General features: G+C 38.5%; 3 protein-coding genes across 3 annotated transcripts; 1 reads left to right on the top strand and 2 right to left on the bottom strand.

Moving 5' to 3' along the window:
- Nucleotides 1–1,682: 1,682 nt before the first annotated feature.
- On the bottom strand, nucleotides 1,683–24,879 carry ppp1caa (protein phosphatase 1, catalytic subunit, alpha isozyme a). The gene is made up of 7 exons (XM_052139257.1): nucleotides 24,407–24,879; nucleotides 9,986–10,117; nucleotides 8,303–8,533; nucleotides 7,673–7,777; nucleotides 4,307–4,530; nucleotides 2,849–2,983; nucleotides 1,683–2,559 (listed from the first exon to the last, which is right to left on the bottom strand). Exons 1-7 carry the CDS (start codon nucleotides 24,459–24,461, stop codon nucleotides 2,446–2,448), a joined length of 996 nt encoding a protein of 331 aa, XP_051995217.1. The 5' UTR covers nucleotides 24,462–24,879; the 3' UTR covers nucleotides 1,683–2,445.
- Nucleotides 24,880–44,992: 20,113 nt separating this feature from the next.
- cldni (claudin i) lies at nucleotides 44,993–47,942 on the top strand. The gene is made up of 3 exons (XM_052139916.1): nucleotides 44,993–45,152; nucleotides 46,500–46,632; nucleotides 46,759–47,942. The coding sequence occupies exons 2-3, from the start codon at nucleotides 46,501–46,503 to the stop codon at nucleotides 47,260–47,262; spliced, it is 636 nt and encodes a 211-aa protein (XP_051995876.1). The 5' UTR covers nucleotides 44,993–45,152; nucleotide 46,500; the 3' UTR covers nucleotides 47,263–47,942.
- Nucleotides 47,943–47,956: 14 nt separating this feature from the next.
- coro1a (coronin, actin binding protein, 1A) lies at nucleotides 47,957–59,739 on the bottom strand. The gene is made up of 11 exons (XM_052139915.1): nucleotides 59,595–59,739; nucleotides 57,844–58,047; nucleotides 55,757–55,879; nucleotides 53,689–53,818; nucleotides 52,871–53,052; nucleotides 51,794–51,913; nucleotides 51,592–51,696; nucleotides 49,933–50,078; nucleotides 49,073–49,130; nucleotides 48,713–48,928; nucleotides 47,957–48,296 (listed from the first exon to the last, which is right to left on the bottom strand). The coding sequence occupies exons 2-11, from the start codon at nucleotides 58,039–58,041 to the stop codon at nucleotides 48,207–48,209; spliced, it is 1,368 nt and encodes a 455-aa protein (XP_051995875.1). The 5' UTR covers nucleotides 58,042–58,047; nucleotides 59,595–59,739; the 3' UTR covers nucleotides 47,957–48,206.
- Nucleotides 59,740–60,210: the final 471 nt, after the last annotated feature.

The raw sequence follows: 60,210 nt of genomic DNA, 5'->3' as shown, positions 1-60,210 counted from the left end.
TACAGTTTAAATATTTTAAATCTGCAACAGTGCATTGGGAAAAACATCCCTGATTGCTTTATTAAAGAAAATGGACCAAAAAAAATATCACATCTAAAAATCCTGCTCTGTCAAGTAAAACAATAGGTACAAATAAGTACAATTATATATTAATAAACAACAATAACTCTACTACTAATAATGTCTTAATCTCAGTGTTGCTGTAAAGCAAATATTATGTGCACAAATGTACCAACCTTTGCTGTGATCAGAAAAAACAGAAAGGCCATTAACCAAAAGTAAATAGACAAACTTATATCTTTTTTTTGATAGCACACTCTAAAACCCCAAATATATACAAGACATATCTTGGTTTAAGGGAGATATTATTCCTCCCAAAGGTGTCATTTTTGAGAGCAACCACTTTGGATCACTTGTGTCCATCAGATACCTTGAAATGGAAGAATGGCAAGATTTTGTGGCCATTGTTGTATTTTGGATATGACAAGCGCTGCTGTGATGCAAGTAATTAAAGTGTGTAGGAGTATGGCCACTGTACTAGCCTAATGACCAGTCTCTCATGCTGACTAAATATTGCATCAGCAATGAAAGACACACCTTGACCTAAACACATAAATTATAAGATCTGTTTCTGAGCAACTTAAGCACAGAATACCTACACCCCACCACCAAAAAAACCGGAAAAAAAAAAACACTATGCCACCACGTATAATGTTTTTATATAGCCATATATATATATATACACACAAGTCTGTATAGCAAGAGAACTTGGAGCTTAAATGCACACAAATACATAATGTATTTGTGTGCATTTAAGCTCCAAGTTCTCTTGCTATACGGACCTGATGTAAACTGTTGCTAGTATTGTAAAACAACTCTACGAACTACACTGCTTTAAATTACAGACACACACCCTCACAGCAGGGAACAGGAATAGCTTTAATGTCAGTGTTTCTTTGAGACAGCAGAGGGCACTAGTGTATTGCTTTGCAATGCTCTTATCCCCTGCTAGAGGACACATAGAACTAGTCATAGTGTTTTGTGATATGTGTCATGATCAGTGACACGCATTTGTGAGGCCAGAAATATCCTTAAATCCTAATTACAGAAGCAACTCCTCGAGATTTGGATCAAAACTCCGGTCTGCTTACTTAAAATTTGAAATGGAGGGAGACAGATAAAAAGGACAATTGGTCTCCAGAGGGAAGAGACAAGATGAGCAGGCAAAGCAAGATCCAGGAGTTTAAGTTTAATGACTAGTGCTTAAAAACCAGATAATGTTCACTCGGAACAGGGCGAAAAAAAAAAAAAAAAAAATAGCGGGACCAATAGGAAATATAAGTGTAATAACGTTAAAATTTAGTAGTTAAAAGGGGCAACAAGAATCATGAAAAAATGCATAATTGAAACTGCGTTTACTGTTGGCTCTGGAGAGTATTAGACAGAAAGAAAGACCAAAAGCGACAGAGATAGTTAGAAAACAAACATAAAATGATCATATGTATAATCTCAGTCTTTCTACATAAGTCGCAAAATGCTCTGGTCAACCCTGAAAAACTACATTCAGTCCTCGTCATACATGCAAAACAAATAAAACAGAATACATTCTTAACTGAAAAATTACACCAGAGGAAATTAGATGTAACATAGGATAACGGGACACAGTAAGATAGTACAGGATGTTTAAATAAAGTTCTCTTTATTGACAATTGTCTTTCAAAAAAAGACACTAAAAAAACACACATAGTAAGCAAAGAATTTCAAAGCTTTTGTGTTCCATCTACAAAAAAAGTAAAAAGTTCCAACATGATTTTTTTTTTTTAAATCACTGGATCTCTAAATGGAAAATATGCACCTGTGACAGTCTCTCTCTACCTCACACTTTCTCTGCACATCCATGCTCCCTGCATGTGTGTACACGTGTAAATAAATGCATTACATTTCACTCAGACTGGCTCTCTAACTAATGGAGGATGTGCAGTTCTGCGTTTAGCCTTAAATGATTCAGGGGCCAGGACATAAACAGTGAGGGCCTCACCCATGCCTCTCAAAAACTAAATGCTCTCAACCCCCTCTGTCTATCTCACGCTTTCCCAGAGCCTGACTGGGCATTCATATGGAGGCTTCTTTGGAGGCTCCCTCACAGAGAGACAGGTGGGGAGACGGTGCAATGAGCGGTGGAGGGGAGAGATGGGTGGAAAGACAAATACAAAGTGTAACAAACATAACAGACACTCACACAAGCAGTCTCATATATAAACACACACCTTTGAAAAGTTACATGAGGAAAAGTAAAAGAAAGACCATAAAAGGACTTCAACCCTGGGTACTGTTTTGCTTTATAGCCGTTTGGAGACGGAAAGAAAGAAGGGAGGTAGAGAAAGATTGTGGTGTAAGAACAGAGATTTTCGGAATTGGGGAAGTTGAGGGGTTATATAGCAGGTGTTATTTCTTGGCTTTTCCGCCCTTGGCTGAATTTCGCGGTGGGGTTACTGGACGACCCGAACCCATTCCACCTCCTCCTCCATAGTACAGCTTCTTATCGGCTGGTTTAAGGATCTGAGAGAGAGGAGAAACGTTCGTCTTTAGGACTTCCAAATATAGACACATCCACCTACAGAGTGAGTTCTTCAGTACATATAGTGAGCAAGACATAGTCACTGCATATGCAGAGTACACACCATCAGGAGATGATCTAATGCAAATCTACTGATGAAATGGACCGGATTCATTGCATCCAAGCATACTTTCTGCATGTGAAGAGGAACTAGAAAGCCTAATAATAAGGTAAAGGGTAAAAAAATAAATTAAAAAAAAGATGGGAGGAAAATAGCTTTTGTTCTCTTACCTGGAAAGAACACATGAGTGTTTCATCTACACTCATCATGGCTCCAGCATTATCAAACTCGCCACAGTAGTTAGGAGCAGAGAACAGAGTGACTAACTGTCTCTTAGCAAAAAACTCATAACCGTCCTCCACCACCTGCAAAAGAAAATATGCTTAGAAAAGGGGTTTCAATAACTATTGCTTGATTAGAAATTCATATCATTTTAAAATGTGTTAAAAATACAAAAAAGAAACCAAAGTTGAGCAAAATGTTTTCTTCAGACCCCTGGCTTAGTACAGTGTTTCTTTTGCAGTCTATTATTAACTCTTTCCCCGCCAAACACGGAATTTTCCGTGTTTTATGAAAAAACGCTTCCCCGCCAAACACGGAATTTTCCGGGTTTCCGTGTTTTAGGTGTTATACGGTAAGGAAGACCCCTGCGCATGTTTTGAAAGAGTACGCAACTCTTTGATCAAAGAAACAGACTGCGATTGTCTCAAACATGAAGAAGTGGAGTATTGAGAAGCTCAAAATATCAGACATATACATGCCTTTTTCTCAGCTTTTTGTCTGAAATGTTGTTTTTTGACAAAACCTACCTCTGTTCAAGTCGCAATAAAAAAAGAACAAATGAAGATAAAATAAAATCGTTTTTTTTGCCTAAAAGCAGAGGCTCAGATCTTTATTGTGATATATAGCATCTTCATATATTCATGGAAGAAAATATTCTGCGGGCCATTAAAATTTAGCGAAAATCGTCAAAAACCCTGGCGGTGGCTGGCAACTTTTTTTTAAAAACGCTGGCGGGGAAAGAGTTAATGAGGCAATGCTATTTGGAATATCAAAAGTGCATTAAAGGATAGTTTACCCAAAAATGAAAATGTATCTCATTGTTTACTCGCTCATGCCATCTCAGATGTGTTTGACGTTTTTCTTCTGCTGCAAATATTTTTAGAAGACTATCTCAGCTTTGTAGGTCCATACAATACAAGTGAATGGTGACCAGACCTTTGAAGTTCTAAAAATGACATAAAGGCAGCATAAAAGTAATCCATATTACTCCATTGGTTTAATATGTCTCAAGTAGCAATATGATAGGTGTGAGAAACAGATCAATATTTAAGTAATGTTTTACTATAAATCTCCACTTTCACTTTCATATATTGTCCACATTCTGAAAGTGAAGATTTATGGTACGATATTCAGTAAAAAAGGACTTAAATATTGATTTATTTCTCCTCCACACTTGTCATGTTGCTTCTGAAGATATAGATTAAACCACGGGAGTCTTAAGGATTACTTTTGTGTGGACTTTTTGATTTTTGAGTATGATATTATTCCAAAAATATTTGTGTTCTGCAGAAGAAAGTCATGGGATGGCATGAGAGGAAGTAAATGACAGAATTTAAATTTTTGAGTAAATTATCTCCTTAAAGAATGCACCGGACATCCTCCACTGCCACAGAGCATATACTAACCTGATGTGCCCTGCATATTAGGTCCATGTCATGTTTGTGAAGGAATTTGGCCACCACATCTGCACCGAAGGTGAAGGATACACCACGGTCATTCTCTCCCCAGCCCAGCACGTCTTTGTCTGGATCAGCCCAAAGCAGGTCACACAGCAGCCCCTGGTCAGGCACATCCGTGGGCCGCATAACACGCCGCACCTGCTCCATTGATTGCAGATCTGGAGAGAGGCCTAAAGCAGAAAACACATACATCATGTTTTACATAGCAGTTTTGGGGCACAAAGGACTCCCCAAATGTTAAATAGCTAAACAGCATCCAATCACTGTGGGCTACCAAATAGCACACTGACAACACATTTAGAAACAGACAGGGATGAACCCCCAATTTTAGTAACTTCTAGGTTTTTTGAGTAATAATCAATTTAAAAGAGCTTCATTTTGCATGGCTTCAGTTGTAACCCTGATATGGCTAGATCCTATTAGCTGCTTTGAGCAAATCGGTAAGGACTTCTGGCCAATGTTACATCATCAGATTAATTTATGAGCCAATAATGTGTCCCCACCCACTTTTCAGATCATTCCGTTCACAAAGTGTGTGTGAGTGAGCTCATGTCGCTTTATGAGAATTATTTCAACATCTCTACACCTTGTGACATTGTTTTGGTGCTGATTTTAATTCAGGATCATCTGCTGTAAGTAACAATATGCCATTTCCCATTTTCTATGTTCAATGAGGAAATAATAGAAAACGCGACAAAAAACATCCATTTATGATACTTGGGGCACTCATTTTCGCGTATTACTTTATGAAACAAAAGAATGAGGAAAATAGCACATTGTTACTTACAGCACAGTTTTGCGATTAAACAAGCCCCAACACATGTCTAACACGGTGCATAGATCTTGAAATAATTATCACAGAGTGACTCGAGATGGCTAAAAAGACTGCGAGTGAAACAAATGTGCTTGCTGTATTTTACGAGATGAGATTTCTAAAGTTATGACAAGGATGCACGATATAATCGCTGGCCAATATTATTATTGACCAATAACGGGCAAAATCTAAATATCATCACAGTGATAATGGAAAAATCGGCAATATTTTTGCAGATAATTTGTTAGTTTATTTGCATGCGGCTGAGAATCTCTGATTGCCTGTAGCATCTTTCCTTCTGGTGAAGGCTCTGGCAGCATCGAGCAGAAGTGTGCGTGCACTCACACAGCATGTGTCAGTTAGAGCCAGACTGGTGTTGCAAAGCAGCCTTGTGTCTCTCTGTGAGAATATTTCAACCTTTTTATGTTATTTTGGAGCTGGTTTTAATCGAGATCATCTGCTGTAAGTAACGACATACCATTTCCCCTATTCTATTTGCGTTTCATGAAGAAAATGCGACAAAAACATGTTCGTACGTTATTGGGGGCAAACATAATTGCTTATTTTTTCATGAAACATAAACAGAATATGAAAAGTAGCATACCGTTACTTACAGCAAAGGATCACAATTACAACAAGCCCGAACACAATGTAACATGGTGCATAAAATAAAGCGATTTGATGGCAAAAAATGCTAGTTTGTGACAAACTAATTTGCTTGATATATTTTACAAATTGAGACTTTTCTAAAGGTATAACTCTATCTATATTCAATGTGTATGATGCTTTTACCCATTTACATTATGATTGAGATCACATTTCATAAATTCTACAATGAAACTGCCACAGATGAGTGCTTTAATAAGCGTCTTTGAATGAGACATGCGGGTCCACATTACGCACATAACACACAAACTAGCACTAGCATAAATATTGCACCATGTATACAGAGACTAGAGGCTTGTACTGTGTGTTTTGTGGTTTACTTTTCATTACATGCTGTTAATCACCTCATTTTGGTTTAATGGATTACTACATCTCTTAGAAGTTCATTATTCGGCCTTAAAGCGATTTATCAGGTTTACCGTAAAGTCTCAAAATAATACAAAATGTGCACAACAATTTAATCATGTTTATTGTCATTGATTTCTCATTCAAATCAGAATCTCCAATATAGGCACATTTCTGGTTCATGACGAACCTTAAATAGCAGTAGCTTGTAATTAATTAGCTAGCAGTTCCAGGTTAACAGATTAAAAATCAAAGCTTAAAATATATATTTTTTAAATTACCAGTTATCGGTCACAATGACCTGTGAATTATCGGTAACCGTATCTGCCCAGAAATTCCATATAGGTGCATCCCCCAGTTATGTCTCATGACTGTTTGATCTGTATAATGTTAACAATTCCCATTATGATCCCATAACGATCGGTTATCCGTATCTGTACAGAAATTCATGTAAAAATCTCTTTTAAAAAAAAAAAAAAAAGATACTGAAATTAAATCTAAATGTGCTGTCTGTGCCTAATCTCCCATGTACACTGGTGGCCAACAGTTTGGAAACATTTTCAGATTTTGCAGTTTCAGAAGGAAATTGGTACTTTAATTCACCAAAGTGGCATTCAACTGATCACAAAGTATATTCAGGACATTACTGATGTAAAAATCAGCACCATCACTATTTGAAATAAGTCATTTTTGATCAAATCTAGACTGGCCCCATTTCAAGCAGCCATCAATCCAACACCTTATCCTTGAATAATCATGCTAAATTGCTAGTTTGGTACTAGAAAAACACCTTCTTAACCCCAATGAGCATTTGTGGGATCAGCAAGACTGTAAGGTGCATGAGAAGTGCCCAATAGGACGGCCACATCTATGGCAAGTGTTACAGGAAGCGTGGGGGGAAATGTCACCCGAGTATCTGGACAAACTGACCGCTAGAATGCCAAGGATCTGCAAAGCTGTCATTGCTGCATGTGGAGGATTTTTTGATGAGAACTCTGTAGTAGTTTAAGAAGTTCTGAAATTTATTTTCAAATTGTAAAACTGATTTTTCATGTTATTAATGTCCTGACTATAAATTGTTATCAGTTGAATGCCACTTTGGTGAATAAAAGTACCAATTTCTGTCCATAAGAGCAAAATCTGTACATTATTCCAAACTTTTGAAATAAATTGCATCTTTATATGGGCACTCCATCTGTGCCTTTATGTTTACATTGTACCATAGTTCTATAAACACTGCATTTCCTTCTCCAAGCACACTATAATTCTAGACCAGATTACTTCCACCTCATCCGCAAACCATATTTCAGTACAAATTAAGTGAACCCTAAACCCCTGCTTGGAAAACAGCTTCAAATGAAACAATTTATGGTCTCCCAGTGACATGGTTATAAAACAGATATATTTTACTCCAAGTCAGCACTGGAGTTATGACAGAACATAAAATTACCATGGGGACAAAGGACCTCTGTCTGCTCTGCACTCACCTCCATGGCAACAGAAGATCTTCTCGTCTACAATGGCAGCCACAGGTAAACAGTTGAAACAGTCTGTGAAGGTCTTCCACAGCTTAATATTATACCGTCGCTTACCTGAAAAGATTGATAAAATCTTTAGGTGTCAAAAAAAAAAAGAAAAACTGCAGAATGTTCAGACATTTTTGACCAAAAAGGCTTAAATAAGCAGAGATTTCCTGATAAACAATACATTTCCCATCAATGGCGAAATCCAGGTTTAAAACAACTTAAAACATATAAAAGATGCTTAAGATCCATTTTTGATAAAAAAAAAAGAAAGAAATAAAACTGACTTTAACCTTAAGGGTTTATGCACAGTAGAAACTGTGTATGTCTATGAGAGGGTGGATGCAAACTCCTGAGCCGTGAAAAAGGTGAGAAAGTCATAGATGTCCCAGATGTATACTTTGTTGAATTGTTTGATGTTTAAGCTTAAAGTAACCCTTTCAAGTGATTTTAATAAGAAGTTTAGAAAATTTTACTGGACAATTTGGGCAAATTATCTTCGGAAAAGGTGACTGACTGAAAGTTGAATTGTTCGCATCGCTGTGCAAGTGTTAAATGTAGGTCTGAAAGAGCAGTAATTATCTTGATGCTTACACTCATCATAGAAGCCATATATACGGTTGATAGAGGCGCACTCATGGTTGCCACGCAGCAGGAAAAAGTTCTCAGGATATTTGACTTTGTAGGCCAACAGGAGGCAGATGGTCTCTAGAGACTGCTTCCCTCTGTCCACATAGTCCCCCAGGAACAAGTAGTTGCTCTCAGGAGGAAAGCCCCCATATTCAAAGAGACGAAGGAGGTCGTAGTACTGACCATGAACATCACCTGCATTAGAAAATTAGTCAGTCAGTAACTAAGATTTGAGGAGAAGCATTTTTAAAAAAAAAATTTCAGTACAGTAATTAAGAAAAGAGCTGATAACAATTTTTAAGAGCAGATAGGAAGTTTACACAAATCTGTCGACCTGACAATCAGGAAACTCTGAAGATATTCTGCAAGACAAGTTCTGATTTTGTATCATTTTATGCAAGTACGCACCCAGTTTTACCATAGGACATTTACTGAATGCTAATTATATTGTGGTGTTATAGCTGAAGTATGAACACAGGAGAAAGTATTTGTAACTTTTTCTATATCAGCTTAATAATTAGAGACAACTGTAAGTAAACTATTCAGGAGTAAATTTTCTTGAAATCTGTAAACACTGTTTCTCTGTGGTGCTATAAAAAAATTCTCTGTTTTGAGCCTCCAGTCTCAAGAGACAACAACATTGACTCAACCAATGGCGTGAGCTGGGGGCAGGACTATCAGTTTGTTTAATCAATGAAAGATGGGGCATTTTTAAAAAGCTATTACGAAAACATGGTTTCTTTTTGCAATTCCGTTTGGTCGCACTAGTGGCACAATATTTAATTCTCAAAATCGTGAAATAAAGTTTACGCTTAAAATGCACAAGTTCCCATATACATAAATCAGGCATATGTGGTATAGTCTGTGAGCTGTGTGTGAATAATCCTATGTAAAATAATAGATGTCCAGAACAAAATATGCGGTCCTGCAGGAAGAGCATGTTAAACAAATCATTGGAAATATATGTTAGCGACTATTAATGATAACATTTTATAAATCATCGCAAATGGGAGGATCTCAGCTTTCTAATGAGCTTGTAATCCACTCAGAGGCCGAAATATTCGATGAATTAATGAGGGTGGTGCATGAACTTAAAGTTGGACTGAATGTCTATGGAGGAGCACATCTCCAAGGGCTAGAATGCGTTATAGCACCACCTAAAAAGATCAGCATTTTTTGACAGAAGGTGATAAGTGGGAAAAAAAATCATTTCTAGTACCTTCTGCAATTTAGTGGAATATAACAAGACTATTTGGAGTGTAATGGGGTGAACAGTATTACAGGTTTACAAAGTTGAAGTTATTTTATTCTAATCATAAGGTTATAAACATATACAATATTATTTATGAATTATAGGAGTCTCTTATTCTGAAAACATGATCCCTTTTTGGCAATTAGTCCTCAGTATGTGTAAATGGTGAGCTTTTAAATTTGAGTGTGAAAATTGAAGCCCAAAAAATGCTCCAGATTTGAAAAGGTTAACAAACATTCAGAAGTAATTCGTTTATTAGAATCCCAGGAGACAAAACTGTGATTTAAAAATGGTTTATATTCTCTATTGCTACCTATTTTTTGCACATACTTGCAGCGAGACTGACAAAAGATAGTTCCAGTACAGAACATCCTTCCAAGGTCAAACATACTTACCGCAAATCTTGAGCGGTGCTTCCAGCTCCAGCAGGATTGGCTGGCTGAGGAAAATTTCCCGAGACTTGAGACAGAGGCCACGGATTTCATTCTCTGTCAGCTGTACATTCTTGCCTGGCCTAGAGCCTTTCACTGAAACAAAGAGGGGGACAAAATGAGTGCACACCAGGAAGCTAAAATGAAAAAGCGAATGTGACCGCTAAGAACCAGTTCCCATTCCAACAGGGTCTAATCAGTATATCGGCCCTTTTAAATAAAAAAGTAGGAAGAACCAGAGGATGAAAAACATGGCTCAAGAACACTCTGAAATTATGGGATGGACAGACTAGTGACTCACAGACGCTGGTGTACTCAAATACACTAACATGTGTCTCTACTGAAACATGCACCCCAACCGCACTAGACCCGGAGAAGGCATGTACAGAATTTAGCAGGTTTGTTAAATGCATTCCTTAGTGTTAGTCAAACATGCAAACACTGGCCACACAAACAGCTTTTAAAGAAATCACAAAAGGGGGCAAAGATCTTGCAACGCTCAGAGGGATTGCTGCCCATTGTCAAAGATCATGTGCAACTGAGCTTCAGATACAATAAAACATTTATGACAAACAAGGCAGTTACTAACATGGTTCAACAGATCCTGTGCTCATCCCTGCAGAAAAGAAACATAAAAATTGGAGCCCCAAAGATACTTTCTGGCACTCTGTGACAGAAGGCTTACAGGATCTAAACAGAGTGTTATTTTACACAACGCAGACCTACGGCACAATTCAAACATGCCCTTTTCGACTGGCTGCATGACACACTGATTAGAGAGTTCAGCTAGAAGCAACACAATGAAAGAGAATATGATTTCTACTGCCTCTTTGGACAGGGCAGCGCTGAAGCTTGGGGAAAATTAGTCTTTACTGACGTCTGGGAGGTCAATATGGCCAGTGTCCCATTCCAAACATCCCATGCGAAGATATACCACTTCTGATGTATTGAAACAAAATCTGTGACAGCCCTGCAGTCTCAATCGACATTCAAGTGCTGGCTTTAAAATATACATTCACATGGCTGGCTTCAAGCGAGAAAATATATCGAGCACATCCCAGTGACTCACGTAATCAGGCAGTTATGCAAGAATTTTGGAGATGCCTTATTTGTGAGCAGTCACAAAATCGATCAAACCAGCCTACAACTCTGAATAAATGTTTAAAACATGCAGTTTTACATAGATAAAACCTTCAAAGACACAAACACCCCTATGGCATTGAATGAATGTTAAGACATCACAATGCCCAATTCATACAAACTGAAATTTCTACCGCCAAAATGATTTCACGGTGCAGGATGAAAGAGTGGAAAAAAAGATCATGCTTACATCCACCCATCTCTAACTATAAAGATGCCACATTTAACCTGATGGTCTTCAGGAGGTAAACAGCTGCCTGACTATAGGTTTACTGACACTGGGAAGATATATCTGCACAGCTGTAAGGGCAAACCCTCCACCACCTTTAGAGAGCTCTTCTTCAGAATGCAAAAAATCCTTCTGTGTGCAGCTTTTTTTGTTAATATAATGTACAATTATCTTGACTTGTTTATTTTTTGTTTGCGTTTATTGTTGATAAATGTGTATTGTATGGATGCACCAAAACAAAATGTTTGTGCAAATACTACACCCGATAATTAAGAACATTGTTTCTCACTACCCTAGTTTCCATCCACTTTTCGTGTTTTGTTATCAAAAGTGAAAATGTTTGCGTTTCCATTCAAATGGGCTTTTATCGATGAACATCATGCATGATGACGTCATGCTTAAAAAAAAAAAAAACAATTGTCGCATAAGTTTTGGTTAATCGCAAAAGAAATCTGCCCTTAAGCCATTTCCATACAGAAATGTGTGTATATCGCCAACTGTGTACCTTCGCCCCCCAGATGTCCACAACTGCCCCCCCCCCGAAGTCTTTTTAAAATGAGACAATTGATTGAAATTAGCCAGCTTACTGTCATTTTAATTTCACAAATAAATGCAATAAGATGACGATTAATTGCAATCATAAGGGAGCAGTTGCCCTTATGATGGGACTGTAATGTTGGTCCTCATGTTGCATCTATTGTAGGTTGCCAACCGGCTCCAAATAGTGAGGGAAATTTTCGGTCTTAGTATAAGAGCCATCCCATTGATGTGTATATGCTATGTTCACAACTATTGAAGATAAATGCTGTGTAACATCAGGGTTTACAATGATACATTCCTGATATTCAATAGGCTATTTTGAAAAATCATCTTAAACATTGTCATCACAACTGCATTATGTCCAGCATATTTCTCCTGTAACTTAATGACCAACTGAATTTGACTGTTATTTAAAATTAATTTTACCATCATAAATGGAATTTACATTTTCTGAAGAAGCTCAGCAAATGCAATTGGAGGTAAAGGGGGTTAGATTTATACTATTTCAAATTTTCAAAAGCTATTTTTCTGAAAGTGAAGAACATTCTGAAAATGCCATTCAGCTTTTTTTTGTCTACAGAACAGGGTAAGGCTAATTTAAGTTTGTGTAAAGAAAAGGCAATTATATAGGCCTAACAATAAAAAATAATAAAATGAAAATAAATAAATAATATATAAATAAATAAATATATATAAATAAATATATATATATATATATTTGGTGATTTATTTCAATTTTATTGATTTAGGAAATGTATATCAATTTAAAGGGGTCATATAATGGTACATGCACTTTTTCAAGTTGATTGTACTGAAATGTGTACACAACCATCCTATTATGATAAAAATCCATCCAGTGTTTTTGTTTTAATCTCCTTATATATTTTCCCCTGCCGCAAATCGAGCCGTTCGACCGTGTGAAGTCACACGGTCGGACGACCCTCCCAGGATTGTTGATTGACAGCAGTGTTTCAACACAGACCCGCCCTCGCTCGTGAGCGAGCTGTCAATCATAGTCCGTCATCATTGTTGATACACTGGAGCAGAATGGCACCTAAGCGATTGTCGTGTTCTGTTCTTCGGTGTAATAACGAACACAGCAGTCATTTTGATGTTCCTAAATCTGAACCGCTGAAGACGCAGTGGCTGAGTTGTTTACGATGGGAATATTCCCCACGAGCAACGTCAATGCATTCATGTTTGCGCGAATCATTTTTCACCAGACTGCTTTATAAACGAGGGTCAGTATAAAGCTGGTTTTGCTAAGAAGCTGCTGCTGAAAAAAGATTCGGTACCAACTATTTATATTCCCTCTGCACCTCCAGAAGAAATAAGTGTAACATTTTATTAACCTTTATATTAATCTTTGCACGCTTCACAATGAATGTGGCTAATGTTTACACTCAGGGTACATTACGGCATGTTTTCCATAACATTACGACGTTCTCAATATAATTCATAATCCCACGTTTATAATGAACAACGCGTTATGGTTATTGTGTTATTAAAAACTGTGTACGCAGGTGTTTCAGTTAACATGGTAACACTAAGTTACACCTGGTTTACTTGTATGTTACTGATTAAGAAGTAATGTCAAAAAAACAGTTATAACTGCATGAAGATGAATGGTAACACAATACTGGCAAAATACTGTTTACATCTTGCAAATGCATATGATTCAAGACTATTAATACTCTGATGTTATCTGATCACTTATTTTTGCTTTCGTATAGGCAAGCACATCTGAAGAATTGGACATTGGACTCCGCGTGCGTTGTGTCAAAAACGCCCCCAGAACGGAGGGGCGGGGTGACCAAAGCTCATTATCATTTAAAGTCATATGCACTGAAATGGCGTGCTGAAAACAGAGCTGTTTTTGAGCAGGTAAAATTAGTGTTTTCTTAAAATACTAATGAGAATTTTTAATAAAAGTATATTACAAAGTTTTCATTTAGACCCTAAAGATTCATATTAACTTGTACAAAAATGGCATTATATGACCCCTTTAATACAGGGAATTTTGCCGGCATTTAAAAAAAAAGCTAAACAATAACTTGATAGAATTGGGCTATATGTTAGTGTTCCAAAATAGCTCACTAAACCATTTCTCCTAGTAATGCAAATAAATTTTTAATTTAAAACATCTTTGTGCACAGAAATATGTTTTTTTTTTGTATTGTTGGCTAATGCCGTGACTGCCGTCTATTATTTTGAATGGTGTGGAAAATAAACTTTTTTGTTAATGAATAAACAGATGGCTACCGCAATTACATTAATCGCAAAGAGTGGCGATTCGTTTGTTCTCTGTGCACTTGTTGATGACAGGGGCGTGATATGAGATATTTGTGTTGGCACTCCAGGAAGTGTCATGATGCAGACTTGTTTGCAGCATCAGATCTGTTCAGGTATGCCGTTAAAACCAATCCAGAACATTGCTTCACATACAATAAATTAGCTTTCAAGAATATATACCTTGTCGTCATGATTATCACAGGCTAATTGGTGTAAATTATGTTGTGACACTAAATTGCCAATTTTCTTGAGTGTTTCCAAACCAGTTTTTCATGACATTTGAAGTATCGAAATGGAAAAATATTGTGTCGACACTTGTGAAATTTTAGCAATAATTTGCATTTTTATCAGCTATATTGGTATTTTGATGCACTACACTTTTTGTTGCAACTCCAAATAACTCCAGTATGGTTCGCTGCTGATATGAACACAATCGTACAAAATCACAGAAGTGAACTGCATTTAACATATAATTTGTATCTCTGCAGGCTCGCGATCGCAATTATTATGGTATAATGAATTTCTCCTACCTACTTGTGTCCAAACAGATTATATAGACTGCCTTCAGATTAGTCACATCTCTTCCAATGTATCCACAGGCTCACGGCAAACAAACGCTAATATTAATCACATCATTGCACATTCAATCCATCCGCAGGAGACAAACACAAGTGTTGTTTTGAGCATGGCAAGCTTTCTTGGTAAATCCAAAAAGTCAAACTTTAATACTTCACTTAACACTGTCTTCTCCAGTTGTTACTTAGATACAGTGGTAAACAGCTGCCGCTTGTACTCACATTGATGTAATCGGACCACGGTTCGGACTAGGGATGGGCACGAGTAGTCGAATACTCGAGTATTTGTTCTGCAATAATTATTAGAATAGTAAAAATACTATTCGAATTTCGCAAAGTTTTGCTTTGCTGGCCATACAGTGAGATGCATGTTAAATCCTGAACACAAAGGAAAACTCGTAGTTATAACAAAATGCACAGGGTGGCGCTGTTGAGTGTGAACACAAGTTGATCACATTTGATGAGCAAACAGTTCTGTCAGTACATTCAGATGGGAAAACAAAAAGCGGGTTATTGCGAGAACGTGGCTTACTGCAAGAGAAAGCTGGGTTCCTGTTTAAATGTACTGAATAAGCGGTGTACACTTTACTCTCGTATATGTGCAGCTCATCAGAAAGCAGCAACCCTGTAGCAACGTAAACCCTGTGACGCTTCTGTAAACGGCAAATATGGAATCCAAGACTTTGCTAGCTGATGTAAGGAACATTCAATCATTTAAACTGGTGTTTATAAATGACTATAGTTTAAAGAGCAAGTGGATATGCTTGTTTAATCAACAAAAGCATGATACAACATAAAAATAACCATTACATGTTAAGTGTTTATATTAGTCCTGTACGTTAACTGCGTAACTTAGTTGTTTCTTTGTCTTCGCGCGAGCTTAAATTCTATACTTTTTTGTTTTCACGCATTGCGTTTAAATAATTAAAAAAACAAACAGGACATAATAAGCTTGTTTCTGATATAATTAGAAGCTTGTTTTTTTTATGGTGATGCAAACTTTATGAATAAAGAATTTATTTTACTATGTCTCTTTCTCATTTAATATCTTCATTTAAATAGAATATTCTAATATTCTTGAATATTTAAATACCAAATTATTGCTGAATGCCCATCACTACTTCGGACAAATAATGAGATGTGAACAGAGAACAGAGGGGCCAGCGGAGGAAACGAACTCTGGTTCGGTCCAAGCAATCGAACAAAGTGTGAAAGCACCATAAAAGCCCAGATATACTTTATATGAAATCGAAGAACGAATGGGTGATGTCATTTACAACAAAATATGGCCAAAAAGACTGGTTGTTATGTTTGTAACAACCTGCCTGGGCAAACTTTTAGGAAAACTTCTAACTGACTGCTTAAGATATTCTCACTGCCATTGGTCCACATCATTGGTAGGTGTGATCTGGAGCTCCACCTACCTTGACACGACAGCTCAATCTGTTTATGTTGTTCAGTCAGTAAAAATTATTAAACATGAACTCACCGGAGTGCAAAGTTATTAGCAAGCTTTTGCAAGTTTACCTACATCTGTATGATTGTTCATGTATAAAAACGTACCACAACCATGTCCTGCAATTTTGTTTTGTTTAATTAGTCCACAAAAGGAATCAGATCTAGTCAAATAATATTAAGTGTTCATTCCCTCATGTGCCATCTGAAGTGAAAGCCATTCACATATCTACCCTATGTATCATTATTTTGTCTTTATTCTGCACATTAACACTTTTATAATCTCATATTTGAACTAGTATCGGTGTCATCATAAATTAAAATAAGTATAATCTGTGCATATTATGGCCGCGTATAGCATATGCTAGTGCATCAGTATCATGAATTAATAATGTATACAAGACAAATGAAAAAGATTCTACAGCATTTATATAATTTTAAATCATCAAGTGGTTAAAACAGCTTCTTTTACCGACCTCATTTGAATTCTACTCATAGAATGAGGCATAAAGTCATTGAGAAAACATGTGACTTTAACATTAGTTTTGCTGCGCGTCCTAATATTTAAATGATCCTCTAAAGGCCTCCTACAGCGGTGTGGCTGGTGTCTGAATGTTTGGAAACAGTATACGGTTGCACGGCTGTTTAGAACTTCTTTTTACCTCTGAAAGAAGAATGAATAAGAACTTTTCTGGAAGTATATTGGGGCCTTAAGACAATACTTACCAGTTAAATTAAAATGGCCTTTTAATGTTGACAAAATGCATTGAAAATGTTAAAAGATTAGAACCTTGCTTTATATATTAAAAATATAAAATGTTCATATGATGTATATTATTCATTTTATAGCATTGATATTAACAATCTTATGTATGCATATATGCATATATATAGATATATATACATACATACATACATACCATATATTATGCATATTTATTATTACACACTTATTAAAACGAATTCATATGTCAGAGAAAATACATGTATATGTAAGATGGAGCTCTTCAGAAATGTTAAAGCATTTTTCTTCACCCGGAGTTATTCTGGTAATGTTACACAAAACATGTTTGCATTTATTTATACTCTTTTGTGCTGTATTATGACTAAAGAGTAGGGCTGGGTGATAAAATGATATCAATATTCATCATGATAAAAAATTTAAAAAAACTCTACGATATCGATGATAAGCTTTTGAGTAATTTTCGATATTTAGCCTGTGTTCTACATCTAGACATGCGTGTTGATAAAAAACAAGCAGTTTGGCTTTCTTGTCGTATGTTTCCACTGGCGCGTGCTGCACTCAATTGATAAACTCTATAAAATATTTTCATAGGACATCCCTCAGACACCACTGCATTGGCGGTGTCTGGGCCCCCAATGCAGTTTTGTAAAGAATATTTAGACTCTTTGTTTTCTCTTCGTTTTAGGAAATAAAAAAATAAAAAGTCAATGTGCAAATGTAATTCAATATCGTGATAAATGTCAAATGATATGAAAAATATATTTTTGCCATATCGCCCAGCCCTACTTAAGAGGGAGCACCAAGACATGAAAGGTGGCAAAATATATTGCTCCAACATTGTGAACGTAAAGAGATGCTGCACAATTCCATTGGCATGTCAAATTAAAAGGTTTAAAGATCTGTAAAAATGTTAAAGTCAACAAAAGTGTGTGGGAATTTCCAGCAATATGAATGTGGAATAGGCGGAAATTATTAAAAGTGTGCGCAACACCCACAATCCTGCTCCGAATTTCAGGCCCTGCCAAATTTACCTGGGGAACTACATTTGGTTTTCTCTCTTGCCCTGCAGTGAAGATTAAAAGAAAACTGACTTTGACTTCCACATTGTGGAACAACCACTTCAGGTTTTTATGACCGATACTGACATTAAATGTCTTTCAGTTCCATTTAACAATGGAATGATAAGCAAACAACAAATTAGACAATGAGCCGCATGTGTGCAAATGGTGCCACCAAATAGCAGGGTGGGGTCACTAAAATGAAGGCCTTTAAGGTTTCCAGCAGCTGATGAGTGATCCGAGGGCCTGGACATTGATCGGAAGCCCGATGGCTCAGCCGATGAAAAGTAGGTATAAATAGGATCCTGCCGCTTGTCACTTTAAACCCAGATTAAGGCCAGCTAAAGCCCTGACAGCACTTGCTCTAAAGTTAGTCACGGGGCCAATAAGCATCACAGAGCTTAGACCTAACACAAGGGTGAGAGTGGACCTAGTTGATAAACAACCAAACAGACCACTCAAACTATAACCAGTAGGTGTGCCAAGTTAGTTATGCCAAATTCCAATAATAACAATAAAGAGAAGGCAAAACGGAAAAGAGTCCAACCATATACAAGGATAGGGGTGTACTCATATATATATATATATATATATACATACACACACTCACCTAAAGGATTATTAGGAACACCTGTTCAATTTCTCAATGCAATTATCTAATCAACCAATCACATGGCAGTTGCTTCAATGCATTTAGGGGTGTGGTCCTGGTCAAGACAATCTCCTGAACTCCAAACTGAATGTCAGAATGGGAAAGAAAGGTGATTTAAGCAATTTTGAGCGTGGCATGGTTGTTGGTGCCAGACGGGCCGGTCTGAGTATTTCACAATCTGCTCAGTTACTGGGATTTTCAGGCACAACCATTTCTAGGGTTTACAAAGAATGGTGTGAAAAGGGAAAAACATCCAGTATGCGGCAGTCCTGTGGGCGAAAATGCCTTGTTGATGCTAGAGGTCAGAGGAGAATGGGCCGACTGATTCAAGCTGATAGAAGGGCAACTTTGCCTGAAATAACCACTCGTTACAACCGAGGTATGCAGCAAAGCATTTGTGAAGCAGCAACACGCACAACCTTGAGGCGGATGGGCTACAACAGCAGAAGACCCCACCGGGTACCACTCATCTCCACTACAAATAGGAAAAAGAGGCTACAATTTGCAAGAGCTCACCAAAATTGGACCGTTGAAGACTGGAAAAATGTTGCCTGGTCTGATGAGTCTCAATTTCTGTTGAGACATTCAGATGGAGTCAGAATTTGGCGTAAACAGAATGAGAATATGGATCCATCATGCCTTGTTACCACTGTGCAGGCTGGTGGTGGTGGTGTAATGGTGTGGGGGATGTTTTCTTGGCACACTTTAGGCCCCTTAGTGCCAATTGGGCATCGTTTAAATGCCACGGCCTACCTGAGCATTGTTTCTGACCATGTCCATCCCTTTATGGCCACTTTATGGCCACCTCTGATGGCTACTTCCAGCAGGATAATGCACCATGTCACAAAGCTCGAATCATTTCAAATTGGTTTCTTGAACATGACAATGAGTTCACTGTACTAAAATGTCCCCCACAGTCACCAGATCTCAACCCAATAGAGCATCTTTGGGATGTGGTGGAACGGGAGCTTCGTGCCCTGGATGTGCATCCCACAAATCTCCATCAACTGCAAGATGCTATCCTATCAATATGGGCCAACATTTCTAAAGAATGCTTTCAGCACCTTGTTGAATCAATGCCACGTAGAATTAAGGCAGTTTCGAAGGCGAAAGGGGGTCAAACACAGTATTAGTATGGTGTTCCTAATAATCCTTTAGGTGAGTGTGTATATATATATAAACTATGCATACACAGTACACAACCAAATAAACCACTCAAACTATAACCAGTAGATGTGCCAAGTTAGTTGTGGTAAATTAGGTGTACTAAATACTTTAAATAAGAATAAAGAGAGATGGTAGTATAGAGAACAGTTCAATCAATCAAATTAAATTAGTTAAAATGTCTAGCATCTAGCAGTCTCATGCAATGGGGAAATGACAGAAAAATTCCATCACACGTTTAATCGGTTTGGCAAACAGACAGTCGTCACACAGACGTCCATGTGTTTTTGTTTAATCACTTCAGGTATTTAAGAGGTGATACCCTTTACACTTAATCCACTGAAGGCAATCAGACAGAGGGAAAACCTGAGGAAGAAAACAACCATTTAACTGACACCCCACATCAGCATGAAGTGTCAGCAGACATGGGCCAAAATAGCCAAAACAACAACAACGAACCAAAAGCACCAGTCAATGTGCAATGGCTTCTTTCGTGTCACCTGTAATCAGTATGATTGATTTTCCATTGGCTGACCATGAGGCTTCAGGCACAACTGTGCTGGTGTTACAGAACTGAAAGGATCTAGACTTATGAGGTGGAATTTCTCAATTCCAATGAGCAAGTGTTGGGATCAAGAGAAAATGGTACCACCTGTCAGAATAGGCACCGCAGTGCTCATTTAAAAGGAAGTTATGTAACATACTTGAATTAATTAATTCTAACCTATATGAACAGTAACCAAGTAAAAAATAAACTTTAGAAAACTCCCTTTCAGATTCTGGTAGGTTAACAGTGCTTCAATCATCTTGTTGAGAGGAATTTGTCTGCAAACAAACAGTGGTTGACAATGACAGCAAGGTCAGAGTGAAGAAAGCAACCACACTGGATAAAATAGCACAGCAAAGAAATAACTAAATTATTTAGCTTACTGTTTTTGTATGTATTCTGAGGATAATGACTAGAATTGTTCTTCATCACATACACAAATATTTTATATATATATATATATATATATATATATATAATTACTATCTAATATTGTCAGATTCAACCTGAATAACAACCACCAAAAACCTGGAAGACCCAAAAAAAGAGCCTCAAGAGAATCAGGACTTTGGATGAAAGCATCAAGCTCATAGAGGGAAAAGGACAGAAGGATTACATAGGGAGATTTAAATACAACTATTATCAGGCTTGTTTATTATTTTTTGTGCTTTGCCGGCAAAAATCAGGTTTACACAACAGTGTTGCCAACAAGACCCAAAGCCAAAAGGGCCCAGTATATGTGGAAATCAGGTTTCTTTGTTTGTCTGCATCTATTGCATGTATTGGACTTGGACTTGAAACCTAGGGGCATGGATGCAGCCTCATTTAAACACTACTTTTCAGTTCTCAGTGTCATTGTAGAAATTCACGATTCACAGTCAGCCATGATTAATTTACTCCATGAGCACAATTGTCCAATAACAGGCCAGTTACTGAGATTAAGGGTGTAGTATTCGGCTGGTCAGGTGATCCTTTATCTTATGAAAATTTTCTTCTTGGGACCAAAAAAAAAACAGACAAGGAAAGAAACATACTTTCAAGTAGCCAAAATAAAATTTGAATTATGTTCAGTTGTAGCATAAGCAGTGCAGAACAAATAACATAAGAGCATCAGTAACAGCGATGCCTCACTAATCATGACCTTACTCTATGCTTCCTTTGCAAAAGGAAATGGCTGGAAAGATGGTACATATTTTGCAAAAGGCCTAAAGCATTACTGTGATTTCAGACCAGAGACATTGAGAGCGTCAAATTGACAGGAAGTCATTTATTTTCTATGACAGCCAGCATTTCTCGGTGGCGAGTCTTGGGCGGTGTGGGCGTCAGAGGAAAGTTCAAGTGCAGCCAACATTATGGTAATGAGCTTTGACGCGGTTTGGCAGCAACCTATTGGAATATAGAAGTGCTCCGCTATAGCGAAGTCTAGAGAACACAACGGTGTAAACTTTGGTTCCCACCAAACATTAGTTCCAAAGACAAAATGGAGGAGAAACTGATTATTGCCATGGCGGGTTTCCCCGTAATATATGATCTGTACGTGTTTGCTTACAGGGATATAAATAAAATTAAAAAACTATGCGTGGACAAAGGTGTCTGAAATTGTTGGTGTGCTGGGTGAGTTGATGAAGTGGATATTATGGTTTATATAATATTATATTAAAATATTTCATGAGGATATAGCCTACGCTACTTGTGATATGTCGTCAAAAAGATACCGGTCGACATGTCTGGATGTTTTGTGGCCCCTTTAAATATAGTTCACAAATCCAAGCACTCAACGAACGTTGCTGCCTATTTCAAATACGTCAGAGCATCCACGAATTTTCGATAGCGTTGTTGGCAGGGCAGCCAGAGCGAATTTTGACGCTCTCGCCGCCTCTGGTCTGAACGCACGGTTACTGTTATGCAACACACATACTTGATGTGCTTCAGATATTTGATAAACTGCATATCTGTACTATGATTCACAATGTTTACCCTCAGTAAGAATCTGTAAATACTAAGTAAAAAAGGCACTTTTGTAGCTACAATGGCATGAGTGCAGCATCTACCAAAAGTATTACAAATACAAGTAGTCCCAATTTGTAGTCCCAAAATGCTACATCCTCACAGGTTATGAATCCCCAACGCATCCAATATCAAACTGTAAAACAAAACTGCAAAAAAAAAAAAAAAATTACTTTTGAACAACTGCAGTTGATACAACAAAAATTATTAAAAGGCTTTTCAGCAATTCAGTATCAGGATGACTGACTGGTGTTCATTCGGTTGACAGAATACGAAAAGCAATTATAAGGCTATTAGAAGTCAAACTTGCAATATTGGCTTGGTCTATAAAGCCTGGACATTAAACAAAACATGTCTTCAAGACCTTGTAATTAAAAACGAAGTCCCTAAACAAGCAAACCAAACTACCATAATTTAGCTTATGGCAATACGTGTTTTCAGGATTCCTTATCAAAAGGGCTACAATATTTGCAGTCAGTGTCTCTGGAAATAACTAAGCCTTAAGATTAGAGATGCACAGATATGAAATGTTTTGGCCGATACCGATTTTAACAAAAGCCAATAGGTTGATATCAACAAAAATATATGTATTTCTTTTTTTTTGGGGGTAATTTGGCATGCCCAATGCACTCCAATTGCTCATGGTGGCATAGTGACTTGCCTCAATCCGGGTGCCGTAGCATGTGTGAAGGCATCCATGCACAACTCACCGCACGCCCCACCAAGAACCACATTAAAGTGACCATGAGGAGGTTAACCCAACGTGTCTCTACCCACCCTAGCAACCGGGCCAATTGGTTGCTTAGGAAGCCTGACTGGAGTCACTCAGCAAGCCCTGGATTCGAACTTGCGACTCCATGTGTGGTAGTCATCGTCTTTACTTGCTGAGCTACCCAGGCCCTCCCGATACAGATATTGTTTAATTAACTTAATCTGCAATCAGATCATTGTTTTACATAGGAATTCATCCAAAATGTATAAAGAGGTAAAAATACCTTTTCACGCATCAATAATCAGAAGATTTTCCAGATGATTATCGATATATATTGGTATTTTTCCAGATATAAAATAGGGCTGCTCATTGCACAAAGGTCTTTGTGTTTTCAAACATATTTCTCAACACAACTTTGGTAAAGTGTGACCAGCAGGTCAAATTAAAGGGGATTACAATTGTTTTTTGTAATTAAATTAAAGGGGGTTGCACACTACAGGCATCTGGCAGAGGACTTTTCTATGAAGGTACACACGCCGCCAATGCTCAGCATCAAAATTCTGCAGTGCCACAGAGTGCAACTCGCTTAGTTTTCCATTAAATTCGACCCAAAATCATTATATAAAAGGACACAGATTTACTCTAGCCATCACTGGATGATTGAGTACATGTATCGTTTATATAGCCTACACAATTTATTTTCACATATATAACATTTCCGATAGCTCAGAAGTCAAAATCTGCTTGTTTAAAAATGTTTTGAATGGTTCTGTTCATCATGTAGCCTGGATAATGCCACTTAATATATTCTAATTAGTTACAGTAATCCTATTGCTTTTGATTTTAATTAGAGACGGGGCATCCCTGGCTGAAATGAAAGTTACCCAAAAAGCTTAATTGAAGTGGACATACATGTATAAATGAACATCTGTACACTGATCACTCAAACACCAGCAACCTAGCAGACATTAAATGAACCCTTGCCCAAGTATTCCGTATCATGACAGCCATATCAAGCAGGCTATTTTCTCGCTGACAAAGATTGAACAAATTAGTGTAAACTGGTTGGCTAGCAACTGATAGTAGACTCCACTTCCTCCGACTCAAGAGCTGCTATTCAGGTTGTTCTCGGGCACACAAAATATGACGTTTGTACTAGAGAACACATACAATGCACACATTTCTATACAAATATATTGGCTTATCTTCCATATCTCAATACAAAAAAAAAATCACTTAATATTTAAAGATATGTGACGACGTTCTCACCTTCCAGGAGACGCTGTATTATGGAGTCAATGTTTAATTTGTCCGGCTCCGCCATTTTAGTGGATCTTTTTCGCGTTTATTCAAACAGCTCGGGACTGCCGTTTTCGATATTCTTGGTGATTTGTAAATAATAATAAGGCCCAAATCTAAATAGGCAGCGTGTATAAAATATATCGTTATGGAAATGTGAGTTGACAGGCTATATTTCCTTTGTCGTTTGGTTGGTCGCTAGCTGCTAACGCCGTTAGCCTGATGGCGCGAGCTAATGCCTACCCGTATTAAACACCAACCAGGAAACGGTTAGAAAGATACAAAAAAAGCCAAAATATAACCCTTCAAGATTTCTTTAGATTCCGTTTATGCCTTACGATCAACTAAAATATTCAGAATGCCCCCTTTTTCCGTGTCCTCACAACCCCCCTTCTCTCATCGTCTACGGAACTTTAAAAAGGACCGTGTTGTTGAAGAGCAAAATCAACGGAGGTTGGTAGGGCCAGCCTCCTTTTGGAAAGCCTTGGAGATTATTGGATTACATCTCACATTTGAACTGAGGATCTGGTCATTCATTGGCTAATGTCCACAGAGCTCTCTTTTTAATGCCGCGCCCCCGAGTTGTAAAGTAATGACGTCAATCAATTGAAAAATGGGGAGCGGTGAGAGGATGTTCGCGTATTATGAAATTGCTGGCGCTTATAGTGTACTTTAAGTTTCTGGGAGTATACAATTATGACAACTATTGGCTCAAGGATACTTTCACATTTGCAGGAACATTAACCAGTTTTCTTCGTATTTCTTTCATCTTCAGGGTCATTATCTAACACACCAGTGTCCTCTATTGATAAATTAATAAAACTGCACAAGCACATCCGCATCTCTTTGAGATTTACCCTGCATACAAAACGGGATAAATCAGCCTCCGAAGGGCACTTTGAAGGGGGAGAACAATCATTAAACTGAATTTCCAAAGAAAATGGCGTAGCCTATCAAGTAAATTTCGAATGACCCTTATTTTTGAACCCCACACCTTTTAGGCCTTCAAATCTGTCACAGTGGACGGTAACGTCCTCGAAGGGATTATCACGTCTGAATGTAACGCACCCATACTGGCCTGCTTGAACTGCACTCGTTACACATTTTTGCTTCTTTTCATTAACAAACGCACGTGGGTCATTCCAAGCATTTGGTGCCATTTGAGTCCCCATGACATAATGTGGTATATTTTGTGTAGAAATGGGATAATACTTGTTTCTAAATGTTCATCTTTCATAGTTAATCCCCCTCTACCATAGAACACAGTAATATGTACCCAGGATTAATTAATAAAAAATAATTACTCTGATTTTAGGGCAAGTAGGCATGTCCCCAAGTACGATGGCATAACTTCAGTCACAAATATAAGTACCGTAATAAAAATCAAATGAATTCAAATTTTTTCAATGTATATTTTCTGTTATTAATATATTTTTAATGCTTAAAGTCTTTAAAATATGTTGTGTCCCTGAATTGAATGTCCCCACTGTTACTCTACTCACATGGCTCTCAGAAAGTCAAATATTTTTTGGCAGCAAACTATCTACAAGAAGTAGAGTAGTATCACTCCTTAATTCACCCTTTTTTCAATGTTTTAGAATGAGTCACTGATGTGGTAAGGCATAACGTGTCCACTCTGTTATGCTTATTTGTAGTGGAAATGGATAATTGTTTGTAATTTTGAAAATATTGATAATATTAATAAACAGGTTCAAAATCTTCCTCAGTGATCACTGTGCACTAGCTTGTTGTTCATCACATGAGTAGCAACGGCAGACTTTAGCATAAAATGTCCCTCCTGTTACTGTCCACCCTGTTACTGTTTTGCAGAGTAACAGGGTGGACATATTGTATCAGATTGGAGGTTAAAGCTAGATAAATAAGTGTTTACAGCATGTATTGGTACTTATAATTAATCTATTTTGCATTTATTTGTTATATACATTCAGGAAAGAGAATCATAAATGGTATGTATGTATTTGTCAGGAAATGGCGCCTAGATGGCACGTCGTGATGCAGACCCTGAAAGAAGGCACATATACCTCAATAAAGAGTAGGAGAGGTGGAGAAAGGATAGAGAGGAAGGAAGAAAAAAGAAAGTGTTAGAGCTCCGTGAAAGACAGTCCGGGGCACTTGTAACCGTTTACACAATTTACTGCAAACACAAACGGTCTGAATATGGACCAGATCTATCAGAAGATTAGATTCGCCTACTGAAAATAAGGAGCACACAACAATAATGACTCACCCAGACATTGTATTAAGTTCAGCTGAATATATATATTTTAACCTTATTTATACCACATTACTGGAATGCATAACATGGAAGTAGGAAATAAATGAACAAAAAAAAACACAAGTTTGTGTAGAAAAATTAAATAAACATATAGAATAATTTTTCTTATGCCAATTGTATTACCCTTTGAATTTGATTTCTTCTAGGTATTATTCTCTTATTAGTTTCAGTTTAATATATAGATAGATACCTGTGAACCCACTCCAATGATACTCTTGAGTTTAACTTTTGAATAACAATTTTACGGGAAAAAAAAAATATTATCTTAGTAGGTAAATTCACTTGTTTGGTATTTCTTTCAATTTATCCAATACATTTCCCCATTTCAATTTGTGGAAATAAAAATAAAATAAAATGACAAGAACAACAATACAAATAAAAGAAACACAAATTAAATCTGAATAATTTCACATATGATTTCCTTTTTTTTTACATAAACTTAGATCCCAGTTTCAAAATGGGTTCTGTGAATCAGTCTTTTAATTCTTAATTCACAACTTTGTGAATATGGCTGAAACCACTCAGTCTTTCTTCTGAAATCCTCCAAAAGAACCAGAGAAATACAGGTGTATGTGTTGTTGGTTCAATTTCCTACCGTCCAACTCGGCAACATCAATGTCACTCAATTAAAGCTTGATTTTAGATCCTAGTGGCTCGCCAGTCCCAACTCCCTCCACGACACGGGAATTTGGACAATTCTGGAAGTCCAAGAACTTCACTTCGGTGAACGTCACTTCAATGCAACCTTGGCTCATCAGCACACAGTATTCATCAGGCAGGAGATGATGAAACCAAAAAACAATAAACAGAAAGAAACAAACACACACACAAAAAAAAAACCTGACCAAGACCACTGATGAACTTGAATATTTTAACTCCAAAAGAACTCAGATTTCCATTGATCTTTTGCTCAAACATCTCCTCAAAGTTACACTCTCATTACAAACTCTTTCGCTCTTCATAAAACAACTGGTTAATGCGTTTAGTAACACGCTATGCGTTAACGAGGCTTCTTCTCAGCAGTCGCGTCAGTCTCAGCTAAATAAAATCCTTTTTTCTTTTTTTTTACACGAAATCTTCCATTTCACATGTTAAATCTTGTCTAAATCACTTCAATATTAAATCAAATATTGCTATTTGACTAATAACATTTCTAATATCTTCAGAGTGCAATGAAACACATCTACTCTCTTCTGTTCCACCGAGTGAAGAAAAAAAGAAGGAAAAACTCAATCGCGTACTACTTAAGGAAATGAAAAATGCGCTAACCACCATTCTCAAATATCATTGGTCAGTTCTCCAAAGTACAACATATTTTCATTTGCTGTCTTACTGCTCATAAAAAATTATTACCTTCTGCTCATTTACATTTTTCAATCACATCTTAATACTGTTTGTAACCAGGGTTACACCCTCCCCTTTGATCTTATGCACGTCCTCGGGCATGCAAATGGCTGTGTTGTCATCACTGACAAGGGGTCGCCCGGTACCATAGCACTCTGATTCAAAATAAAATCGGAATTTTCCTCTGACTGAGCAAAAGCAGCACTTAATCCTTGTAATAAGGACTGAACCACTGAAATTAAAGGATTCCCTAAATGGGGATAATGAAATTTCTTTGGGGGTTTGATCTGCCTTGCAGAACGTCTAACACCCTCATTCGGTGAGTTCTCTTTTCCTGGCATCCCATCACCTGAAAGATGATCCTCAGGAACCGTCTCAAGCTTGGGGTCATCCTTCTCAATCTGAACAACCTTCAATTTCTCAACTGGATACAGCACTTCTGTTTCAGAATACTCATCCAATGCCTCAGAGTTATTACTTTCCTCCTCCCAGGACACTCTTACATCATTGTTTGTTCTACATCCCCCAGGCTCAATTTCCACAATTTCAGATCCCATTCCATCACTCACAGGTAAGTTCTTATTCACTCCATCACATGATTTCCTGATTACCTCACTAGCTTTAAGCCGTTTTCTTTCAGAGAATTTACGTTTGTCTGGCTGGTACCTGCTACCTCAACTGTGTCTGTGATTGGGGACTCCCCAAATGATGGGAAGAACTCTCATGTGGTATGTACCGAGTGACCACTTCTAAATTTTCTCTGGGTACAAAACAATAAGAATCACTTTCAGAATTTTCCTCATCATTTGAATTTCCTGCCTCATCAGCATGTTCCATACAAGACTGAGGCCCAGTTTGACATTTCTGATGCACCTTAGGTAAAGTAGTTTTGTCTGCCTCAACACCGGGTAAAACCCACAAGGTAGGAGCAGGTCACGGTGCAGAGTACGGACAGGACCGTCTGTCCCTTCAGGACAAATTGTATACACAGGAACATCTTGTACTTTCTTTAACACAATGTACACATCTGATTCCCATTTGTCCGCCAATTTTTGTTTTCCCTCAACCGGACATTCGGACTAAAACTCTATCGCCTACTTCCAAAACAGAAACCACCACATTACTGTCAAACCTCTTTTTATTCCTCTCGGCTACTTTCATGCTATTTTCCAAAGCCAATTTGTAGCTTTCTTCTAACCTATTCTTTAGAGAGGTTACATATTTTGAATGAGATTGATACGGTTCAGTCGTTTAAGATCCCAAAAGCAATATCTAGGGGCAACCGAGGCTGCCTTCCAAACATTAGCTCATAAGGAGAGTAGCCCGTAACGTCATTTCTGGTGCAATTATACGCATGTACCAGCGGCTTGACATACTCTTTCCAATGAGCTTTCTGTTTGTTCTCCAAGGTACCCAGCATTTGCAGTAGTGTCCTATTAAATCGCTCTACAGGGTTTCCCCTAGGATGGTATGGCGTTGTTCTTACTTTACGAATGCCAGCTATCTTACACAATTCCCGGATGGTGTGAGACTCAAAATCTGGCCCTTGGTCACTGTGTAGCTTCTCTGGGAAACCGTAATGTACTAAAAACTGGTCCCAAAGGCACTTGGCAACCGTCTGAGCTTTTTGATTTCGAGTGGGAATTGCGACGGCATACTTCGTGAAGTGGTCAGTAATTACCAAGATGTCTTTAGTGTTGCTACTGTCGGGTTCTACTGACAGGAAGTCCATACAGACTAACTCTAATGGTCTGCTGGTCTGTATGTTTACCAATGGAGCAGCCTTCTGTACTGGGGACTTTCTTCTGACACACCGCTCACAAGTCTTGATCTTCCTTTCCACGGCATTGGCCATTCGTGGCCAATAAAACCGAGAACGAAGAAGGTCAAGAGTCCTCTCCACTCCTAGGTGACCCATATCATTGTGCAAACAAGTAAGTACCATCTCTCTGAGATCTCTAGGTAACGCTAGCTGTCTTTGTACTTTTCCATGATCAAGACGTTTCCGATACAATAACCCATTTCTCATTTCAAACCTACTCCATTCCTTAAACCACAAAACCATGTCCAGTGTCTTCCCTTTCAAACTGAGTGGTTTATTATTTGACTCTAGGTATTCAATGATCTCCCTTATTTCAGGGTCCTCCCTCTGTCTACGCACTAAATCATTCTCAGACAATCTAGGAATCATAGGTAGGCCATGGACACACTCATCCATAAATGCTTGAGGTAATGCATCTGTAGTCACAGCTAAGGACTCAACCAAGGCTACAGGAGAAGGTTGGTAAATCTGATGCCGCTCACAGATGGCTTTCACTACCTCAGAAAGCATAACCTGCTGTCCCTGTTCAGCCTCACCCAGATGATTTAACGTGAATTGCTTTATGCGTTCCCGTTCCTTCTGGGACTCCCAATCATCCATGAGATGACCATTTGGACGTCGAGACAATCCATCTGCATCCTGGTTCTGAGCACCTGCTCGATACTGGATTTTGAAATTGAAAGTGGACAGACTAGACAACCACCTGTAGCTAGTGGCGTCAAGTTTTGCTGAAGTCAGGACGTATGTTAGGGGGTTACTATCAGTCACCACAGTGAATTCGCTCCCATACAAATAGTCACTAAATTTAACGGTGACTGCCCACTTCAGCGCCAAAAACTCCAGCTTATGAGCTGGATACTTCGCTTCACTCCTAGTCAAACCCACGACTGGCATATGCAATGGCTCTCAACCGTCCCTCCTGCTCTTGATACAACGCAGCACCGAGCCCGGTGGTGCTGGCATCAGTATGCAAGAGGTATGGTAGCTTGGGATCAGCATAGCCCAAAATTGGAGCAGTTGTCAGTTTATCCACTATGGTTTCAAACGCTTGTTGGCATTCAGCGGTCCATCTATCCCCTATTGGCTCTTTTGGGTTGAAGTAGGGCCGATTTACTTCCTTACACTTGGTTCTCCTCCTAACTGGGGATACCCTGCCGTGAGGTAATTTAGGGGTCTAACAATTTTTGAAAAGTCCTGTACAAATCTTCGATAATATCCGACAAATCCTAAAAATGACTTTAACTCTTTTAGATTCTGTGGTTTCGGCCAGGTTTTTACAGCTTCTATTTTACTTGGATCAGTACTCACACCATGTTGGGACACAACATGGCCCAGATACCGTACAGACGTCTGAAAAAATTTACATTTCTCAGGAGAGAGTTTTAAGCCATAATCTTTCAACCGATTAAGGACTTGTAATAGACGGTGTTCATGCTCCTCAAGGGTTTCTGAAAATACAATTAGGTCATCGATGAAGACCAGAACCTCACTCCGGTTCAAGCTCCCCATACAACGCTCCATTAGCCGCTGAAAAGTACTGGGAGCATTTGTTATCCCTTGCGGCATCCGATTAAACTCCCAGAAACCCATGGGACACACAAAAGCCGTCTTTGCCTTATCCTGTTCATCCATTTCGATTTGATAGTATCCTGATTTCAGGTCGAGAACAGAGAACCATTTGGAGCCCGTAAGCACCGAAAACGCCTCTTCAAGATTTGGAAGAGCATAGGCATCCTTAATAGTCTGCGCGTTCAGCTTCCTGAAATCGATACAAAGCCGCACAGAGTTATCTTTCTTCCTCACCACAACAATGGGAGAGGCGAAAGGAGATTCAGACTCCCTTATTACTCCAGCATTCAACAACTCCTGCAAGTGACTCCTGACTGCACTAACATCTTGAGGATGTATCGGTCTGGGTCTATGTTTAAAAGGAGTCTCATCGCTGAGCTTAATGCGATGTTTCACCTTGTCGGTATGGCCATAGTCCATATCATGTAAGGCGAAAACTTCAGGCATCGCATTCAGCAAGGCAGATATCCGACTCTTCCATTTTGTCGGCAAAGGTGAGTCACCAAAATCAATGTCTATTTGTGTTTCTGTTGATTCCCCTCGGGCCTGTGAGGAGTCACTTCTTTGAGGAACCTCCATCACTTGCTGAACAGAATACATTTCAGCTAACACAGTCTTAGGAGAAATCACAATGTCAGCATGAGTTTCGTTTTTAACCAACAGCGGCACACAAAAGGAACGTTTGCTGGGCAGGGTGTGCAAACCACTGGCGATGACTAAACCGCCTGGTAAATTAGACAATTTGGAAGGCCCAATGACTGCCATGTTCTCTGTGATGCAGCTGTTTAAATAAACAGCACCATCAAACACTGCAATACCACCTGCAGGCACTGTTTCAGCTTCGTCCCCTCCCAAAATCACACGCCCCAAGGTCTCCGCACCTCTCTGCTTATGTCTGGCACTCAAAATCTTAAGCACAGCTCGATACCCATTAAAAGCTGGTTTGAGCTCAACAACTTCTCCTTGAGCATGAATATCATACAAGGCATCCAAGGAGTTTGTTCCAACTAATATCTGTTGCACTCCTACCAAGTCAGGAACCACTAAGGCTAGAGTATCAATTTCCGCCTCTATTCCCAAAAATTCTTTAGGGAAGGTTAAAGTTATTTCCACGTACCCTAAATAGGGAACAGACTTCCCGTTGGCCCCTCTACCTCCAACAAGGCATCTACTGGCTTCAACGGATGATCTGCTAAATATGCCTTGTGGAATGATGACGGAATCGTGGTCACTTGGGACCCAGTGTCCAATAAACAATTCACCTGTATTCCATCAATGCACAACTGGGCAGTGCACTTTGTCCCAATTAACCCCCTTGGTAACCTTCTGCCTCTGGAACAAGTGTCAAAGGTTTTCACATTCTGTTCAGGGCATTGAAACTCAGTCCCGTTCTCTGCATGCCCTACTGCAGAGACGGCCTGTAGTTTAACTGCTGTGAGTTCACTTGGTTCTGCAAGTCCCATTGGGCTTGTTTCTCCCTCAACCAACAGCGTTTTCTGGTCACTTTGGAAGGGTTTGGGTCATTTTCACAGTGGGTAACAATGTGCCCATCTTCACCGCAGCTGAAAACAGTATCCAGGACGCTGGTCGAGGCAAGCCTGTCCCACACATCGGAGACTGCTTGAACTCATTCAACTCGGTCTGTCTAGGCCACAACTTGTCAGAATTTCCATTGGAACTAAATGGTTTTCGTGCTTGACTATTCTGTGCTTCCATTGTAACCATTTGAGCTTTTAACTCAACTAATTGCTTCCGTAGCTCTGCAAGTTCTGAAAAACTTGACTCAGCGTGCAGTTTTTTAGGCACGGCTGACTCCATAGCCTGGACTTGCGCTCTCAACTCATTTACTTCCGCTTTTAATGACGAGAACCCTATAGTTTCCTGGCAAGAAGCCTGCCCCTTCTTAGAAACTGACATCCTCAGAGGAGCCGACTGCGTATGAATGCCCGATAACGCTTTTTTCACCGCATCCATTTCAGCAGTTGTTTCACCTTCCACCTCATTTACATGTGTGAACAGCTGATGTGCAGTAGCTTTTGACTTAAAAGGATGTGAACTGAGTTTGTTTATTCCTAAATGGCTTCGCATGCGCTCCTCTTTGGAAGATTGCTTGTCCTCCTCAGCCCTAACGGATACTACTAACTCAGCAAATGAAGGGGGTTGGTTTTTCTTTCTTCAAGGCGCAAATTTGCAAGCAAACAGTTATCCCAACACCCTCTACAAAACTGCTTTACTAAGCTGCGATCACGTTCGGCTTCTGAAATGCCTCCCCTCCGCACTGTCGCGACTCAGCATGACTTGCAGCCGATGCAGGTAGCTAGAGGGTTTCTCCCCTGGTTTTGCAACAGGGTCATATATCTTGCCAATAACTCATCACCATCTTCAACTGACCCATAAACAGAATGTAACAGCTCTAAATACACCCCTGGAGATGATTGAGGGCCGATATGCTTTACAACATCAGCCGCTGGTGGCAAAAGGCTGTCCAGTATTTTTCTGGTGCGGGACAAGTCAGAAATAGATGGGTCATCAAGCAAAAATCAACGCTCGCCCTCCAAGTATCAAAATCGGGCTCGTTAGCTGGTCGGGGAACTTTCCCGAAAACGACCTCAGGCGATAGGAAAGTACTGATTTGATACAGCATCAGTAGCCCGCACTATATGTTCGACTACCACTCGCTGTACGCTAGGGGGGCTTATTACATCCATGGGCAGAGCAGTACTAGTGGGCACAGCATCTGCCTCATCGGTCTTGGTCAGGTTTTGATCTTTACTTAGTTGGACACTTGACAAGGATACCCTACCTGATAACGGAGGTGCAGTTGTCTCTTCGACTACTCTTTGTGACTGAGATGATAACTGACAGTTTTGAGAATCAGTCACAATAGGACTATCATTCTCATTCCTCGACGTGGGTGACAGCTCAATGAGAGAGCTAGCAGCATTAAGCTTCTTTAGCTCCTCTTGAATTACGACTTGAAAGGGTTTTCCGCTAACCCTAGCAATTTCTTGTAGTTCCTCTAAATAATCTCTAGTGACATTACCCCCAGTCGTCTGTGAATAAACACTGCTCAAGGCACGGACATTAAAGATGTTGTCTGCATTAGAAGTACCAACAATTAGTAATGGTAACAAGGGTCGCAGCTCATCCATAGCTGAGCTATATTGGAACTCTATGATAACTTGCCGATGAAATTCAGATTCTGGGCTATCAATGAGTAAGTTTCAGCTTTATGCTACCATAGCGCATCAGCCATGACTCAAGATCTTGATCAGATTCAGATAGCGTTATACCGCTCACTAGAACGGCATCAGGGACACTTACTTTCTCTTGTCTCACAATGTCCATAGTTCTAATTAACTGCACTGTATTCACTGCTTTCACACACTGAAAAGTCACTATTGTTGTATGACACCCCAAAATTCTCCTGGCTGGCTCTGCCAACTATTGTAACCGTTTACACAATTTACTGCAAACACAAACGGTCTGAATATGGACCAGATCTATCAGAAGATTAGATTCAGCCTACTGAAAATAAGGAGCACACAACAATAATGACTCACCCAGACATTGTATTAAGTTCAGCTGAATATATATATTTTAACCTTATTTATACCACATTACTGGAATGCATAACATGGAAGTAGGAAATAAATGAACAAAAAAAAACACAAGTTTGTGTAGAAAAATTAAATAAACATATAGAATAATTTTTCTTATGCCAATTGTATTACCCTTTGAATTTGATTTCTTCTAGGTATTATTCTCTTATTAGTTTCAGTTTAATATATAGATAGATACCTGTGAACCCACTCCAATGATACTCTTGAGTTTAACTTTTGAATAACAATTTTACGGGAAAAAAAAAATATTATCTTAGTAGGTAAATTCACTTGTTTGGTATTTCTTTCAATTTATCCAATACATTTCCCCATTTCAATTTGTGGAAATAAAAATAAAATAAAATGACAAGAACAACAATACAAATAAAAGAAACACAAATTAAATCTGAATAATTTCACATATGATTTCCTTTTTTTTTACATAAACTTAGATCCCAGTTTCAAAATGGGTTCTGTGAATCAGTCTTTTAATTCTTAATTCACAACTTTGTGAATATGGCTGAAACCACTCAGTCTTTCTTCTGAAATCCTCCAAAAGAACCAGAGAAATACAGGTGTATGTGTTGTTGGTTCAATTTCCTACCGATCCAACTCGGCAACATCAATGTCACTCAATTAAAGCTTGATTTTAGATCCTAGTGGCTCGCCAGTCCCAACTCCCTCCACGACACGGGAATTTGGACAATTCTGGAAGTCCAAGAACTTCACTTCGGTGAACGTCACTTCAATGCAACCTTGGCTCATCAGCACACAGTATTCATCAGGCAGGAGATGATGAAACCAAAAAACAATAAACAGAAAGAAACAAACACACACACAAAAAAAAAACCTGACCAAGACCACTGATGAACTTGAATATTTTAACTCCAAAAGAACTCAGATTTCCATTGATCTTTTGCTCAAACATCTCCTCAAAGTTACACTCTCATTACAAACTCTTTCAGCTCTTCATAAAACAACTGGTTAATGCGTTTAGTAACACGCTATGCGTTAACGAGGCTTCTTCTCAGCAGTCAGCGTCAGTCTCAGCTAAATAAAATCCTTTTTTCTTTTTTTTTACACGAAATCTTCCATTTCACATGTTAAATCTTGTCTAAATCACTTCAATATTAAATCAAATATTGCTATTTGACTAATAACATTTCTAATATCTTCAGTGCAATGAAACACATCTACTCTCTTCTGTTCCACCGAGTGAAGAAAAAAAAGAAGGAAAAACTCAATCGCGTACTACTTAAGGAAATGAAAAATGCGCTAACCACCATTCTCAAATATCATTGGTCAGTTCTCCAAAGTACAACATATTTTCATTTGCTGTCTTACTGCTCATAAAAAATTATTACCTTCTGCTCATTTACATTTTTCAATCACATCTTAATACTGTTTGTAACCAGGGTTACACCCTCTCCCTAGCATTGCTCACAGGTCTATTGCCATAGATAGCGTCCATGTGGTCGAACCACTTCCACTTTCTTCTGTTTGAACCAGTCTGGCTGTTGTGGTCCTTGATGGTTCTGTAGTCACTTCAGTTTTTTTTTACTTTTCCCCTACACTGTTGGTAGGTCTGGTGGTAGCCGTGTTCGGCCAACAGCTGAGACACTTTCTGAAAGACTTTTTCGTTTCGCGTCGTTTCGTTCGTTGCTAATGACAGGCTCAGCTCGCTTGGATCCTCGTAAAGATTACCAGCTACCAGGTACTATCCACAGTGGAAAACCCCCCCCAAAATTTGCACAGACGAGTCGAGTTGTACTGTGCAGTGGAAAAGCCCCAAATGACCACTCCTCCCCCAAGTCCAGACAGTCCCCCAGAGCTAAAAAATGCCCCACAGCCAGGGCCCTCAAGGTTAAAATAAAGTTTATGATTTAATGTTTTGTTGATTTGGTAGAAACTGGCATTAAATTATCTTAGATGATTTTTCCATTACAATGTGTGTGTGTGTGTGTGTGTGTGTGTGTGTGTGTGTGTGTGTGTGTGTGTGTGTGCACGTGTGTGTGAGCGAGAGAGTGAGAGTGAGTGAAATAATATATGTTATCTAAAACTAGAAACTTACAATTGTAAAATACAATGATAAACATATTTTGTAGCCTAATAAAGGGATAGTATAACAAATTAGATTACAATAATAGGTATAAGAACATCTTACATTAATGCGATAATTGGCCTTCTATCCTATAAATTATTGTATACAGAACCATAGTAGTGATTGTAAATTGTGACAATATGCTTCTTGTGAATGGAGAATGGATGGAGAAATGTCAGACAGGTAAAGAGGAGGCTCCAGAAGGAGACTGAACAACTAAAGGCCTTGCTGGAGAAGGAAAAGATAAAAAAGAAAAATACAAGAAGAGGTACCAGCGGTTGGGAGGAGGGATAAAATCACCACGTTCTACAGTGGATGAGTTGATTTTCTTTCATGACATGTATTGTTGTTCAGTGCTGTGATGTTCACCCTGTTATGTCCTGTCCACCCCATTTTCCCTCTGTCCACCCTGTTACCTCTGTGTTTTTTTTTTATGTTAATAAAATAAGCAACAAATATTATGCATATCTTTGTGGTTACTTGTAGGGAATGAAATGGCAAAATAAAATGGGGCCAAAATTCCATTTGATATGTCTTTTTAATCTAAAAGAAATGTGTTGAAATTACACTTGCCTTAAAATACAACAACTTTTTTCAAGATAATGCTTGTTTATGAATACTTTGTTAAAATACTTTTGCAGGGTTAAGTGAGGGACATTTTTGCTATTAAAAATGTAAATATTAAAATTACTGTGCATTCAAAATGTGTATTAATTGAGATGAGAATGTCCTGTAACAGGGTGGACATTTGGCCTTTGCATGTGTGAAGAATTTGGTCAAAATTATTAAAGAATAATATCCTGAGCTGGACCAATATATCTTTCTTGTAGTGTAACAAGCCCTTCTTCAGATAAAATGATTAAATCATGGAAATTGTAAAATTTTTTGATAGAAAGTTAACAAGCTGAAATGGCACCGAATAGTAAGAATGACCCACATATGTTGTGGATTAATACATTGAAATAAAACATATAATCTGAATATAGGGTACAACGGGCCAAAGGAAATTAGTGTTTTTTTTTTCTGGTCACAAAGTAAATCAGGATAAATAATAATAATAAATAAACTATTTTTTTTTTTTTTTATATAGAATATTGACGGAGCAACATAATTTCTGTGAAAATAAATAATAACAAAAAGTTCCTTTTTTTATTTACACATTTTTTCAAACTTGGGGGTAAAAGGTCCCTACATTTGTGGGAAAGGCCCCCATGGGGATTAAAGTGATATAATATATGTAGCTATAGAAACAATAGTTATAGGTCAAAATTTGTCAATTTAGGCAAACAGTTTTGAGAGAATGATTTTTTGCAAGATGCTTTTGTCACGGATCCGGTGAGTTTGTCAGTTTGTTCTGTGTGTTTTGTTATTTTCTCTCCCTCGTGTTTTGCAGGCGCTGCTGGCATGCATGATCAATGTTTCTATGGGAACATTGATCATGCAAATAATTGGCATGCAAGCATCACCTGGTATCCACTGATTCATTCCCTACTTAATCTCTTCGTGTTTTCAGTATCTTTGCTAGATTGTTGTTTGGTGTGAAGTAACTTACTTCTCTGCCTAGTTGGTCCTGTCTCGTGTATCTGTTTGGTTGCCCATCTCTGCCCATGTGACGGGAGTTTGGTTGCTATCCAGTTTGCTGTACACTTGTTCTCTGTGCTCACATATCTTCAACGGAGGATTCCTCATCTTTGCCCTCATATTGGGAGAGTGATTGACTTCCTGCCTGCTGTGCGCTGTTCTCTGCACCTCACTACGCTTCAAAGAAGGATTTCTACGAATCTGATTCTGATGCACACACTCGCATACAAACACACTATTCCCGGATTTGCCCACTGCGCAGTCACCGCACGCACGCATCCTCGGACCCACCCTTCAATCCTCAGTCTTCGCCAGCACAATTGAAGTGAATATTTATTGTTAATAAATCCAGAGCGGAAGAGTCTACTTTTTGCTCCGCCCCATCTCAACAGGGAACTTTACTGGGACATCAGTAGGATAAAATCTGCGCATCTAACTGGGATCTGGAGATGATGGCGTCGCAGCTCACTGAGCTCACCTATCGTTCAACAATTCCGCCAGCCTCCCAATGCTGGTCCCACTCAGGAAGCACCCTCACTGGCTATGGCGGTTCCCCGCGTTTCTGGGCATTCAGAGGCCTCCTCCAACCCCATTTTCAGGTGAGGTGGCATCCTGTAGCACATTCCTTTCACACCGTTCCTCTGAACATATAAGAACCAACTAGTCACCACCAATGTTCACTCAAATATTTTTTTCAGAGCTCCAGTAAATTTGTCTTCATGTTCTGTGTGTTTTTGTTATATTCTCTCCCTCATGTTTTGCAGGCGCTGCCGGCATATATGATAAGTGTTTCCATGGGAACTAATTAGCGTGCTATCAGCACCTGGTTCTCCACTTATTCACTCCCTACATAATCCCTTCATGTTCTCAGTATCTTTGATAGATTGTTGTTTGGTGTGTAGTAATTTACCTCACTCTCTCTGCCTGGTTGGTCCTGTCTCGTGTATCTGTTTGGCAGCCTGTCTCTGCCCACGTGTCGGTAGTATGGTTGCCTTCCAGTTTACTGTATGCTTGTTCTCTGTGCTCACGAATCTTCAATGTAGGATTCCTCGTCTCTGCCTGCGTGTCGGGAGAGTGATTGCCTTCCAGTCTGCTGTGCGCTGTTCTCTGCACCTCCCTTCGGATCAACGGAGGATTCCTACGAATCTGCTCCTGACTCCTGATGCACATACTCGCCTACGAACACACTAGTCACGGATTTGCCTATTGCCCGCTGCAGCGTGCACAGGTCCACAGACTTCCCCCTCTACTGCAGCCGGTGCCGGGATCCTCAGTCTTCGCCAGCACAATCAAAGTGAATATTTATTGTTAATAAATCCTTTGAACTGTTCCTCTTCTCGTGGGTCTCTTTGTCTCACTCTCACTATCTTGACAGCTTTCTTTCAGTAACAAATTAAGATAACACGTTCTCAAAATAACCACATCAGAAAAGGGTTAACAATTTCCTGTTAATTTTAATCATATTTGGCATTTCATAACATCTAAATTATTCTATAAACAAACTAATCTACATTGTAATTGGATCTGTCAGTGTGGGCCCCCTTTTAACATTTTTCATAATAAATCTATTCCCCCACTTAAGAAAAACAATGTGTTTAATAGGGGCCTTTAGCCCCTGAAACAGGTGGGCTTTTTACCCCAAATACGTATTGGAAAAGTTATTATAATTATTTTCTTTAATCTCCTTGAACAAAACTGAAAATAATAAATAAGTAGTTTGTCATTAATAAATGTGATAATTTCAGGGATTATCAATAGCTACATAAATTAACTCAGTATTATTCAGTATTATGGATCAGGAAAATTTTGCAGTGTATAGTGACAAATACTGTGGAAGTTTTTGTTGCTGTTTAGTGCTTTGGGAGAAAATAAAATTCATAGTGCCTTTAAACGGGCACCCTTCAGCCCCATTGTACCCTTTAATATAAAATGAAAACACAATAAGATTATTTTGTAACAAATATTGGCTATAAATAGTTGTTTGGCATGTGAAAGATGTTAAAGTTAGACCAAATACATCTTTGGTTCTTGGACTCCTAACTTGCGTCTCTCTCACATTTGGCAAAGAGGATGCTCTTTGATGTGATAAAATAAGCAAATATATATTTGGTTAATTCAAATAAGCCTGTTAGTAAATTTCGGAAGGGTCAGTTATCAGTTCACTAATTAGAGCTAGCAAAAAAAAAAATGTGAGTGTTTCAGTCTTATTTAATTTTTTTCTTATTGCTTTACTCTTTTTTATTTTTTTTATTTAACCTTTATTTAACAAGGGTTTTAACTCTTCACTTTATAGTTTATTTAGGTTATCAATCAATTGTGTTGTAGAGCCAGGCATAAAATATATCATCAGTTTGCTGATGATTAACGTCATTGATAATACATTCTTAGGATGTAACAATTTCTTTTGAATATGATTTGCCATCAACCTGTACATTTCTTAACATTATTCACTTAAAATGTTTAATCATTCTCAACAGGTCAGAATGTATTTTAAGTATTGATTTAATCAGAAATAGCCAAAAAGAAAAATGTGTGACCATAATAAAGGCTTCTTCTAGCCATAATAAAGGCTAGAAGAAGCCTTTATTATGGTCACACATTTTTGTTTTGCATATATACAGTGAAATTCTTTTTTCACATATCTAAGCTGGGGTCAGAGTGCATGATACAGCACCCCTGGAGCAGAGAGGGTCAAAGTGCCAACAAAGTGGCATCTTGCCAGTGCTTGAACCCCCAAACTTCTGGTCAGTAACCCAGAGCCTTAACCACTGAGCCACCACTGCCCCTATAAATGGGTATAAAGGGAAGCAGGCGTGAGTCAGATTTTTTCTTCGGAGCCGAGCAGTTGTGCAGCAGCAAGCTAAAGTTTCACCACTGTTCCTCTCACCTCTGTTGGCAAGAAGCATTGCTGTTGGATCCTACGGTTCATTTCCAGTGGAGTTCTCTCTCCCTGCTTGCAGGGCCGTTTCTAGAGATTCTGGGGGCCCCAGGCAGAAGGGACCCCCCAAGAAACAACCACCCCAACCTGCGCTTTCTCTGTCTAAAAAGTGTTTTCCCCTCCTAAAAGAGTATTGATTTCTCTAAAAGAGTTTGTTTTCACTCATAAACGAGCAATACACAAGCAGGCATTTAAAGATGCCTTTCCGCCTCTGTGTAGTTCCTGGATGCGGTTGATATCTCTCCAATACCGACAGTCACAGATGCCTCGTGTGCCATCTATCACATTGAGGCAGTGTTTGTGGATGGCTCATACTCATTGCAAGAACATGACCATGGCAGCGGTGCGGCTCTCCTTTCTTGAACGCCACTTCAGCTGTCCCATGCGTCGCTCCTTTTTCCCGCGTGATTGAGGATGACCTGGCTGTCGTTGAAGGCGACTTGGGGATGAAAACGGGCTCGGTTAATCCCCACGAACCACCCGCCCCCCGTACGCTCGCTTACTTCTGTCCGGGCTCAGGATGAGGGCAGCTCGGCTCGCGGCCAGCCGGAATTCTCCCTTGAGCCCCCGGAATTGGATGAGGACATCACAGCTGCATCGGAGAGCATCCAGGCGTCTCATGCAGAGGACTAGACTGGGCTGCCAACTTGGGGTCAGCCCGCCCAGTCTGAGGCCGACATGCTTACCCACGGCTTCACGATTGGTACCTCGGATCAGGGCGCCGCTCCCAGCCTCCCCCCCGCCCCCAGTACCTTTCTTCCTGTAGGTGCATGACTAGTTGACGAGGTCATGGAGGGCACATTTTACTGCCCGGAACCGAACCCCTCACTCGTCCGCTCTCACTACCTTTGACTGTTGACATCCTCAGGTGGATAGAGCGGTTGTGATCCACCTGTGTCCCGAAAACGCTGCTACCTGCTACCGGAATCACCCGGTACTCCCCTTAAAGGCTGACCTCGAAAGCCTACAGTGACACCGGACAGGCCACCTCCACCCTGCACACCATGGCTCTCCTGCAGGTCCACCAAGCCAAGGCACTTAAAGAACTGCACCTGTGTAGCCCTGACCCCGATGTGCTGCAGGAACTGCGCCCTGCTACTGACCTCGCTCTCAGAGCTACAAAGGCCACAGCGCGGGCACTCGAGTGGGCGATGCCCACCCTCGTGGTCCAGGAACGCCACCTCTGGCTGAACACGGTCGGCACGCTCCCTCAACGCCCCAGTCTCCCAGCTTGGCATCTTTGGCGACACCGGCAATGACCGTCACCGTCTGTCCCGAGAGGGGCTTCTGTCAGGGAGTACCAGAGCGGGCAGTGAGTGTTGTCCTGGGAGGTAAAGAGATCTACCTGTGCCATGCCAAATCGGCCCCAAATCCGCTGGACCACCAGGGGGTGGAGCCTCCACTCTCCGCTGGGCGACAGCATGTCCGCCATGTTTTGCGATGTTACCCCCCTCAGGGGTGCTGGGAACCTAAGGTCTGTATAGGACACCTTTTCTGGGGGCCTTTGGGAGGGTTACGTGCAGCCAATACAATTGCTTCTAGCACGCAGCAGCTTGCTTGCACCTGTGTCAGCAGTTCACGTAACACAGGCTAGTGCATGGCGCTTTTGAACGGGACACCTTGTGTCACATCATTCGAAACAACGTCGAGTGAGTGACAGAAGGGGAATGTCATGGTTACTGTTGTAAACTCTGTTCCCTGAGGGAGGGAACGAGAAGTTGTATCCCTTCTGCCACGACACTAGACCTACCACTGTAAATGGCCATGCCTTATTCTGGGCTCCTCAGTGCAAAAACCTGACTGACAGACACATGCCCTCTTCCCTTTATACCCGTATGTCCGGGGACGGGACATGCAAATTCTGTCTGCCAATTTCTCATTGGCCTTTTCTCAAGTTCAGAGGTACGCAAGGCTCCCAAGGAAGACCCCTTGTGTCACTTCATTCGTCACAACGTCTTGTTCCCTCCCTCAGGGAACTGAGGTTACAACAGTAACCGTGACATTTTCTTTTATCTGGAATTTAATGTATATTCTCACCAAGAGATGTATTGGAGGGAAATGTTTCAATAAAAAGATTAAGAAGTTGTTCTTTGACTTTAGCAAAAAAATTAAAATAAATATATATATATATATTTTTTAATCTAAATAATTAAAATAAATAAATAAAACAGGTTTAATACAAATACTTTGAGAAAGTAAAAGACCAATGGATCAGAAAGACTGCATTAGCTGATCAGTGCATTTATTTTCTTTTTAACTGGCATAAAATCTAACAATAGAGTTGTCATTAACTCTTTACAATAAGGTTGTATTTGCTAGTAGTTAACTACATTAATTAACATTAAATAACAGTGAACAGTACATTTACAGCCCCTATTTATCTTGGTTAATATTGTTTTCAACATATACTAATGCATTTTTTACATAAAAAGGTGTATTTGTTAACATTAGCTGATGCATTATGAACTAAATTGAACTAACAATGGACAATTGGATTTTTTTAACCAACATTAACAAATGCTGTAAAAAATACTGTTCTTTGTTGTTCAATGCATTTACTAATGTTAACAAATACAAACGTTTTGTGAAGTTTTACTTAGCTATCTTATAGTATTCATTATGTCTGGCTCACTATCTGTTTCTTAAGCTTCCTGTGTCTTTTTTGCAGTCTCTATTTACATAGTTTTTAAATTAATCCACCCTTGCCTAACACCACATTGTGTACATCCCAGATCACCCAACCTATGTTTCACAATTTAAAGCCCACCCACTCATCTCATGACCATTTCCATTCGTCATATATGGTTTCGACTGTGACTGGTCGGGGGGGAATGATGTTGTTTTTTGTTTGTTTCGTTTTTATGGATGTCATGATGATTATTATGATTCAAAATATCATGATGTTGGATTCCCCTCATGTATATGTTTACTTTGTGGACTATGCATTCAAAAGAAAAAGATGATATCATGTTATGTAAAATAAAAGATTTTGTATTTATTTATTAATTTGATAGATTGGTTGTATAATGTCAGTTGTACAATATGAATGTCATTTAACTTTACTTTATCTCAAGCCACGACAAAAAAAACAAGGATTTAGATTGTCTGTGATTACTCTTCATGGTGTTCGAATTTGACAATTTGAAAAGAAGAAAAAAAAAGGTGAAAGATGGACTTCATCAATATGAAAAGTTAAGTAAGGTGGGATAGAAGGGAGGGATAAAGAAAGCCATAGGGAGGAAAAGAACAAGTCCAGTCTGGCCTTTTTTTCTTTTACCAACCAGCCTCTGTATCGTTTCTACCCCACCCATAGCATTCCTCTACAAAAGCATCCTCACATCATACTACCTTTATAAGATATTCCATTTGTTCAGGTGGGAGACTAACGTAAAGAAAAGGGGAATCATTGTGAGAAACAACAGGAAACTTGAAGAAATCTCTCGCCACAGGTCTAGATTAAAAGGTAATATTCAAACTTTAACTACTTTGCACAAATATGTTGATAAAAACAAAGAAAAGTGAGTTTGCATAAGGAATAATTAATTATTTGGAAAAAATTGGAAAATCTCTGAAACAATAATGAAAAAATAAATAAAGTAATATTCAAAATATAAAGCAATATTCAGCATAATGAGACTGTTAATGTAAAGAGGTTTTATGAGATTCCAAAGGTGCTGCCTTTTTGTTACGAGGTATCTTAAGTAAGGCCTGGCTGATATCCAATTTTAAGTTTATGTATTTTTTTATCACTTGTTAACAAAATGCTGCTGAATTTCCAAAGCCTCTAGTGGTTAATTATAGAGTATCTATTTCTTAAATTTCACAAGATGTATCAAGTAATTCTCGAAGAGCCAGTCTACATAGTTTAACAGTAGTTTTTTGAATCAGTTAAGAGCAAACCCTGAGGAGAGAAAGGAGAAGTGTGTGGGAAAATGTGCACTATAGGGAAGTGGTCCAGAGCTATTAATTTCTGCATCAGAAACGGGCTAACAATTTACTTGAATGCCAAATAGTATAGAATAGAACAGAATGAGATATGCTTGAGGCCCTTCTCCAAGGACTGGCACTTCAGTGCTGTTACTAAAAGAAGATAGGGGACATGATGAGATGTTGGGGCCTGTTGAGACTTGAGGCTTGCTTCATGATGTGGGTTTTCTTGAGATGTTGTTTTCTGCTTCAGTACAGCCCAGAGGTACAAATTCCTGTATGGGCTTGTCTTAAGGGAGCAGTCATTGGGTCTATGTGCAAATACATGAACACTACACTTATAGTTACATCTTATCAATACCATCAATAGTGTTTTGTCATACAGGTAACTTTAACTGATTTCAAGTAAAAAAAAATATTTCATATGACTACATCAACCAGATAAGGTTACATCATCAAACATAATTTGTAAGGGTCAGATTAATCCGAATAGTGCCTTAAGGTAACATTTAATGGTGTGCTTAGATACTGTATACTGTAACTTTCAAAGCTTACCTGTCCAGTTACTAATTATGTAAATATGGACTACAACTAGTAGAGCAGTTGCAACCTGGTGTACTTTTGTCTGATCATTTTATTTATTTATTTATTACAGTGTACTTATCTTTGATGTAGAATTTTAAGCTTACTAGTTACTTTCAAGTGAGTTACTAATGATGTAAATACACACTAAAGAAGTAGATATGTTAAAAACTGGTGTACCTTTTTCTGATATTTATTTAAAAACCCTTCCTTCTCATGAGAGCATCAGTAATATTTTTGTGAAAATTAATCAATAATCAATATCTCATCTGTTAAAACTGAATCTACCTCACTCTTCCAGAATGGGCTCCGCTGGTGTACATATTGTGTGTGTGGCAGTGGGAATTTTAGGCCTCATTGCTACCATCGTAACTATTGCTATTCCGAAATGGAAGGTTTCTTCTTTCACTGGACAGAACATTATCACTGCACAGGTATTCAGTTATTACTATTTACTATATACTACTAACCATGACTATTTTCTTGTTCTCAGCTAATTCTAACTTCCCCTAGACTATCTTTACCATGAATGACCTCTCTCTCTTTGTCTTTCCTCACAGGTTCAGGAAGAGGGTCTATGGATGGAGTGTGTGGTTCAGAGTACTGGACAGCAGCAGTGTAAGTCCTATGACTCACTGCTTATCCTGGGATCTGACCTGCAGGCAGCCCGCGCCATGTCCATTATCAGTAGTATGCTCACTGTCCTGTCCTTGCTCATTCTGTGCGCTGGTGCCGACTTCACCAACTGCATTGAGAATGAGGATGTCAAACCCAAAGTGAGTCTGGTGTCCGCTATTGGGCTGCTGCTCGCAGGATTGCTGCTGATCATCCCAGTCAGCTGGTCTGCTAATAATGTGGTGCGTGATTTCAACAATCAAATGATCCCTCAATCCCAGAAAAGAGAGCTGGGTGCCTGTATCTTTGTGGGCTGGGCAGGAGGAGTCCTGCTGCTGCTGACTGGAGGTCTGCTATGCTGCTTTAGCCGGCCACGCTCCGGAGGATCTAGCGGCACCGCCAAATACTACAGCAATAGTGCCTCTGCTCCAAGCAAGAACTATGTGTAGATAAGGCTGGGTTAAGCTAAGGAGTGGCCATAGTAATTGAGCTGCAGTTTAAATGTGTTTATGTTAGTAAAAGCTTTAGTAGTAGATTAGTAGTAATCACATCAACTGTTGAAAAGAGGAAAACTTCATTCATTAAAGTGGAAAAGGTTAAGATCTAGAAAGATGTAAATATGACTTGTTTGGAGCTACTAAACTATTGTATTATGCACTCTTTCTAAAAATGTGTTTTTGTATCTAATAAGTCTTTTAAATCTTTTACAGTTTTTTACAATTTACTGCTGTGAATTCTGTATCAAGATATTTTGAGATAGTCTGTTGCAGAGAGGGTGGGTTCGGAGCAGCTAATAAACAACATGCACATTTTAATCAAAATTCAGGGTTAGACAAGCTTGTGTCTAAAACACTTTAGGTCATGTATATGTGTCTTACCATTTCAAAACTGTTGCTGAACAAATGTATTTATTATCTTTGATTAATAAAGAATCAGTTATTTTACTCTGATGCAGCAATCCACTGCAAATACTGTAAATGTGCTAAATATTATAACACAACTTTGAACCTTTTTGTGTTAGGTCATAATCATTTCTATTAATTTCATTTTCAAATTGTTGTCTATAAAATTGACTGATTTAAGTGTGTACGAATGTGTATGTGTACGAGTTACTAATACATTTTTAATGACACACAAATAAATCTTTCTTAAAATAATGCTGGTATTTATTTCAAATTCTATAAAACATATATTAAAATTGGTTTCAAACAAATCTGATCACATTAAAAAATCTTTAAAAAAAAATTTAATCCCTGAAGAGCAAAATCTGGTCTGCAAAATGCCTGGTATCCCCAATAAACTTTAATATAATTCTACATATCTTCATTCTACTATGTACCTTTTTAATTATTTAATTATACACACATCTTCCACTCTAATCCCTCTCTATCATCTACTTGCTCTCTAGTTCGCTCACTCGCTTGGTCAATTGCTCGACCATCTCTTTCAGTTCCTTCACCTCATTCTGCAAGACCTGCACATCCTGTATGTGAAAGATAGAAAGGTAAAGAGAGCAAGAGAAAGGCAGAATTCATTTAGATTACAGAAACTCAGTTTAATGCACAGTTCACAGTGTTTGGGTTAAATACGATAGTTACAATTAAATACAATTCATTTACTCAACCTCATGTTGTTACAAATCCATAAGATTGTCTTCCATCCATGGAACACAGAAGGAAACGTAAGGCCAGAATGTTAGCCTCAGTCACTATTCACTTCCATTATGTGGAAAAAATATGCAATGAAAGTGAATGGTGACTGAATGGTGAATTGTGTTCTATGGAAGAAAGAAGTCATATGGGTTTGGAACAACATGAGGGTGAGTAAACGATTTTCGTTTTCAGATAACTATCCCTTTAAATAAAAGGCATCAAAATGCAGAAGACTTTTTTCTCTTACCCCACTGTCTGACAGTTGGCTGCATAAGGACGCTGATGTGGTGGACATCAAGCTTTTGATGACTTTGAACTCTTTATTTTTGGTGGTAGCCACAAACCCATCTTTCAAGGAGATCAGGATTGGTTCCCCATCTTTACCGGCGAACCAATCATCTGCCTCCACTGATGGCTCTGGACCAATCGTGTCAGGGTACAGGTCCTCTTGAAACAAGTCAGACTAAAGCAAGCAAATTATAATGCTGGATTAAGATTGTAGATCAAATAAGACACAGTAAATAAGTCTACAGTGTGGCATTAATGTTGCATGACAATATGTGAGCTGATGTCTTATCAATGGAAAAGCATCTTGAATTAAACTTACCTTACGAGGCACAGTCATCACAATGGGTTCACACTTTCTCTCATGGAGTTTATAGAACCTGAAGAGAGGTGTTATAACAATATTACAACAATAAAAAATAAAACAACACAGGATTTTAAAATCATGCTGTATGCTGAATTTATGGGTGCGTCTCAATCAGCTCCCTAACTTCCTATGTTGTGAATCAGTATAATGTGAACATGAATTCAGGTACTGGCAAGGGTGTTCATCCATTGAACATTGGGACACTTGTGACTGTATCACTTGCGACACGATTATGAGCTTGCGCATTAAAACCCAGCTGGTATTAATGAACAACATTGCTGTATAAATGACACGATCGTGCATTTTCATTGAGGATATTCAAACATACAGTGTTATTATGAAAGATAAATGATATAAATAAGGAAATCAAAATATAAAGGAGTGCATTTTTAACCTTCTCTCTAATATTTAAAAGACTGTTTCCCTTTCATGGTCATTATGGATGAAAGACATTACAAACAACATCTCTTTTAAAGAGAATTTCAGGCTTTGACTTCATCATTTTAAACTTGTGCTCATCTTCTAATGACTAAATGGAATTTAGAAGACATGACAATGTTTCCAGTAAGGGAACATATTGAGCAACATTATTCCCTGGTTTGTATGGTGCATTTTGTGAATTTTTAGAAAGCAATCGTTTCGGTGCAATTGAGACAGCAATAGAAATTCTCTCAAATAGACTCTCTGATCCGTGCCCTCACTACTGAACTAGGGAACTGATTGAGACGCACCCTAATACAAATCTTATTGTATGTACTGTATATGGGTGACATCAAGTACACTATGGGCTTGTGTGAAAGACTGCATGTATGTACCTTGCGATCTCACACTTGTTGACCTCCAGGCCTCTCTTAGGCATGTAGCCCATGCCCTTCTGACTCTCTTTACTGCTATACATAGAGAGATAGTGAACGTATGGGGCCTCGTCTGTCACCTCAAAGTATCGGATGCTGCTGTCACCCTGTCAAACCATATTTATAATAATGACATTTTCAACAGCTGAGGTAAATAGCAAGTGATTGAACTTGTCCAAAATATGTTCTGACCAGTGGCAAACTCTCAGGGCCAGCAAAACCTTCTCTGCTACTGTAACAGGTTTTAAAATAAGTAAATGAATACATTTACCCCTTTCATTCTCATGTATATTTAATTGTTATGTATATTTGATCGATTTACACTCCTGATTCGGTCTATTTGCAGACTACATCAGTGTACAAAAAACTGCAACAAAAAGTTTATCCAATCAGAATGCATTCCTTAACGTTTACAAGAAAAGCCTGACTCGGGGCTTCATCCCTCAATCCATCGAAAGTGCAAAATAATCGGAATCTATTGTCACATTCATCAGCCAGTGATATTGTACCTGGTGCTTGTAGTCTTTCAGGCCATCTAGTGAACCTTGATTTACTCAATCACCCATAGTGTGATGAAGGTAATTAGAGAGTGAAGAGTGCAAGAGAAAGACATTCTGCCAAATTTAATAAACAGGAAAGGAGTGTTTTGCAAGATTTCATGAGTTTACTATTCGCTGATGTTCTTCCTCTTTTGTAAGTCGGTTTGGATAAAAGCGTCTGCCAAATGAATAAATGTAAATGTACATGTACTAGTTTGCTGATTGCTTACAATGGGTTTATACTGTCATAAGCATTTATTAATGTTTATTAGGTTATAGGTTGGCTTAAAGTAATATTCCATGTTCAATACAAGGTAACCTCCATTGACAACATTTGTGGCATAATGTTGATTACCACAAAACATAATTTACTTAAAAAAAAGCAGAAATGGAGGCTACTACCGGCGAAGAGCAGCAAACTTCAGGCAAACATGTGCGGTGAATCAAAAGCTCATTTGGATGTGAAAATAACAAGCAGCACACTTTCTGCAGATTTTTGCCTTTTTTTTTAAAGAAAATAAGGTGCAAGTCTAAATTCATTTTTGCAGTAATCAATATTATACCATAAATGCTGATTGAGTTTAACTTAAATATTTCTTTAAATATTCTATGTCATGTCTTGTTTTTGTTGATGGCATTTGTGTCTGTTAGTTTGTGACCATTTTAAAAATGTCAAGATGGCTTTGATGTAAGGCACTGGAATGTATGATGTCCATAGGGTATACTAATCATTGTGAAACAAGTTAATGTAATCCTGCTTCTATTTATTCTGAATAGTGTAACATTTGTGGCTCGCTGTTCTGGGAGAAGGGCTTGAGGTTCGAGGCTTGACCTGAGCACGAATACCCCCCAATTGCTGGATAGGTAGATAGGAGGAGAAAGGTCCATGTAGAGGTAAGCGGCTGTTTATGTACGCTTACTCTAGCAATGTGATTGGTCGGATTAAATGACCTTGCTCCTCCCGAACCTTTTTTATAAAACTCCATTTCGTAATGGCATGAATCACATTGAAAGCATTACAATGCACAGGCTGCCACTGGTAGTAGTAGATCTAGTGGAAGTGTCTGTGGTAGTCCTTTACCTTGCCACAAAGGTAGACAATGTTAGTGTCTGGGTCAAAGAAAGGCAATAGCACTCCACTGCTGGTGTCCAACTCCTGTAGAGTCAAAGGTTCCTCAAAGTTCATCTGCAACCACAAACAAAACACTTTTGTTAGACACTTGCTTGTTAAAGAAACTCACTTCCTTTATAAATGCCTCAAAAGCAATACATAATGCACTCACAGGATCCCATAGCGCCACCTGCCGCTCACTCATGCGGCTAAAGCCAGTGGTCAGGATCTTGCCATCAGACACAAATATAGCTCTGACTGGCCTGGAGCCTTCATGAGTCTTGTCCTTCTCCTGAGACACACATAGGCACAGACAGAGGTCATTTGAGTATTGAAAAATCACACAAGAGCATACATAGTGGCTCCAAAAATGTAGATTACAAAATATCAAACAGTGGCATTTGCAAACTAATGATTCTAGACCTTTTCTCAAAACTAACCTTCATTTTCCAAGTAATTTTTACAATTACTTTTAACCAGCTGGTGTTTTATTGAAGTTCACAAAGGTGTTCTAGAGTTACCTCAGGTCTAATTCTGCACATTAACTATAGACATGTTCCACATCTGAAATATTCGCCACTTAGTTTGGTATTTTGTTATATAACGATACAGCATTTTATAAAAATGAGTTTTAAGGGAATAATTCACCCAAAAATGATAATTCTCTCATCACTTGCTCATCCCTATGCCGTCTCAAACATGTATGACTTTTAAATATATACATTAGTCAATAGGGGCAAATAATTACAAACTCCAAAAAGGCCATAAAGGTAACATAAATGTAATTCATATGACTCCAGTGGTTTAATCCTTGTCTTCTGAAGTGATACAATCAGTTTTGGGTGAGAAACAAACCAAAATGTAACTCCTTTTTCACTATAAATCTTGACATCTTAAGTCTCCTTGGTATGATCATGATTTAAAGCTCAATTACACTATGCAGAGCACATGGATTAAGCCACTCAAGTTGAATTAATTACCTTTATGCTGCCTTTTTGGAGTTTGCATGAATAGAAAAAAACCATATCTCCATCAAAATATCTTTGTTTGTGTTCTGCAGATTAAGAAAGTCATACGAGTTTGAGACGGAATAAAGGTGAGTACTGTAAATGATGAGATAATGATCACTGTTGGGTTAACTATACCTTAAAGTGCCCAAATACTTTTTATGACCACTGTAAGGTGGCAGAAATAGAAAGAATGTGGAGGAGAGAGCCAAATAGGCTGTAAGAAAAATCTGTGCACGCACATAGATGACGGAGCCCTTGCGGGGGTCGAACACACGTAGTTTCTTGTCCTTGCAGGCGGTGAGGATCTGAGAGCCATTTCTGTTCCAGCAAGCGCTGTAGATCAGATCAGTGTGCACTGAGTCAATGCGCACCACTGACTCTCCTCGAGCCACGTTCCACAATATGACCACATTATCACAACCTGCAGGGAGAAAACAAGAAAGAGAGTGGAGATATGGTAAATTAAGAAAATGGGGCAGGTGGAAAGGAAGGAGGTGAAAGACATAGAGAGGAAGAGAAGATGGCAATTTGATTAAACGAGAGCAAATAAAGCATATCAGTTTTAAAGCTGAAGTGTGTGCTTTCTGGGCCTCTAGGGTCACCAAACAGAATTGCAAAAATAATTATTAATTTCAAGTAAGTTTCCCAAATACTCCCCCATCTCTCATTGGTCGAACAAACAGATAATCCCGCCCAAAAGGGTTGAGACAATGTTTCTTGGTCAGGCTGGACAGGATGATTGAACAAATTGAACAATATTTTTATAGAGCTACATAGCCACGCTGTTTGCATTTTTTGGGGGAATTAACCTTTATATGGTTTACTTATTGTTGTCTCTGTATATTAAACTGGGATTGCAGAAAAAAGAAGAAGCACTAAGTGACAAATAGGAGGCATAATAGTATGTGTAAAGAATCAGCAGAGGGCGCTATCATTTCATTTAAAATGTGAAATGTACCCTTTTATTGGATGCGTAATGTGTGCATATTGCATAACCACCATATTTAGGATTGCTGCATGTGAAAGGCTGTTGGGTGGATGCAAGGTGTTTGCTTACCTGCACTCATTAGCACATTATGGGCAGTTGGGTGCCAGCTGAGTATGCCCACACGTTTAGAGTGCCCATCCAGCTTCACAACTGGGTCCTTCAATGGTGTTATCAGACCCCCATCTGGAATCTCCCAGATCTATTACATAACAACAACACTGACCTTATTATGTGGTTATACACAATCTCGAATATAAGGGCAAATGACTTTACAACTAAGTTATTAAGAAAAGGCATGTTAAAGTAGTAGAAGCTAATTTGTACACTCCAAAAATCCCTTTTATTTTATCATTCATTAATGTATGTAATTTTTAAAATGTGCTTTATGTTTATGGATTGCCAGATGGCAAACAACTATTGAAACAATGTTAAGTCAAAGTTGATGAATCAAGGTTAATGGCATTGAATTAACATTACAATCTGATGTTCTACAACACGTTTGAGTTAATGTATAAGCATAAAAATAATCTCATAATTTTCTCACCCTCATGCCATCCCAGAAGTGTATGATTTTCTTTCTTCTGCTGAAGAAAAATTAAGATTTTCAGAAGAATATCTCAGCTGTGTATGTCCATACAATGCAAGTGAATTGTGATCAGGCATATGAAGCTCTAAAAAGCACATAAAGGCAGCATAAAAGTAATCCATAAGACTCCAGTGGTTAAATCAATGTCTTCTGAAGCAATCCAGTTGCTTTTAGGTGAGAACAGACCAAAATGTAACTCCTTTTCACTGTTCATCTTAATAAAAGTCTCCTTGGTGATCATGATTTCAAGCTCAATTACAATTCCTATCACACCATCTAACATTCTGCGCATGCATCAAGCACTAGGAAATGTAATCAAGCTTAAAATCAGGATCATGCCTATAGACTGCAATGGAAAGTGAAAAGGAAGTTACATTTTGGTCTGTTTTCACACAGAACCAACTGGATCACTTCGGAAGACATTGATTAAACCACTGTCTTATGGATTACTTTAATGCTGACTTAATCACCTTTTTGGAGCTTCAAATTCTGGCCACCATTCACTTGCATTGAAATGACCAACAGAGCTGAGATATTTTCAAAAAAATCTTAATTTGGGTTCTGCAGAAGAAAAAAAAGTCATACACATCTTAGATGGCATGAGGATGAGTAAATTAAGAGAGAATTTTCATTTTTGGGTGAGCTATCTCTTTATGACATTGAATCAACGTTAGAATCTGATGTTGATTCTACATCCCTTTCGTTGAATAAACATTGAAATTTCAACAAAAATTCAAGAAATTTGGCAGAAAACCAATAAAATAAATGAATAAAAACATTCACACAGTTCCTAGAATTTATTTAGCTTCATCACAAAAGTAAAACAGTAAAAAAAAAAAAAAAAGAAGAAGGACAAAATTTTTTAAATAAAAATAAATGTTGTGGCTGGAGGCTGAATCAAAGAAAGAAATCAAAGCACTCTATGTGTAAAATGGCATATCTTTGCTCATTCAAGTGTCATTTCTAAGGTAACACAGAATGTATTACCACTGCACTTTAAGGCTTCTGCCATAATGTTAATAAACAATAAACAAGATACACTGTATGTAGAAATGTTTCTTCAAAGACTTCAAAGCACTTTTTAAAATGAATTAGTTTAATAACTGTCAGTAACAGAATCCTACACCAAACACAAAAAAACAAGCCAGTAATACAAAGGGACAGAGAAATAATAAGGTACATGAGCATTGTTGTGCTAGAGAATTCATTTGAGCGTGTTTGGTTTTTCAACAAATATGACTTCTGTATATGATGCAGCCATGTTTTCTCACTATAGAGGAAGCATCAGTTAGAATAACTGTGAAGCACATGTGAACTTGTGGTCATCAACTACACATTAACGTGAGTTCAATTTCACTGTCACCACCCATATGTGCAGTTGACTTTCATCAAAATGATGATTCAGATCAAAAATCAACATTGTTTCAACATCATCATGCTATCTGGGCTACTATCAGTTTGGTTGACACCTAAGCATCTACTGAAACATCACATTTCGGGCATAAATGTATTTGGATTGAAACCAATGAGCCAAAAGCATATGTCACTCACCATAACACTGCAATCTTCAGAACCACTGGCAATGATGTTGTCATTATGTGGGCAAAATTCAATGTCCAAGACAGGACCAGTGTGACCACAGACAGTGGGCAGGGACATGTCAATCCGACCCGTCTGAGAAACAAAGCAGAGGGAAGAAACAGAGGGAGAAATGGGTCAACAAGGATATCTTTGATATGAAAGAGCAGCAGACACAAATTTACAAACAAAATTAAACCATATGAAATGACTAGAAAATAAAATCTCTGAAACTTCTGTAAACATTCTGGTTGTGCAGAAAGAGTCCATGTAGAGAGAGATGGGGCAGATGAGGATAGAGCTCTGTCAGCTGATCCCAATTTTACAGCTATGCCTTCAATTACGCCTAATAACTACTAACCCATTTATAGAGGAGAGCACGGTGCTGAAGTTCCCATCAAGCACATTGAGAACACATTGACTTGTTGAAAATTGTGTTGTCAGATAGGACTGTAAGTATCGCTCTACAAGGAGAGCCCTTAAATGATCCATCTCTCACAGGAGGTGCACTAAAATAAAAAACAATTCTGATTTTTTGATCAATATCATTGTATATTTTAATGCCAGTCTGGTGCATTTCTACTTCTCCGGTGTCCAGATGAGTTCTTAGGCTTGCTTAAATATAGACAAACTAAAGAACAAACTTTCTAAAGTCACCCAAATGAAATGTAAGGGCTTGACTCAAATTCTCATGTGCATTAGGAGTCAATGGCTGCCATTGAGCAATGCTTTTACACAGTTGATTAAAAGATGACAGAACTTCCATTCATTCTCTCCAATAAGACCCAAGACTGTAGACACAGTCAGAGGACAAGAGATGATGGATAGAGAGGGAAAAATAACAAACAGACTGATAGTTGTTGAAAAAGGGTGAAAGAGAAAGTTGATTCCATCCATCTTTTTTTAGTAATTACATTTTCTTTTGCTGCTTACAATACATTTTCAAAGGTTAGCCATTTTCGATTATAATGTTTTATGAAATACAAATGACATATTCAAATTTAGACCATTAGCTGATCACATGAGGCAAGCAGGCACATCAAATGTGTTAAATTTTAAGCCTGAGCGGCAGCTGTCCTTTTTCTTGCAGTTTTTTTCACTCTGTCAATCTGTAAGCTGTCACCACATCCTGTGCAGGGTTGACAGCAATGTACTCCAAATATGGCAAAAAACAAGATGCAAGAGAGCAGAAAGAGAAGAGATGGTAGCTCTGGTGACACGTAACAATGAAACCCAACCTTGAACTTCCTTATTTAGACAAACACTTCAATGCATATCTACAATTCTGATTTCAAATACTCAGTAACAGGTTAAAACTACCGTCTGACAATAAGTCAAAACAGTCTAGGCTTGGAACGCTTTGGAACTAAATCTACTGCAGTCCTAAACAGTGATTTTAATATGAACCTTTTTAACAACGTCAGAATTTTAGTTTAAAATGTATATGAGCGTTTAAGAGAAAGCTTATATTTTATGAGTTGTGACCAGTCACCAGTTCTTTCAGTTGTTATTTATTTATTTGTTTGCACTATCGTAAATGATCAAGCAGCATGAATGATTATTTAAATTAGGGATGGGCATTTGACTACTTGATTTGTAGTCAAGTAATCTAGCACATAAAAAAAACAAGTAATCAATTACATGAAATTTTGAATATATGTTCAACCTTTAAATGTTGAACAAGTTTTTCTCATGCAAAAATGATCACTATTAAACTCAGTATAGTAATATAATGTCTACCCTTATGAACATGAGTTTAAAATAGCTCCAAGTACTCACAAATTGCTTTATTAAAACTCAATGTAGAAGGCAATGCTTCTTATCTCCTTGCTGTGTGCAAGATTCTTCCAAACTCCTTTGCATGATTTACCTTTCTAAACAAGTTCTTCATACATTACTTTGTAAAAGATAAAGGGACGTTTTGCACAAGGATTTTCCCTCTCAGCTCCTTATTTCACTCACAACACTTCTTCTACATTTGTCATTTGTTGAAGTTTTTTTTTTAACAAAGACTTGAATTATACTGAGCCTATTGTGTGTGACATGACATCAGGATGCACCTTGTTCAGAGGCAGGACGATGAAGGCTCCTCCACCGCTTGCATCCACAATCATGGCCACAAACTTGGGGTTGAGAGAACAGAAATTGCTGTCCCAAGTCATCTGGGAGATCCTGATGTCATCATAGCACTGGTCTGCCTTCACCGCCTGGCCAAAGACATGGCGGAACTTACTGGTCCTGACCACCTTTCTAGACATGGTGACCTGAAGAAGGGGAGACAAAGAGGTGGAGAGGGCAAGAGGAAAAAATATTGTGAAAAAATAAGCATATCACAAGTTTAATGTGCCTCACATAGTCTTTTTGGTTACATAATCTTGCCAATTATGTTGGTGTTTGAGGTTTAGCTATTATTCTAGTATTTGGTTGTGATTGTACATCTTCAGTGTGGCCAATATGGTTGCACTTAAGTTGTATTCATGAATTTGAATCTCTATCAATGAGTTGTAACAGGAAATGCCCTAAGAAGAATACACTACTAATGATGGTATAGAGAGTGCGTAAAAGCAAGAGAAAGAAAGAGAGAATGTATCAGGTCATCAGCCCGTTTTCATCATTCTATGTTTAAAACTGCATGTTGGCAATAAGTCCCAAGAAAGAGGAAGGAAAGAGGAAGCTAGCATGAAATGAAACAGAAGGAAATGCTCCGACTACTTCTCTATGTCTTATGCCATGTTGTCTGCAGACTCTGGTGATAAAGCACTTTATCTGTATATCCCTTTCTCTCTTTCCATCTATTCCCCTTTCTGTTGCTCTCTTCTCTCCCTTTCATCACTAAAGTAGTCCCTTTTGTATGCCTATATTACACCCATTCAGTTGAAATAAAAAATGCATCTCTCATTTGTATAGTGCATGCTCAAAACACTTCTGTAAAATAATTTGTAAAAAAGATAAATAATAAAAGAAAAACAGAAAGATGCAAAAGAGTGCAACCATTACACAGAATGAGAAAGGAACCCGTCTTAGCAGGACTTCTGTGGAGTGCAGGCGACGTTCATGACTTCAGTTACACCACATCCTTCCACACAAACATGGAAACCACTGAGTTATTTCTACCTGTTTCACAGGCACTGGCATATCACCCTATATCTGCTCATCTTGTTATTTATATGCCTCCTTTAAGGCATCTTGAGATGAACAAAACACACCTTTATTTTGACTTATCCTATTTTCTAAGCTCTAATTTCAAAGCAACATTTGCAATCTAGTCATATCAGCTTTATATGTATCTGGAAACACTCTTTAGTTATCTTGCAAACATGTTGTAACGTACTGCACATCACAACTTCCTCAAAAATGTAACTTTGCCTTACCAGCACAGTTTGACTCATACAACAATGACAATTCATGTTAAAACAATATTCAAATAACTAACACTACTGCATCGAGTAAAAGTTAATGCCTGAGGTAAATATATTAAAGCTGGGGCGTTAGTTTGACGCGTATTAGTATGATTCGCAGATCAAAATCTAGTGAGCTGCCTAAGTAGACAGCATTGTTAAACATCATAGGGATCGGTGGAAACGGCCCAGGCCCCATCGTCACCTGAGTTATATGTTCAGAAGCGCGTGCTAAGTCGAGGGATCGATTCAAGTCAGCCTCAGGAAGCTATCTAGGTAGACATAGCCCTAGGTTGTGAGGCGTAGCTAAGATGAGCAATGGAATGTATGCTGTCAAATAACTGTCAATGGACTCTTGGCTCAGTAGTATCCTATCCACAATCGCACAATATAACGGGGACGGGGCACTGTACCTGAGAACTGTGGCTGGGAAGGGCTCCTGATGTGAGAGGATGGCGCGTCGGAGTCTGACAGCGGACAGAGATATCGAGGAGTTGTTGAATGCCAGCGGTTGTGGTCAGAGCTCACTCTAAATCACGGAGGAAGTGAGAGTTTGAGATGTAGATGAGAATGGGAGGTGTCTTCGCTTTATGTTTCCTTTTAAAGCTCTTTATGTTGCATTAAGCTCGTTGCACTTCACTTGTGCTTACACTGCATCGTGTTCATGCAACACAAATGTGGCATGCACGAAGTTGGTGGTTTTTCAAACAACATTTTCTGTAATGCTAAAGTAGTTAAATGCTACTGACTATCCTAACAAAATAAAATAAAATGCCCTAGTCATATTTAAATAAATAAACCAATGAAGCCTACATTTAGGACCATTAAAGGAGCACTCAGTAATTTTTTTCTTCATTAAAAACTCCTGAAGTCATTAATTTTAATTTGGCAATATATGTAGTAAATCATGACCCCTTGACATTAAAATGAAGACTCCAGTCATATCAGTAACTTTATAAAAGCTGTTTTATTCTACATGGAGAAGGTCTGTACAAACTGGAATCAGTGTAAGTCCAAGATGGCTCAAAG

The sequence above is a fragment of the Xyrauchen texanus genome, chromosome 12, assembly GCF_025860055.1.
Source record: "Xyrauchen texanus isolate HMW12.3.18 chromosome 12, RBS_HiC_50CHRs, whole genome shotgun sequence".
Taxonomy (NCBI): domain Eukaryota; kingdom Metazoa; phylum Chordata; class Actinopteri; order Cypriniformes; family Catostomidae; genus Xyrauchen; species Xyrauchen texanus.
The sequence above is the reverse complement of the archived record's forward strand: the minus strand, read 5'-3'. Positions and strand labels throughout refer to the sequence as shown.

Coding starts and splice junctions, on each gene's coding strand:
- coro1a (XM_052139915.1), bottom strand. CDS start 58,041: ATGTCTAGAAAGGTGGTCAGGACCAGTAAGTTCCGCCATGTCTTTGGC. Junction 55,880..57,843: donor TCGTCCTGCCTCTGAACAAG/GTGCATCCTGAT, acceptor TTTGTTTCTCAG/ACGGGTCGGATTGACATGTC. Junction 50,079..51,591: donor TTGTCTACCTTTGTGGCAAG/GTAAAGGACTAC, acceptor ATGGTTTGACAG/GGTGACAGCAGCATCCGATA.
- cldni (XM_052139916.1), top strand. CDS start 46,501: ATGGGCTCCGCTGGTGTACATATTGTGTGTGTGGCAGTGGGAATTTTA. Junction 46,633..46,758: donor AGAACATTATCACTGCACAG/GTATTCAGTTAT, acceptor CTTTCCTCACAG/GTTCAGGAAGAGGGTCTATG.
- ppp1caa (XM_052139257.1), bottom strand. CDS start 24,461: ATGGCGGAGCCGGACAAATTAAACATTGACTCCATAATACAGCGTCTC. Junction 4,531..7,672: donor GATCTTCTGTTGCCATGGAG/GTGAGTGCAGAG, acceptor TTTCTGCTTTAG/GCCTCTCTCCAGATCTGCAA. Junction 2,984..4,306: donor TAATATGCAGGGCACATCAG/GTTAGTATATGC, acceptor TTTCTTTTGCAG/GTGGTGGAGGACGGTTATGA.